The sequence below is a fragment of the Garra rufa genome, chromosome 3, assembly GCF_049309525.1.
Source record: "Garra rufa chromosome 3, GarRuf1.0, whole genome shotgun sequence".
Taxonomy (NCBI): Eukaryota; Metazoa; Chordata; class Actinopteri; order Cypriniformes; family Cyprinidae; genus Garra; species Garra rufa.
Genome location: NC_133363.1, coordinates 51,403,639 through 51,460,593, shown reverse-complemented (window position 1 = coordinate 51,460,593; position 56,955 = coordinate 51,403,639). Strand labels below are relative to the sequence as shown.

At 36.1% G+C, this 56,955-nt stretch overlaps 2 protein-coding genes across 3 annotated transcripts; one reads left to right on the top strand and one right to left on the bottom strand.

Annotated features, from left to right (window-relative positions):
- Positions 1-6,784: 6,784 nt before the first annotated feature.
- On the bottom strand, positions 6,785-32,549 carry acap1 (ArfGAP with coiled-coil, ankyrin repeat and PH domains 1). Its single transcript, XM_073836346.1, has 23 exons — positions 31,877-32,549; positions 28,412-28,469; positions 27,406-27,525; positions 25,954-26,007; positions 25,756-25,814; positions 25,141-25,324; positions 24,886-24,930; positions 24,673-24,768; positions 19,525-19,599; positions 19,326-19,438; positions 18,919-18,970; positions 18,591-18,691; positions 17,860-17,971; positions 16,484-16,683; positions 16,339-16,408; positions 16,143-16,237; positions 15,831-16,024; positions 13,192-13,239; positions 12,909-13,081; positions 12,715-12,824; positions 11,341-11,451; positions 11,158-11,213; positions 6,785-7,616 (listed from the first exon to the last, which is right to left on the bottom strand). The coding sequence occupies exons 1-23, from the start codon at positions 31,927-31,929 to the stop codon at positions 7,522-7,524; spliced, it is 2,274 nt and encodes a 757-aa protein (XP_073692447.1). The 5' UTR covers positions 31,930-32,549; the 3' UTR covers positions 6,785-7,521.
- Positions 32,550-34,600: 2,051 nt separating this feature from the next.
- agfg2 (ArfGAP with FG repeats 2) lies at positions 34,601-56,105 on the top strand. 2 transcript variants are annotated; one of them, XM_073836344.1, is made up of 14 exons: positions 34,607-35,749; positions 36,283-36,376; positions 40,693-40,808; positions 40,934-41,084; positions 42,686-42,806; positions 43,031-43,135; positions 46,264-46,296; positions 49,199-49,387; positions 49,548-49,632; positions 49,804-49,850; positions 50,205-50,288; positions 52,621-52,725; positions 52,945-53,015; positions 54,977-56,105. In XM_073836344.1, the coding sequence occupies exons 1-14, from the start codon at positions 35,583-35,585 to the stop codon at positions 55,022-55,024; spliced, it is 1,416 nt and encodes a 471-aa protein (XP_073692445.1). In that variant the 5' UTR covers positions 34,607-35,582; the 3' UTR covers positions 55,025-56,105. The 2 variants fall into 2 exon arrangements, with proteins under 2 accessions (XP_073692446.1, XP_073692445.1); XM_073836345.1 differs by lacking the exon at positions 46,264-46,296 and having other exon boundaries at positions 34,601-35,749.
- The last annotated feature ends 850 nt before the right edge of the window (positions 56,106-56,955 follow it).

The following is a 56,955-nucleotide window of genomic DNA, read 5'->3' as shown; positions in this document are numbered from 1 at the left end:
AAATTTGGACTTAATCTGACAGACCAAACAACAACCAATTTTCAACGTCGATTTTAGGCTAAAAGAAGTCCATGACGGGCTCACTTGATTTAGCCCAAAAAACGATGTCAGGTCTGGTGCTGGCTGGGACACATCTAATTTAAACGTGATTTCCCAGCTGTTTACTTTCACTGACATAACCAACAGTTTTTATAATCGTGTGTGTTTTTAACATAAACTTGTGTGTATTTGACAGTTTAAGCAATAAAACATGAAAGAGAAGTTAGTTTAGTACTTACATGCCATTTGAGAGACGTTTTCTGTGCGTTCGCTTCAGATGTGTGTGCTCAGAAAACTATGGGGTTATTTTTGTGTTTTTATTATTCAAACAAACATACTGTGTTTGAGAGTAAAACTAATTATTTTGTAATTAAAAAATTAAAGTTTGCAAAAAAGTCTTCTTAAATCTCAAAAATAAAGAAATTGATAAAATTATTTGCAGTGCGTGTACATTTTTTTTACAATCTTTTTTTTCTTTGTGCACTTTAAAGGTGCCATAGAATGGAAAACTGAATTTACCTTGGCATATAGTTAAATAATAACAGTTCAGTACATGGACATGACATACCATGAGTCTCAAACACCATTGTTTCCTCCTTCTAGTGTTTGCAAAAGACCACCGAAAAATAGGTCAATTCCAACATAACACCGACTGTTACGAAACAGTCTTGGGGATCGTTAATAGTTATGCCTCCAACATTTGCATCGCCCAATCATCGGTAACGTCAGTACATCAGTAACACAAGGCAAGCCGCAGAAGGGACACGGTTAGCTTAATGCTAGCGCTAGCCTGTTACAATGCTATACATAGGATTTCCCTTACCACATAAACAGAGAGATGACTGCGCTGATGATGGTGAATGATGGAGAAATAACTGCCTGATGATGGCGAATGATTAACAGATCCCGAGAATCACTGAGGAGCAGCTCAACTTGTGTGGTATGCTAAGAAGCACTCCCTCTGCATTATAACGTTACACAGAGCACATGGATCACTGCAATGAGACTAAAATGTCGGCGATTCAAAACGGCAGATTCAACAAACCGCATATTAAAAGCGGCTAGAGCTCCTAATTAAATATATATTTTTATCCATGTGCCAGCTATTGAGCTCTGTGAAACAGCCAATCAGAGCAGAGCTCATTGATATTCATGAAGCTTCCAAATAAGTCAGCTTGCCTTTTCTACTCCGGTTATCTTCACTGCTTCACTGTATGTATTTACAATAAGACGAAATATGATATCAACCACCTCTGCCTCTTTTCGTTTTCATTTAAACATATTAATAGCTGAAAAAACGTAGTTCAGGGAATGTACAACATTACAGTGAAACAAAATATTTTATATCAAACAGCATTGCCCCTTTTCCATTTAATTTAACGTTAAACATATTAATAGCGACAAAAGTGTGGTTAATGCAACGAGTTACAAAACAATAATTGCAATAAAAGGAAGTGATATCAAACACCACTGCCTCTTTGTTTTCTTCAAAATATAAACCACAACTCTCTTTTCGTACTCATTTGAAAAATAATAAAACCTATTAATATGTGATTTTAGCTATATGTGCACCTCAAATACGAGAAAATGAACATGTGGTTCCCAGACCATGAATCATGACGTTGTCATGACGTGGTTTGGCGTTAGCCAGGCTACTGTCAGAGAGCAACGGGCGAACAACAAACGATAAATGATAATGGTCATAAAAGTATCTGTGTTTTCACTTTGACATATGTTCATGGTTTATAGTATTTATCATGTGTAGGAACGGTGACATTTTAGTGAAGGGAGCAGATCGTAGTTATTAGTGATCCGTGACTAGGCCTCTCGGTTTGGCATGCATGTGATCAGAGGATTAACTGCAAAATTTAATAGATAATAGAGTGAACTTTTATCATTTGTATGTGTTTACAAACTCAAGCGCAAGAAGAGGCAAAAGTGAACTCACTCAGAAGACTTGGACAAACTAAAGAGGGGTTTCAACATCTGTAAGAGCGCCTGGAAAATAAGGAAATCTGGGCAGCAATGGTAAAAAAACAACCCTCTCCAAAACAACATTTCCTTACTAATGCTCTCATCTTTGACAAAGCTAATCATTTATTTTAACTGTTATATTGAATTTATGTCTGAACTAATTGAATAGAATATCTTTGTCATTGTACAAGCACAATAAGATTTAGTTTGAAACTTCCAAATTGATACAAAATCTTAAAAAATACAAAGGATTGAAGATTTATTTCTTTTAAATATTTATGAGTTACTAAAAAAATCACTTTTATAATTTTATTTTATTGTTAAAAATCCATATTTTTTGTCATAATATTTATATTTAAGTGTATTGAATTTATAATATTTTATTCTGCATTAAAAAATATAATTTTGTATTGTCTTAAAATTGTTTTAAAAATATTTTTATTAATAAAAACTGTATATTTAATTTGTTTGGATGGATTGCCATTTTATTGTCTATTAGATGTATATATGTAGGCATTTATTAGCTGTCTATTCGATGACTAGTCTATTCTTGGGCTTTGTTTAGAAGTCTATTAAATTTTCACTGACAGCCCAAATTCAGTCTTGTTTTAGCCTAGACCCATATTCACTGTCTATTAGACGTATACATGTAGTCGTTCAATAGTGGTCTAAACTCTAACTGATGTCTAGTCTATTCTTGGGCTATGGTTAGACGTCTATTAATTTTTCAATGACAGCCCAAATTCATTCTTGTTTTAGCCTAGACCCATATTCACTGTCTACTAGACGTATACATGTAGTCGTTCAATAGTGGTCTAACTGATGTCTAGTCTATTCTTGGGCTATAGTTAGACGTCTATTAAATTTTCACTGACAGCCCAAATTCATTCTTGTTTTAGCCTAGACCCATATTCACTGTCTATTAGACATATACATGTAGTCGTTCAATAGTGGTCTAACTGATGTCTAGTCTATTCTTGGGCTATAGTTAGACGTCTATTAAATTTTCACTGACAGCCCAAATTCAGTCTTGTTTTAGCCTAGACCTAAATTCACAGTCTATTAGACGTATACATGTAGTCGTTCTATCGTGGTCTAACTGATGTCTAGTCTATTCTTGGGCTATAGTTAGACGTCTATTAAATTTTCACTGACAGCCCAAATTCATTCTTGTTTTAGCCTAGACCCATATTCACTGTCTATTAGACGTATACATGTAGTCATTCAATAGTGGTCTAACTGATGTCTAGTCTATTCTTGGGCTATAGTTAGACGTCTATTAAATTTTCACTGACAGCCCAAATTCATTCTTGTTTTAGCCTAGACCCATATTCACTGTCTATTAGACGTATACATGTAGTTGTTCAATAGTGGTCTAACTGATGTCTAGTCTATTCTTGGGCTATAGTTAGACGTCTATTAAATTTTCACTGACAGCCCAAATTCAGTCTTGTTTTAGCCTAGACCCATATTCACTGTCTATTAGACGTATACATGTAGTCGTTCAATAGTGGTCTAAACTCTAACTGATGTCTAGTCTATTCTTGGGCTATGGTTAGACGTCTATTAATTTTTCACTGACAGCCCAAATTCATTCTTGTTTTAGCCTAGACCCATATTCACTGTCTATTAGACGTATACATGAAGTCGTTCAATAGTGGTCTAAATGATGTCTAGTCTATTCTTGGGCTATGGTTAGACATCTATTAATTTTTCACTGATAGCCCAAATTCATTCTTGTTTTAGCCTAGACCTAAATTCACAGTCTATTAGACGTATACATGTAGTCGTTCAATAGTGGTCTAACTGATGTCTAGTCTATTCTTGGGCTATGGTTAGACGTCTATTAAATTTTCACTGACAGCCCAAATTCAGTCTTGTTTTAGCCTAGACCTAAATTCACAGTCTATTAGACGTATACATGAAGTTGTTCAATAGTGGTCTAACTGATGTCTAGTCTATTCTTGGGCTATGGTTAGACGCTTATTAATTTTTCACTGACAGCCCAAATTCAGTCTTGTTTTAGCCTAGACCTAAATTCACAGTCTATTAGACGTATACATGTAGTCGTTCAATCGTGGTCTAACTGATGTCTAGTCTATTCTTGGGCTATAGTTAGACGTCTATTAAATTTTCACTGACAGCCCAAATTCAGTCTTGTTTTAGCCTAGACCCATATTCACTGTCTATTAGACGTATACATGTAGTCGTTCAATAGTGGTCTAAACTCTAACTGATGTCTAGTCTATTCTTGGGTTATGGTTAGACGTCTATTAATTTTTCACTGACAGCCCAAATTCATTCTTGTTTTAGCCTAGACCCATATTCACTGTCTATTAGACGTATACATGAAGTCGTTCAATAGTGGTCTAAATGATGTCTAGTCTATTCTTGGGCTATGGTTAGACGTGTATTAATTTTTCACTGATAGCCCAAATTCATTCTTGTTTTAGCCTAGACCTAAATTCACAGTCTATTAGACGTATACATGTAGTCGTTCAATAGTGGTCTAACTGATGTCTAGTCTATTCTTGGGCTATGGTTAGACGCTTATTAATTTTTCACTGACAGCCCAAATTCAGTCTTGTTTTAGCCTAGACCTAAATTCACAGTCTATTAGACGTATACATGAAGTTGTTCAATAGTGGTCTAACTGATGTCTAGTCTATTCTTGGGCTATGGTTAGACGCCTATTAATTTGTCACTGACAGCCCAAATTCAGTCTTGTTTTAGCCTAGACCTAAATTCACTGTCTATTAGACGTATACATGAAGTTGTTCAATAGTGGTCTAACTGATGTCTAGTCTATTCTTTGGCTATGGTTAGACGCCTATTAATTTTTCACTGACAGCCCAAATTCAGTCTTGTTTTAGCCTAGACCTAAATTCACAGTCTATTAGATGTATACATGTAGTCATTCAATAGTGGTCTAACTGATGTCTAGTCTATTCTTGGGCTATAGTTAGACGTCTATTAAATTTTCACTGACAGCCCACATTTTGCCTTGTTTTAGCCTAGACGTCAGGGCTGTGTTTGAATGGCTAATAGATGTCTTTTAAACGCAAAATTGCTTGCTGGGTTATTACTGATGCGCAAACGCACTGTATATGCACTACTCACTATACATCATATTTCTGCTTGAACACAGTTCAGTATATTCACGTAGTTGTATACAGCGAGTGTTTTATAATGGATGCTCACGTGTTTTGAAGGAGTTTGTCAGGATCAGTGGTGTTTATATACATGGGCATCAGACGCTCTCTTTTTTCATCTGTGAGGACCGATCTGCCAGAACCGTGCTTGCTAATCTAAAATTATAATACTTTTAACAGACGATTACCTACACCCGACTTCACTGGAGCTAAGTTATACTCTATAAAAAAACATTGGCCTGATGCTTTACTATTGGGGGCTCTGGAAGCTAACGTTAGCTATAATGGATAATCAAATCTATTCAACGGCATCACCGAACTACAGACAGGCTTAGCTAACATTACGTATTTAAATGGGTGAGCATGAGAAGAGAGACTAGATAAATTCACTTGTGAGTTTAAGATGTTAAATTAGTTATTTTACTCAGTAAAAAAAAACTGTTGTTCGCCATGGCTGATAGAAGTCAATCAGACTCGCGGCAGTGGCGGGGAAACGTAGTGGGCGTGGTCACTTATCGAAAGTGACCAATAGAAAAAGGCTTTTTATCCTGGTAGATAGAGACCGCCCACTGAGGTAACGTACAGCTTTACTCGCAAGCAAAATTTTTTAACTTGCAAACAAAAATTTTAGACCCGCAAAAAAAGACAGCAGAAAAGAGAGCAACATTTGTGCTTTCGCAATGAAAAATGTTTGAAGTGTACAATAAAAAAAAAAGATTGTAAAAAAATTTACACGCACTGCAAATAATTTTGTAAGCAATTTCTTTATTTTTGAGATTTAAGAAGACTTTTTTTTTTGCAAACTTTTATTTTTTAATTACAAAATAATTAGTTTTACTCTTAAACACAGTATGTTTGTTTGAACAATAAAGATACAAAAATAACCCCATAGAAAACCACATATCAATAGTTTAAACCAATATGGCTTTAAAGTAATTAAAAAGCGCGACAATTCCAGCACGATATATAATAGGCATAATAGGTCTCCTTAGAGGGGTTTTGGCCACTTTCCCAGCTTGGTCAGGCTTGGAGACCACCACCTAAAACCAGTTTCTTCCAACTGAGACCAGCCTAGGCCTTTTTCAGCAGGGCATTCAATAGTTTGGGGTTGGTAAAGTTTTTTAAATAAGTCTCATATTCTCATTAAAGCTGCATTAATTTGATCACAAAATACAGTAATACTGTGAAATATTATTTTAAAATACAGTACAATTGTAAAAAAACAATGAAGTTTGATATATTTCAAAATGTAATTTATTCCTGTGATAGCAAAGCTGAATGTTCAGCAACAGTACTCCAGTCTTCAGTGTCACACAATCCTTCGGAAATCATTCTAATGTACTGATTTGGTGCTCAGGAAACATTTCATATTATTATCAATGTTGAAAACCGCTTAATATTTTTTTGTGGAAACCATGATGCATTGTTTTAGAATTATTTAATTAATAGAAAGTTCAAAAGAATATAATTTATTTAAACTATAAATGTTTTGTAACATAATACATGTTTAACTGCAACTTTTTGAACTATTTTATGTGCCTTGGTGCATAAAAGTATTGAGAAAACCCCCACAGACCCCAGACTTTTAAATGGTTGGCCTATTAACAGTAGTTCAAGTATTAAAGGTGTTTTGAGTTTTATTGCAAAATTTTCAGAAATGCAAGTCATGAATCATTTATTTATTTAGCTACACATTCTACCGTTTTCACGGTAATTCATTTATAGAACATTAGAACATTGCATGCTCATAAAACAATTAACCATTTTCAAACTGGTTGTTTTGAACTTATAAAAAGATAAAATTGTAAGGAGAATACAATTAGAATTATACAAGAGAACTAAGCAAAAAGGGATTTCTCAACCAAAGTAACATGTACATTCAAGTTGCATTAACACTGTGGCTCACAACATAGTGAACGAAAAGAAAGCAACCTGTCCACTGAAAATCATCTGAACAAGAGAAAAAAAGCCATCTAAATGAGAAAGACAAAAGCATCTACTCCACCACTACAGTCCGGCTTGTCTCGGTTTCATACCATTTGGAATGTAAACTTGCTCTAATTATCAATTATTCGGGTACAGAAGGTCTATGAAAAGAAATAACTGACGGGAAACACCAGAATGATGAGATGACATCTTAAAGCCTAAACCGGGATAAATATCCAAAAACCCAGATGTTTAGACCCACACATCCAGACAAACCAAATGAAGCAGCATTTCATAAGAGGTGTTTACTTTGGGTGCCGTTTCAGCAAAAAAAGAAAAGAAAAGAAAAGTATGTGGTAACTTCATTTTGTCTACTGGAGTGTAAGTGTGTGTGTAACGGTGTAATATTGACATCTAGTGGTCAGGTGGTTCATTTCATATCAGTGCTACGGCGCTTAAGCTTCTCTGGATTGTTGGAGGCCATTTGGGAGAAATCCCTAAAAATGTCATGATAGGTATCATCACCTGCAGGAGGAAAGAAACAGAGAAAGAGAGAGAAAAAAATTACAAGCAGAATATTGTCTTGAGAAAGAGCAGCACAATTTCAAACAATATGCAAAACGACAGGTTTTTGTGTTGTTCTTTTGCATCCTTTTACATATTTGTTACATGATTCTCTATTCAAATGATCACATTTTACTTCCAAGACAAACAAGACTATCTACTACAATCTATTCAAGTGTAAATGATATCCCTGTGCGTGTGAAATGATTGAAACCTGTTGTCTAACTGAGTTTAGTCTCGCGTAGCCAGACCTTCAGACTGACGGCTGAAGGTCTGGAACTCATGGCAGCTTTCATTGGCCAAGTCCCGCCCATAAGACCGTTTGATCGACATGTCAAACAACCAATCACAGTTCGTTTCGTTCAGCGTCACGTTTCTGTGCGTGGAAATGCCCCCACAACAATAGACTGGCATGCAACAAGTCAGTCATTGAAATAACCAGCATTGAAAGATAACGAAGAAGAGGGAGAACAAGCAGTAAGTCAGTAATTTGTTCGCGAACGTCGCATATGTGTATAACAACAATGGCGTCTGCATAAGCACATTTTAGCAAAATGCAGAGTAAATCAGTCTGCGCTTTGTTTCCCGGCGGACCGAAAATAAACGCGACACTCGCGTCTTCCGGAAATCCGGTCAAATTCAACTAATCAGATGACGACTTCGACATTCCTGAAGTGTTTCAAGTTAAGCGTACCATATGCATCAAATATTTAGCCAACGTTCCGTGGGCGTGACGTCTGAGGCTGAGACTAAACTGAGTTTAACATGACGTTTAAATGTGACCCTGTACCACAAAAACAATCATAAAGGTCAATATTTTGTTATCGTTGATGTATGGTTTGTTAGGATAGGACAAAATTTGGCTGAGATACAACTATTTGAAAATCTGGAATCTAAGGGAACAAAACAAAACCGGCTTTAAAGTTGTCCAAATGAAGTTCTTAGCAATGCATATTTCGAATTTTTGATATATTTATTATGGTAGGAAATCTACGAAATATGTTCATGGAACACAATCTTTACTGAATATCCTAATGATTTTTGACATAAAAGAAAAATTGATAATACTGACCCATACAATGTATTTTTGGCTATTTCTACAAATATACCCGTGCTGCTTATGCCTGGTTTTGTGGTCCAGGGTCAGAAAACCATCACCCAGATGTACAGCTTTGATTTGCATTTGTGTATAAGTGCAGCAGTTATGCATACGTAAAGGCATATGGTAGCAGTGATTACCTGTGGCACGCGGTGCAGAGGACACACACTGCAAGCGGTAGACACCTGGCCACCGGTCTCAGGACATGCACATACACACACAGCACACACAGCAAATACAGATTTGTATACAGAGACACAGATGGACGAACTGCCTTAAACAAGCCCCACAGCAAAACAACAGATGCAAAAAGCATAAGCACCACAGGACAGCACACATGTGAACATCTGGCACTGCAATAAGAATATCTCATTAAGAGTAACAGAATCCTACTGGGAAGTCTAATATTAAAAGTGATCATAACAAGAGGGGCTGAACTTTTGACTGCATTTACACTTTGATTTATGATGGTTATTTGTAAACATGTTGGTTGAAAGGGAATACATACAATGCCAAATATCCATGCCCACCCCATAACAGCTGAAACATAAGCATTTTCTGAAGCATTTTCTCTAGTGCTTGCAAGGCAGCATGATCAGATAAATGGTATGTTTACATAAATAATTAGATAGCTAGATAGATAGACAGATAGATAGAGTTCAAGTTGAATTAACTGAAAAATTAAAAGAAGGAAAGAAGTTCAACATGCTGATGTCTTGCAAGCACTATAATGACTGGTTGTGGAGTTTATCCTTTATCTTAAAGGTGCAGTATGTAACACTGACAGCTAGTGGTTAAAATGGTAAAAAAAAATTTAAACTGTAGGGTAGAATCTGCGATCTCTGAGTCAGCTCATTTTCTGCCTTTCATGGCTTAAATATGCTGTGTTTTCCACCAACTGGCAACCCGGGATGACGAAATACTATAGGTTAAACTGGCTGTGGGTGGAATCACACATACTAAAACAAAAACAGACATTCTGGCACATTTTTTTTTTTTTTTGGAATATTTGTGAATTAATTTTTTTTAAAGAAGTCTCTTCTGCTCACCAAACCTGCATTTATTTGAACAAAAATACAGCAAAAACAGTAAAAGTTAGAAATATTTTTACTACTTAAAATTACTGTTTTCTATTTGAATATATGTTAAAATGTAATTTACTCCTGTGATCAGGGCTCTCATCACTATTCCAGTCTTCAGAGTCACACAGAAATCATTTGAATATGCTGATTTGCTGCTCATTTTTTTATATAATTATTATTATCAATATTTAAAACTGTTGAGGTTTTCAGGATTCTGAAATTTATCTTAAAAAGCTTTTTTTAACATTATACACTTTTTGGGGAAAGAAACTATAGAAATTAATACTGTAGTTTAGCAAGGATGGTTTAATTTGATCAAACGTGATGATAAAGACATTTATAATGTTACAAAAGATTTCTATTTCAGATAAATGCTATTCTTATGAATTTTCTATTCATCAAAAAACCTGAAAAATTATACTCAGCTGTTTTCAACATAATAATAATAACAAATGTTTTTTGAGCAGCAAATCAGTATATTTCTGATTGATTCAGAATGATTTCTGAAGGATTATGTGACTGAAGTAATGATGCTAAAAATTCAGTTTTGAAATCACAGGAATAAATTACATTTTATAATATATATTAAAATAGCAAACAGTTATTTAAAATAGTACAAATATTTTAACATTTGACTGCTTTTGCTGCACTTTGGATCAAATAAATGCAGGCTTGGTGAGAAGAAGAAAAACATATTTCTTAAAACATAAATCTTAGTATTCAAAAACTTTTGACTGGTAGTGTTTTATGGTGTTTTATGCTTTGGCATAAAACAATAAATGACATACTGCACCTTTAAACAAAATTGTAATGCCTGATCTCACTGAATATTAGATAAATCAAATATAACTTTTTAGTGGAGTATTTTGCCTTTTCTAATATCTGAAGCCCAACACCAGCCATAACAAGACCAATTTGTGTAAATGCAAAATGTCACAGAATATTACTCATGCAAAACCATTTTCAATACACAGTACTAATAAAACATTTTATAAAAACATTAGCACAGGTACTAAAAGCAATGAAATGAAGTCTGATTCATTTCTTGCTACTGAAACGTAGTGTTATCTATGAACATTCAGTGGTTTTATCCATCTTAAAGTGCTTTTTCAAAGTGCTCGAATCCACATAGTGTTCTTTCTTTTTTTTTTAATTCTCTGTTAAGCTCAGCTTTCCTCATCTAAATTTACAGTCAGTTAATTCTGGCCACCTGGTGCCCGACCACTGAGATGGTTCTTGATATTTTGAAAGCTTTTCTTAGTGTGTCCAATCACAGACCCAGTCCCACCCCCACCACCAGAGCCCCGCCCCTCAGAATGACCTGATGGAGTGCCGTCCATCTCCCGCATCTCCTTGTTCATCTTGGCTATCCGGAGTCTAGGAGGAAAACCACAGTGGGTAATATGTTAATTGAGTTTTTAGCAGGAAGCACCTCATCAAATGTACTCTAAGCTAATTAGTGTCCTTTTCAGCTGATGCTCTCTGTCTGTCTAAGACTACTTACAGCGTGACGATGTCAGCGTTGGCGTTATCTATGGCAATGCCGATTGGGTCCTTGTCGTCACTGTCTTTTGCGTTGTAGTCCGCTCCTCGCTTAAGAAACAGACACACCAACCTACGATGACACAGAGACATGTTTGAGAAATGTGTTTGACAGTACAAGTATGACTCCAATATTGAGTATCAAAAAAATATGACCTTGTGCAAAAGTTTACATACGCTTGATTATCAATACTGTGTTGTTACCTGAATGATCCACAGCTGTGTTTTTATTTGGTGATAGTCCTTAATAAGTCCCTTGTTTGTCCTGAACAGTGGAACTGCTGCTGTTCTTCAGAAAAATTCTTTAGGTCCAACAAATTATTTGGTTTTTCAGCATTTTTGTGTATTTGAACCCTTTCCAAAAATGACTATGATTTTGAGATCCATCTTTTCACTCTGAGAATAACTAAGGGACTTTTACAGAAGGTTCAAATGCTCACTGATTTCAGAAAGAAACATGATGCATTAAGAGCTGGGGGTGTAAACTTATGAACAGAATAAAAATGTGTACATTTTTCTTATTTTGCCATAATATGATATTTTTTTTTTTATTTAGTACTGCCCGTCAGAAGCTACAGAAGATACTTATATGTTTCCCAGATAACAAAAGTTCAATTTACCCTGATCTTCAAATTCAAAAAGTAATGCATTGTTTTTGCTTCTGGAGCATCAGTGAGTGTTTGAACCTTTTGTAATAGTTGCATATGAGTCCCTCAGTTGCCCTCAGTGTGAAAAGAATTTGTGGGACCTGAAGGATTTTTCTAAACAGTGGGCAGTTTAACTGTTTAAGACAAACAGGGGGCTCATGAACAACTATCATTAAACAAAAAACAAAACAAAAAAAACACAGCTGTGGAACATTCAGGCAACAACACTGTACTAACAATCAAAAACGTTAAACTTTTGAATGGGGTCATTTTTATAAATTCAACTATTATTTTCTTTTGTGGACTATATGTAAACGTCTTTGATGTGAAATATCTTATTCAAGTCAGTACTAAATAAAAAACAACATAAATTTTGTATGATCCCTCTCATTTTGCTAAAATAATTAAAATTTAGCAGATTCTGAAAGGTGTATGTAAACTTTTGACCTCAACTGTGTATATACAAATTTATTGGCACAAGGCTTTAGATTCTACTGCAGTATCATATATTCAACAGCAGGGTGCACCGCTGCTGAAAAGCGTTGCAGGAAACACTAACAGAGAGTAAAAGATCAAACTGATTTTAAGAATTGAGCATCGCAATTGTTCAAATAAAGATTAATTAGAATTATTCTGACATTACATACTGCATTTTTTTACCCAGCCCTGGTATCTAAGACTTGTGTTACCCTGTATGTCCCAGTATAGTAGCGTGGTGTAGTGGTCCCCTCCCGTTTAAGTCCACCTGGTTAACATTAGCGCCGTTCTGTAGAAGAAACTCACAGGCTGCCAAGGAATTCTGCAGAGAGAAATTATTCATTGTAACAGTTATGCAATACTCACTCACAACATGAACAATGGGCTCTCTTTCTTGTACACTTACAACCATAGCGGCTTGTATTAGTGGAGTTTTGCTGTCTTCAGCCACATTGACCCAGTTGACATCAGCGCCGTGTGCCAGAGCGTCTGCCATGAGAGGGAAATGCTGCATTGCCGCAGATCGATACAACAAAGCCCCGGGATGAAGACCACTCAGATCATCCTCTTCATCATTCTCTGTACACAGAGAGAGAGAGAGAGAGAGTGTGTGTGAGGAGTTTGTGTGATCAAATGGATGTGGGAACATCATATCTGTGTGTGTGTGTGTGTGTGTGTGTGTGTGTAACCTTTATGAGAGCCGGAATTGTTCTTCATTATGTCACTTGGGGTCAGGCCTGCAGGGGAAACAGTAACAGCCCATTGATTAGATCAGTCCAAACTGGAACAGACACTTATTTTCAATGCTTCAATTTACATGTCTTCTAGCTTGTTTGTGTCACAACTACAGTTGCTACAGTTTTGCATTTGTTTTTGTTTTTAATTCTATTTCCTGTAGATTTCAGGTTGGTTATTGTTTATTTTTTATAGTTTAGGTTTTATTTTATAGCCATATGTGACCCTGGACCACAAAACCAGTCTTAGGTAGCACGGGTGTATCTGTAGCAATAGCCAAAAATACATTGTATGGGTCAAAATTACAGATTTTTCTTTTATGCCAAAATCATTAGGGTATTAAGTAAAGATCGTGTTCCATGAGGATATTTTGTAAATGTTCTACTGTAAATATATCAAAACTTAATTTTTGATTAGTAATATGCATTGCTAAGGACTTCATTTTGACAACTTTTAAGGTGATTTTCTCAATATTTTGTTGCATCTTGGCCAAATATTGTCCTATCCTAATTAACACACATCAATGGAAAGCTTATTTATTCAGCTGTCAGTTGTTGTATAAATCTGAATTTCAAAAAATTGCCCCTTATGACTGGTTTTGTGGTCCAGGGTCACAAATTACTATTCAGTATTCATGTATTTTTTGTTGAAGTGATAATAAGTTGGCGAAGCTACAGAACATCGCCAGAGTTTAGATTTACTTCTCAAAAAACACAGACGTTTGTGTACAGACACCACATCTGTGTTGGTCCTCATACTTTATGACCAATAAATTTGCATGTTTTTTCAGCTGTTTGTGACAAATACAGAGATTACATTTATGTAATTTCTATTTTTATACTGGCTACAGAAATTTCCATGAATTTTCCATGACCTTTTTTAAAGATTTTATTAATTTCCATGACTTGCAGATTTTCCAAAGTTTGATGTCACTCTGATGCAGTATTTCTGCATCTTTAGTCTTTCAGATGTATCTTTTAAAAACAGAACCGCAAGAGGATACAGTTTAACGTTCACAGAACTGACCTTGACTCAGCATACTTGTGCACACTTCCCTGCAAGCTACATGAAAGTTTGTTTATAACCGAATGCAAGGTTCTCTCTGGTGTCTGTGGTATAATTAGTGTCCATCTTTGTTATCGCTATCAGTAACTTTACTGGCAACTCATCGCCATCTGAATGTAGGATGTCTTCCCCCACACAGACACGCAGGTCAGATTATTCCATGTGAGGAGTGTTTGAGGACTTTCAAAACAGTTATTTATGTTTCATCAGTTGCATTTTAGTTTTTCGTTTACTTTACATTGAAGGAATAATTCATGATAAATGACTCACCCTCAGGCCATCTATGACGTAGATACATATTTCCTTCATCAAAACAGATTTGGAGAAACTGAGCATTGTATCACTTGCTCACCAATAGATCCTTGGCAGTGAATGGGTGCCGTCAGAATGCAAACAGCTGATTACAAAACAACAATAATCCACAAGCAATCCACAGTTCATCAGTTAACTTCTTGTGAAGGAAAAAGCTGTTTGGACTCATTCTGATGGCACCCATTCACTGCAGAGGATCCATTGGTGAGTAAGTGATGTAATGCTAAATTTCTCCAAATCTGTTCTGATGAGGAAAATACAGTCTCTTGGGCAAAAGACTTACCAGTCAAAAGTTTTTGAACAGTAAGATTTTTAATGTTTTCTTAAAGAAGTCTCTTCTGCTTACTAAGCCTGCATTTATTTGATCCAAAGTACAGCAAAAACAGTAAAATATATACTATTTAAAATAACAGTTTACTATTTGAATATATTTTTAAAATGTCATTTATTCCTGTGATTTCAAAGCTTTCAGCATCATTCCTCCAGTCTTCAGTGTCACATGATCCTTCAGAAATCATTCTAATATGCTGATTTGCTGCTCAAGAATTGTTTTTATTATTATTATTATTATCAATATTTCAAACAGTCGAGTACATTTTTTTAAGATTCTTTGATGAATAGAAAGATCCAAAGATCAGCATTTATCTGAAAAATCTTTTCTTTTTTTTAACATTATACACTTTTTTGGGGGAAAGAAATTATAGAAATTAATACTTTTATTTAGCAAGGATGCTTCAAATTGATCAAAAGTGATGATAAAGACATTTATAATGTTACAAAAGATTTCTATTTCAGATAAATGCTGTTCTTCTGAACTTTCTATTAGTCAAAGAAACCAGAAAAAAAATCTACTCAACTATTTTCAACATAATAATAATAATAAATGTTTTTTAAACAGCAAATCAGAATATTACAATGGTTTCTAAAGGATCATGTGACTGGAGTAATGATGCTAAAAAAATCAGCTTTGAAATCACAGGAATAAATTACATTTTAAAATATATTAAAATAGAAAACAGCTGTTGTAACCAGTAAAAATATTTACTGGTTAAACATTTTACAATTTTTGCTGTACTTTGGATCAAATAAATGCAGGCTTGGTGAGCAGAATAGACTTTAAATTATTAAAATAAAAAATTTTACGGTTCAAATACGTTTAACTGGTAGTGTATATGTGTAAATTCTAAAAAGGTTTTTGCTATATCTGCTTGTGTACCTGAAAGTCGTGGCAGAGTGGCTCGGTTGGGTTTGGGTTTGAGGGCAGGGCGTGTGCTGGGTTTGTCCTGTGTGTTTGTTCGGTTTCGACGGGCACTGGAGCGCCGCAGGACCGTTCCTCGCCCAGTCTCTGGGAGCTTGTGGATGAATTTCTTCTCCACATATTTAGAGCGAATCCATGACTCCTTATCTTGTCTGAAAAAAAAAACAAAAAAACAGTCATATACAGATTATATTTAATTCTAAAGAAATCTCTAGTGATGACTGTCACAGTAATTAGCCTATATAATATATAAACAAACACCTACTGTACCTAGGACTAGAGGGATGGGGCTTCTTAATTGTGATCTCTTCAATACGCGCCTCATAGATCTTATTAATGGCTGAGTTTCCTAACTCACACATGAGCTAGAAAGAGGAGAATGGACAAAAAGAGATAAAGTGTAACTAATCAAACTGCGTGTATCTCATACATGAACATACAGTATGAGAACATTGAACACGCTTACTTTGACGAGCTCTGGCTCCCATGAGTCCAGCGTCAGGGATCGTACCTTCGAAAAATGGACACCTAAACTCCTGCAAACATAAAAACCGATTCAGATGCATGTTCATGTGATACATTATATAATTGTGTGTGTGTATGTGTGTTACCTGTGTATGCCAGAGCAGGTAATGCACAGCGTGATGCCCAGATTGATAGAGGCCCAGTCGGGTCCAGGCTCCCCGCAGTCACAGCACTGCCCGTTCCCTGAGATAGCCTGCACCTCCTCCAGAGCCTCCCGACCTGATGTTTCCGGCTCCCCAGAACTCAAACGCACACTTCCCGCAGACACTGAGCTACAGCGATCTCTCTATTTAATACACACACACTTACAGTTAAAGTCAAAAGTTTACATATACCTTGCAGAGTCTGCAAAATATTCATTATTTGACCAAAATAAGAGCGATCACATAAAATGCATGTCATTTTTTATTTAGTAGGCCTACTGACCTGAATAAGATATTTCACATAGAAGACGTTTACATATAGTCCACAAGAGAAAATAGTAGTTGAAATTATAAAAATGACCCCGTTCAAAAGTTTACATACACTTGATTCTCAGTACTATGTTGATCCACATTTGTGATTTTTTTGTTTTGTTTGCTTTGTTAAGTAACACTTGTTTATGAGTCCCTTGTTTGTCCCGAACAGTTAAACTGCTTTAGTTAAAATCCTTTAGGTTCCACAAATTCTGTGGTTTTTCAGCATTTTTGAACCCTTTCCAACAACTATATGATTTTGAGATCCATCTTTTCACACTGAGGACAACTGAGGGACTCATATACAACTATTACAGAAGGTTTAAATGCTCACTGATACTCCACAAGGAAACACAATGCATTAAGAACCGGGGGGGTTATATGAAATCTAACAAATAAATGCTGCACCTACTGTACCTCTGATTAAAAAATATATATATATATATATATATATAGAAATAAATAAAAACTGTTATATTACATATTATATAAACATAAAGCTAAAAATAAATTTAAATAAAATTGTAACAAATTTATAGCATAGTTTTCACATACGTCTAATTTTCTTTTATGCCAAAAATCATTAGGATACAGTAAAGATCATGTTCCATGAAGATATTTTGTAAATTTCCTGCCATAAATATATGAAAACTTAATCTTTGATTAGTAATATGCATTTCAAAAAACTTCATTTGGACAACTTTAAAGGCGATTTTCTTAATATTTAGATTTTTTGCACCCTCAGATTCCAGATTTTCAAATAGTTGCATCTCAGCCAGATATTGTCCTATCCTAACAAACCAAACATCATTTAAAATTATTTATTCAGCTTCCAGATATATAAAATTATATAGATTTTAAAAAATTTACCCTTATAACTGGTTTTGTGGTCCAGGGACACATATAGTTTTACAATATAATATAGTAATATAACAGGTTTATATAAATCTGTAGAAATCTATGGTATGTCTACAGTTATCAGTTAATTGCATATGTGTGTGACATACTGAGCCAAGATTGTCATCTCTTCTGTCCTGGAATGCTGAGGCGATGCTGTTTTGGACAGCGCTGATCCAGCTTTGCTGCTGTCGCTCTGAATCAGCCTGTAATAAACAGCTCCTACACACACACACACACACACACACACACACACACACACACACACACACACACACACACACACACACACACACACACACACACACAGATCCTGTAATTTGGAGCATGGGTGGGCTATGCACAGACTTGTCTAAATGCAGAATAACATATTTACAGGTCTGTTAACAGTCTAAATACAGCAAGAACCCAAACACAACAACACAAGAATCAGAAACATGTTGCATGCTCAAAAATACACATACAAATTATATTCCAGTTCTGACAGAATAGTGTACACACACACACACACACACACACACACACACACACACGTTGGGTTTACATGTTTTATGGGGACATTCCATAGGCGTAATGGTTTTTATACTGTACAAACCGTATTTTCTATCACCCTACACCTACCCTACACCTAAACCTAGCCCTCACAGGAGATTGTGCATACTTTTACTTCGTCAAAAAAACTCATTGTGCATGATTTATAAGCCTGTTTCCTCATGGGGACCTGAGAAATGTCCCCACAAGGTCAAAATCTACTGGTATTTGGTCCCCACAACGTGATGAATACCAGGTGCACACACACACACACACACACACACACAGACAAAGACAAAGACAGACTCACTTGGAGGGAGAGACGACCTCAAAGCAGAATCGTCTGTCTTGTTCACTGCAGGGCTTCACTGTGCATAAACGCAAGTCCTCCACAACAACAGTGATCTGCTCCTGATACAGAGAGAAGGAGAGCTTGTTTAAAATAAGACAAGTATAAGGTCACCAAAAAAGAACAATTAAAACAAGCTTCTCAATTCTCTATAAATTTCCAATTCTATTTCGTCTGTGGTTTGTGGGTGTGTAAATGCATCAGTACTGTATGTGTGTGAGAATTGATGTGTCTTCACTGTTATTGGTTAAAGCTACGTTATCTTCATGTTAGACAATCTGATACTTACATTATGTTTCTTTTGGTAAACCAACTGATTCTTCTGAATAGAGAACCAGCGCCTGCAGTATGAACACACACACACAGACACAAATATCATGGCCATGTAAGGTATTAATAATGCAATCAGACATATGATTGTAATTCATCTCAGAACTCACAGACTCTGAAATCACACTCAACCCCCTCGATGGACAAATGTGCAAAAGGGGAAGAGGAATTTTTTTCAAACAGATAATGAGTGAAATAAAATTCTATTGAATTTAAAAAAGGATTTTTTTTTTCAAATGGGCTAATTTTAATTACTATTATTTTTGTAATTTATTAAATAATGCAGTTTAATATTTTCTATTTAATTATTTTGCTTGTTAAATGAACTCATGTATTTGAATTATTTCTGTGACTGAAGTCCTGTACCTGCTCCATGTTTTGAAAGCATTGCTGGCTCTCTTGTACAGGTAACCTTCCATTGCGATGCCATTGGGTGCATCTGGGCTGAAGTCCATTATGGAGTCATCATATGACACATCCTTAAGACAGACACAAATATATCTTCCCTTAGATACGTGTATAGTCTCATACAATGTTGTTTGTATCTGAGGGAGAGTCTTACTACCTTTTTCTTGACGGCACCATGTCTTTGCTCCATGTCCCTTTTTTCTCTTGCAGAATTTAGGACTAGTTGAGTATACTAGAGAAAAAGAGGAGCAACAAGTAAAAGTGAATGACATTTTAAATTCTGACTTGGGTCACTTTGTTACATGTACATGAAATAAACTGGATTCTAATTATACTTTCTAATTTGTGAAAGGTCAAGTTGGAATGAAGTTATTTGATTTGACATCAATCTGATTTTCATAACGGCATGCTTGATTTAGTTTTAATGTGACCTATAAATAAAATGATTCACGAACTGAACTTTTGAAAGAATTGCACAAAAAGACGTGCATTTTTATAAACTTGTCACATTTTATGCATTTAAATACAGTTGCAAGTGATAATGCAAGTCCAACGTTCTTTTCATTTAATAAACATAAAGCTATATATTATGGAAGCCTGTTTCTGCCACTAAATAAAAAATAGAAAAAAGGTTATTACAACTTTTTATATCACAACTCTGACTTTTTTCTCAGAATTGCGCAGTATAAACTTACAATTGCGAGTTATAAAGTAAGAATGACATGATATAAACTCACAATTCTCACTTTTTTTCTAAGAATTGCGTGATATAAACTCACAAATTCTCACTTTTTGTCTCAGAACTGGGTGATATAAACTCACAATTCTCACTTTTGTCTCAGAATTGCGTGATATAAACTTACAATTCTCTTTTTTTTTCTCGGAATTGTGTGATACAAACTCTATTACGAGAGTTTATATCTTGCAATTCTGAGAAAAAAAAAGTCTGAATTGTGAGTTTATATCTTGAAATTCTGCCTATAACTCACAAGTTTATATTATAACTTTTATCCTAATTGCAAGATATAAATTCGGAATTGCGAGTTATAAAGTCAGAATTGTGACTCACAAAAAACTCACAATTCCGACTTTTTTTCTCAGAATTGCAAGATATGAACTCAAATTTCAGCCTTTTTTCTCAGAACTGCATGATATAAGCTCACAATGGAGTTATACGGTCAGAATTGCGAGGGGTTTTTCTCAGAATTGCGTTATATAAACTCACAATTTTTTAATTTTTCTCAGAATTGTGATAAAAACTCAGAATTCAGATTTTTTTCTCACAAATGTGAGTTCATATCTTGCAATTCTGAGAAAAAAAGTCTGAATTGTGAGTTTATATCACGCAATTCTCACTTTATAACTCGCAATTGTGAGTTTATTTTGCACAATTCTGAGAAAAAAGTCTGAATTGTGAGTTTATGTCTTGCATTTCCGAGAAAAAGTCTGAATTGTAAGTTTATATCTTGCAATTCTGAGAAAAAAAGTCAGAATTGTGAGTTTATATCACGCAATTCTCACTTTATAACTCGCAATTGTGAGTTTATATCGCACAATTCTTAGAAAAAAGTCAGAATTGTGAGTTTATCTCGCGCAATTCTGACTTTATAACTTGCAATTGTGTTTATATCACAAAATTTAGAGAAAAATTATAAAATTGAGTTTATATTGTAAATTGTGAGTCGGAATAATATATGTTTTAATATATATTAAATTATGTTTTGTGGATGTTATAATAATTATTTACACATGCAGTCAAGGAAACATTGCCTGTTTAGACAAGTATCATCAGCCTTGAGCAGAAAATCCTGAAAAGATGGAAACTCTTTGAGACTGAGGTTTGGACTTTTTAACTAGATCTCAGAATGGAAGTTTAATTGCATATCATACAATTATAAACACATGCACAGCGGCTCAGTTTAAATCCCCACTGCTGTATATAGTTATTACATGACTTTTCTAGTCAAGAGTTGTGATGATAAGTCTGCTATAATAGTAGTCTCTCTGGCGTGCGGCGGGTTTCTGGACCACAGTTAGTAAAGAGTCAAAGTGCACGTCACTCAGGGCTGAACTGAATGAGAAAGGATGTAAGACCTGCTGGCACTGACTCAACTTCCTGACCTATATCAAGAAGAGGTCATAAAGATCACCTCCACTTTTGCTTGTTATCTTCCACGGACTTTCCTGTTCTCTCCCCCACTCTTTTCCACTCCCTGCTGTCATTTCATTAAAACACAGCTTTTCCTCTTGTCCCTGGTTCTCTAACACTTTTAAAAAAAAGCAGCCACCTCTCATTTTAAATTGCCTCTCTATCCCAAGACATTCAATCTGTATAGCGCTCTAAAGAACATCACTGCTATGAATAGGCTCTAGAGATCTCTCTTGACATTTGTCTTGCTAAGCTTTTCACCATTTCCTGTGCTTACAGGAAGCCATGAGCAGGTTTTGTGGTTTTTCGCAGGCCAGTAGAAGGTGAGTAAGTTTCCTGTCTAAAACTTCTACATTTCAACTTCATGATCAACAGTAACATCAAGTCATTACTTTGTGAAAACACTGCTGCATAAATATATGAATCTCATACAACTTTAAAACATCAAATGAGCAGTATTTGAGCTTGTCAACAGAATTAAAAGCAAACAGATATTAGCAGATCTTAGAATTTGGATGTGAGTTTTAAGTCCACGAATTTCATCTGGTGTTTGTTTACACTTTTAAGCTATTTTTCAGCCAATTTTACAGTTCTGCAAGCACAGAAGTGTTTGCCAACACACACAAACCCCTGTGTGATACATACTGTTTCCTGTTGTTGCTCACTCTGGCAGAAAACTTCCTGTCATGATAGGCATCATGTGATCTCTGAATGTACAATCACATTCCTGTCATTAGACCTTCTGCCCCTTTTTTTCAATTCAAATGTCACACTTCTGATTTTTTTTTACTTTATAACATGATCGATTTAATGTGTTTCCCCCTCCAAGTAACACTTGCATTTGTCCTAATTGGTACTTCACACTTTTCTCTTCTTTGCTTCCTCTTTTTTAGTCATGTGTTCAAGCAGCTTTGCATGCCAATTTCATACATATTAGCTGACAGACAGATAGACAGACAGACAGACAGACAGATAGGTAGATCTGGATTTAAACTAAACACACTTAAGCTTTGCCAGTCTCAACATTTAAGAGCCATAAGATGCAATGAGAAGATCTGTGTGTGCGCTCATCTGAAGCACACAAACCTGCGCCTCAGAATGCGTGCAAATATTAAGCTCTCTTATTGTGTTTGAATGTACAAATTCACACAAAAATTTTGTCAAATTCCCATCTTGGCAAGTATCCTAGATGACATATCCGGCTAAATGTTAAATATCAGTGCATTCTCTTAAATTGACAGCAATATTTACCAAACAGCAACAACAAGGAACTCATTCACTGCTCTTGATTGAATAGCTTTTGTAACTTTGATAAAGATTAAGCTTCAATTTATACTGTTTTTTTTTACGTTTGATCATTTTATTTAGTTTCTGTACCTAAAAACTAATGTTAGACCTACCTAAAAAAACGAAAAATCACTGGTTATTTTATTTGTATCTTTACTCTATTGTATTTATTTGTGCTGTTGCTTGTAGTTAGATAGATTATTCTTATTTCTTTACTTTTAAAAATGTTTCCCTAAACTTAGCACATACTGAACCGTACCTAAACCGTGACTCTAAATGATACAAACCGAACCGTGAGTAAGTTGAATCGTTGCACCCCTAATAGATAGACAGACAGACCTACAGACAGACAGACAGGTAGGTAGATAGACAGACAGACAGACAGACAGACAGACAGACAGACAGACAGACAGGTAGATAGACAGACAGACAGACAGACAGACAGACAGACAGACAGACAGGTAGATAGACAGACAGACAGACAGACAGACAGACAGACAGGTAGATAGACAGACAGACAGGTAGGTAGATAGATAGACAGACAGACAGACAGGTAGGTAGACAGACAGACAGACAGACAGACAGACAGACAGACAGACAGACAGACAGACAGACAGGTAGATAGACAGACAGACAGGTAGGTAGATAGACAGACAGACAGGTAGGTAGACAGACAGACAGACAGACAGACAGACAGGTAGGTAGATAGACAGACAGACAGACCTACAGACAGACAGACAGGTAGGTAGATAGACAGACAGACAGACAGACAGACAGACAGACAGACAGACAGGTAGATAGACAGACAGACAGACAGACAGACAGACAGACAGACAGACAGACAGACAGGTAGATAGACAGACAGACAGGTAGGTAGATAGACAGACAGACAGACAGGTAGGTAGACAGACAGACAGACAGACAGACAGACAGACAGACAGACAGGTAGATAGACAGACAGACAGGTAGGTAGATAGACAGACAGACAGGTAGGTAGACAGACAGACAGACAGACAGACAGACAGACAGACAGACAGACAGACAGGTAGATAGACAGACAGACAGACAGACAGACAGACAGGTAGATAGACAGACAGACAGGTAGGTAGATAGACAGACAGACAGACAGGTAGGTAGACAGACAGACAGACAGACAGACAGACAGACAGGTAGATAGACAGACAGACAGACAGACAGACAGACAGACAGACAGACAGGTAGATAGACAGACAGACAGGTAGATAGACAGACAGACAGACAGACAGACAGACAGACAGACAGGTAGATAGACAGACAGACAGGTAGGTAGATAGACAGACAGACAGACAGGTAGGTAGACAGACAGACAGACAGACAGACAGACAGACAGACAGACAGACAGACAGACAGGTAGATAGACAGACAGACAGGTAGGTAGACAGACAGACAGACAGACAGACAGGTAGATAGACAGACAGACAGACAGACAGACAGACAGACAGACAGACAGACAGACAGACAGACAGGTAGATAGACAGACAGACAGGTAGATAAACAGACAGGTAGGTAGACAGACAGACAGACAGACAGACAGACAGGTAGATAAACAGACAGACAGACAGGTAGGTAGATAGACAGACAGACAGGTAGGTAGACAGACAGACAGACAGACAGACAGACAGACAGACAGACAGACAGACAGGTAGATAGACAGACAGACAGACAGACAGACAGGTAGATAAACAGACAGACAGGTAGACAGACAGACAGACAGACAGACAGACAGACAGACAGACAGACAGACAGACAGGTAGGTAGACAGACAAACAGACAGACAGACAGACAGACAGACAGACAGACAGACAGACATATTCTAGACAAATTCCTTACCTCTTCACTCAGTTGTTTGCGGTAGTTTTCCAGTTCTGTGAGTGATTGGTATCCTTGCTGGAAGAACAAAGCCTGGGCATCCATGAGAGAAAGCATCTGACACACATTCACACAGAAGACAAACACACAAGCAACAGTGATTGTAAGTTACCATTCAGTCCTAATCATTATAATAAGATTCCCAATTATATACAATTACATTATGACACATACCGCCATTAGAATTTCAGTCTTCTTCCTGGACTCAATGACATTAATCTGAAGTTGGGTGGAAAGAGAATGCGAATGACACATAAGCATACAAGAAAGAGCAAATAATGTATACATTTAAATTTTAAATAATTGACCCTTTTGACTGATTTTGTGGTCCAGGGTCACATATGATGCAAAGATATTTATACATTTAAATGTGACTCAAAGTGTCCAAATACATTTAAGGCCACTGTATATGGAAGTATATGTTTATACCTGCAGCACATAGTCTAGTGCCCCTGATCTGAAAGCTCTGCGGGCATTCAGGAGGTTATTGCTGACTTCTTCCACCTCATGCTGTTTCCCGCGTGGTGCCTGTGCGTTCCTGCTCAGTGCTGTCTCCAGGTTCTCACTGCTGCGCTCAAACTCCTTCCGTACATCCTTAAAACGTTTCACATCCCTTCAGGAGAGATACAATAGTTACTAATTGCAATGAAACCATTTTTTAGAAGGGGCAGTATTCAAGAGAAGTGAAAAAAATAATGAGATTTATGAATTATTCCTTACTCAGACTCCTAAGTTCACACATATGTTTGAAAATAAAGGTTCTTTATTGGAATCGATAGTTGTATTAAGAATATTGAATATCCATGGAACCTTTCGAATGCAGAAAAGATTCTTTATAGTTGCAAAAGATTCTTTAGATTATTAAAATGTTCTTCAAAATGGTTGTTTTAACAACTGTTCACTCAAAGGTTCTGTGGGGAACCAAAAATGGTTCTTCAATGTCATCGCTGCAAAAAACCCTTTTGGAACCTTTATTTTTTAAAGTGTAGAGAGGTACGAAATGAAAAAGCCTTGGTAAAGAAGCAGAGGAAGAAAACGCCTTACTCTTTCACGAAATTCTGTAGCTTCACCTTCACAGACTTTTGTGTTGTTTCAATCACCTCCTGTTGGGAGAGACATCATTCATGGAATGGGACACAAGCCAGAAGAAAAGTAAAAACAGGAACAGGATCTCCAGATAGATCGTCAGCACAGTGGTTACTAGTAGTAACAGTAAAAGTAAAAAGGAAGAACTTGACCCACCTCTTGAGCAGTGACGATGTCTGACAGCTTTTTAGAAAACTTCTCTAAACATTCCTGAGAGAAAGAAGCACAGCCTCTATTAGGATTCTATTAACTTTTACTCATTTTCAACTCATATAGCTACACAGGATCTTCCTTTTCCCTTTTCATTTTCAATTCAACAAACACACTATTGTTCAAAAGTCTGTAGTCAGTAAGATTTTTGAATGTTTTACAAAGACGTCTCTTATGCTCACAGAGGTCAAATATATGATCAAATATACAGTAAAAACAGTAATATTGTAAACATTATTTCAATTTAAAATAACTTCTATTTAATCTTTTTTTTAAATATAATATACTCCTGTGACAGCAAAGCTGAATTTCCAGCAGCCATTACTTAAGTTTTCAGTGTCACATGATTCACATGATTCATTCTAATATACTAATTTGGTGCTAGAAGAAACATTTCTGCTTATTATTATTAAAGTTGAAAACAGTATATTTTTAATATTATACATATCTTATACCTTTGATCAATTTAATGCGTCCTTGCTGAATAAATATAATAATTTCTTTTAAAAAAGTAATCTTACTGACTTTTGAACAGTCATGTACAGTCAAACCAAAATGTATTCAGACACCTTCAATGTTTCTCTCATTACCAGTTTATTCACTATAGTAGAAAATGGTATTAAAATACGGCAAGAACTCAGAGTTAAACTGTGTCAGAAAAAAAATCATCTTGATAATGTCAGATAACTTTGTTAGAAAGATATGTAATGGATTGCAATCAACCAAAAATGTAGAAAACTGTTAGTATGACAATATTTATACTTACAATATTTACAAGCAATGATTAATTTTGTTCAGTCTGTGGTGTGAAAAAAGTTCACATTAGCAATTAAAGAAAAAACACTTAAGAAAACATGGTCAGGTCAAAGTGTCTGAATAACTTTTGGTCCCAAATTTGTATCAGTTTTACTGGTAGTCCACTTTATGAAGAATTTTGGGGTGTAATATGCCGCAGTTTACTTTATTTTGCTATCCTTACTTACGTAAATAAACTATAGTGTCCTGCACTCACTAGTAAAAAATAACAAAAATTATATCTGGTGTCTGAATACTTTTGGTTTGACTGCATATTTTCTACATTTTCTTTTTTATAATGTCATGGCACACTGTTAACACTTACATTAGTATTTTCAAATCTTTGTTTCAAATACTAAAAGCTTCCAATCTGAGGTAAATCAGACCAACATCTTCACATCCCATATTTTCACTACACTGGTCATCTGGAATCTATCGTACAGTCATGTGTAATCTTACAGGTTCACTTCCTTCTTATTTTGACGCTGTTATGGGTGATCACATGTTCATTTACCGTCTCAGGTATTGGCTAGCCCATGTGGGTTTTGTGTACAGTAAGTAATGCTCATTTGAAATCCGTTGCAGGACTGTTGATACACTCACCCCCATAGTTCGGTCCTCAGAACAGTGATGTCCCAGCTCCTTGAGGCCATTTACAAAGCTCTTACTGTTCTGGCAATAGGCACGGCCTGCATCCAGCATAGTGTGGCACTGTTTCACCAACTACACAAACACACGTTTTTTTCAGAATGTTAAATAATGTCATATTATTCGCAACATACACATAAACCTGATGAAAACTTTTGTTAAACAAATTATCATGAGATGAATAGTAGGTCTCTGTGGTTTGAAACCATCTAGTCTAATAAATTCAGGGGAAATTATCCTGGATTGTGGTTAAAAGCTTTTCAATTGGCAATTCCTCTTTGTAGTTCCTCTGCATAACACTATATCTCTTCACAAGACCATAGAGCGGGAGACGCACGCCAGAAGAGAGGAACAATGACTTTGTTTCAAATTAGGGAATTGAGCATTGAAGGTCAAAACAATAAACCCTGCAGCATAATATTTAGGTGTTTGTTGTGCGTGTATGGTTTAAGCCTGAATATGAGACTGCGTTTGTTATGGTTTAAAACAGTAGCGGACACTTCAAGCAAACTGCAATAGTAGAGAGTGCATCTTTGGGAAAACTGTTAAGTCATGGTGCTCTGGTCTACGGTTTGTAAGCTTTAGGATGACTCTTGCACTCTTTTAGATTAAAAAGCCTGTATTATCAAATGCCTAGCAGAGACTTTTACATTTTCTGAAGAAAATGTGAGCGGGTGTGGTGCTTGAACATGAAAAACTCACTGCTGACAAATAAATACTGACTCAAATCACTAGATATGACGTCAGTATGAGTCTATGGGATTTTCTTTCACCTGTTCTGTTTTATCATGCACAAGCACTTAGACAAATTGTAGTACTTTCACTTTTTCATCAATAATGTGTGTAGTAGAGCATTTTACGTGCTGCTGACATTTAAATCTAAGTGTTGGTGGTTTGTTCTTAAGTATGAACATTAGTCAGAATGATTTTGCACTTAATAAGTCTCTCAGCATTTCCTCACCTTCTCAAGTCTTGTCTCCAGTTCACTAACGTTGACCTCCACCTTCTCGATTTCTGCCCTGTTGAAACAAACCACATACTATTTCACACCCAGAACTGAAAAACTTAACGCAACCTGTTCAGAAGACTATATTTACATGCACAAAACACAACTAAGTTAGTCAAAGGAGGTGTTAGGAGGACTATTATTATTTCATTCAGTAGGACGGACAGGCCCTGTGACTGTGTGCATTTATATCTGCATTCAGATGTGGGTTTGTATCAGTGAATCTTCGCTTATACGTGCCGTCAGACTTTCTCAAAGAACGCACAGAAAAATAGCTGAGCTCTTTGTGGTTTCCCGCTTTTTCACACATACAGTACAGACAGACGCAGTATGATGCTTGTATTCTTCAACTCAAAACTGAATTCAATTATTAATACACAGTAACTGAGAAACATAATATTACAAAAACAATCAAATAAACGAACTTTTTAGATAACTTATTTAGTAAAAGCTAGAAAATGTGTAGTACTACTGTACATGATTTTTGGATGAATTTACAGTCTAGGCGAGTTAACGTTAGTTGCTGAAGAGTCTGGTGAGCTGAAGAAAATCGCATAGATGATCACAGACTCTGATTTTTTTGAGTTTCGTAGTCAAGTCTGAGGATATCAAACATGTTCGATATGTTGAGCCTATTTTAAAACACATATGTCACCCTGGACCACAAAACCAATCTGAAGTGGCACAGGTAAGTACCCAAAAATACATTGTATGGATCAAAATGATCAATTTTTCTTTTATGCCAAAAATCATTAGGATATTAAGTAACGATCATGTTCCATGAAGATATTTTGCAAATTTCCTGCTGTTAATATATCAGAACCTAATGTTGGATTATAATATACATTGCTAAGAACTTCATTTGGACAACTTTAAAGGTGATTTTCTCAGTATTTGGATATTTTCTCACCCTCAGATTCCAGATTTTCAAATAGTTGTATCTCAGCTTTATATATGTATAAATCTCAATTTACAAATATACAAAAAATTGATCCTTATGACTGATTTTGTGGTCGAGGATCACATATTGTTTTCATTTTATCATGCGTTTAGCAACAAGGTACATAACATTGTATAAGTTTGTTGTGTTTGGCATGATTTGAAGGTCTGTGGTGCAATCTTCAGTTGTTTAGTCTATGATGCCCAGTTTCTGTAACCATTTACTAAGTTTGCAAGTGTATGATAGCTAGTGTTTTAATATCTGTAGCCTTAAATGTGTGTGTGTTCATCAGAAACGCACTTTTTGTGCATAAATGTGTCTGTGTATTGAAGAAAAAGTTGTAGCTTCCGAAGCAATCCACCCCTAAAACACACTTCCTGTCTCCTGTTTATCATTTCAGTATCTCTCGTCTCACTTCCTGCTCCCCCACCACTACCCAGCCGTTACTTAGCAACCGGAGGCAGCCGCAGTCAGAAGTAAACTAGGCCTCGAACGTGTTTGTGTCAGTGGCCTTCTTACACCTTCACGCGAACTCTCTCTTTTCAATTGCTTTCTGTGTATGAAGGTCAAAAGCGTCCATGCACGGCCGTACATGTGGTTTAGACGAGTTCCACATGTTCTGTATGTTTAGATCCCCATATGACAGATGAAAAGGGATATTGTGTGTGTTTATGCAAGTTCATTTCTGAATGGTGATGACCTAATTTTTGAACTCGCTACACCCTCCGAGTCTGTTCCCTCTGCAGCCACTAAAACATGGCACTCAAACTTTCCATTATGCTGCCCACTAAATCTACAGCCAAACCAGAGAAAGAAATCAAGAAAGAAAGAAGGAAACGACTCAAAAAACAACTCAAAAGGCTTTTGTCCTTTGAAGAAATTATTTGCTAAACAATATATGTGATTCAAAACCAGTCTCAAGTAGCATGGGTATATTTGTAAAATGATCGTTTTTTTTTTGTGTGAAAAAATCATTAGGATATTAAAGGAGTAGTTCACTTTCAGAACAAAAATGTACAGATAATGTATTCACCCCCTTGTTCATGTCTTTCTTTTTTCAGTCATAAAGAAATTGTTTTTTGAGGAAAATATTTCAGGATTTCTCTCCATATAATGGACTTCTATGGTGCCCACGAGTTTGAACTTCCAAAATGCAGTTTAAATGCAGCTTCAAAGGGCTCTAAATGAGTCCAGCCGAGGAAGAAGGGTCTTATCTAGCGAAATGATTGGTTATTTTCTAAAAACATTTACAATCTATATATTTTTTAATCTCTACACAGAGTACACACAGAGCTACACAAGACGAGCATTTGAGGTTAAAAACTATATAAATTGTAATTGTTTTTAGAAAATAACCGATCGTTTTTCTAGATAAGAACCTTTTTTCCTCGGCTGTAATCGTTTAGAGCCATTTGAAGCAGCATTTTGAAAGTTCAAACTTGGGGGCACCATAGAAGTCCATTAAATGGAGAGAAATACTGAAATGTTTTCCTCAAAAAAAATGTCCTTACGCCTGAAGAAAGAAAGACATGAACATCTTGGATGACAAGGGGGTGAGTACATCATCTGTACATTTTTGTTCTGAAAGTGAAGTACTATTTTAAGTAAAGATCAGGTTCCATTAAGATATTTTGTACATTTCCTACTGTAAATCTATCAAAACGTAATTTTCAATTAGTAATATGCATCGCAAAAAACTAAATTTGGACAACTTTAAAGGCGATTTTCTCAATAGTTAGATTTTTTTGCACTCTCAGATTCCAGATTTTCAAATAGTTGTATCTCGACCAAATTTTGTCCTATCCTAACAAACCATACATCAATGGAAAGCTTTCAGATGATGTATAAATCTCAATTGAAAAAAATGATCCTTGTGAATGGTTTTGTGGTCCAGGGTCCCTTTGTGTTCATTTTATCATGCATTAAGCAACAAAGTGCATATTATTTTGTATTTGAGGCTATTTTTGTACCCTCAGATTGCAAAATATTCTCCTTTTATAACATCAATGGAAAGCTTATTTATGCAGCTTTTAGGTGATGTATAAATCTCAGTTTCAAAAAAATGACCCTTATGACTGGTTTTATAGTCCAGGGTTACACATATTCATGTGAATGATTAAAAAAGCCATCGCGATGAAAAAAGTCCCCTCCTACTGTCCAAAGAGCCACTTAATCATCATCCCATTCATTCCTTCTGTATGGACCTAAGCAAATTCTTTCCTACACTGACCGTTGCGGCTACATTTACCGCTGATCTGAGATCAGTTTTAATCAAGCACGCCTGGGCCAAAACCATTAATCTGAACCCATTGACCTGATCCTGGAACTGCTTGGAAAGAAACCTGCTACGTCATCCCTGCTGCACATGACAGTGAAGTTTATGATTTTAATGTGGAGCACATGACCTGTCTTTTGTAAAAACAAATATTTTGTGTGGTTAAATATTTTCAAAGTGATATGGAAAAAAGTAAGTAGCTTACCTGAATCGCGGGGAGTCTTTCAGGCATTCTTCAAAATCCAGTTTGACAGTCATTTTGGAAATTACCAAGAACACAATCGATGCGAAACAATTCTTTTAATTCCTCACAGTTTCTTTATGTGGTGTGTGCTAATAGAGTTCCTTTATGCTGTAAACGTCCAACGCTGAGAGTCCACTGGTGTTGACAACATCAGGAAGCGTTTAGAAAAGATGAATTAAACCAGTCGTTTCCATTGGATGGTTTCGCTATAAATATCAGTCGGGTGTTGCCTTGTGAGAGCAAAAAGCATCTTTTCAAAACTAAACCCAAGTTGGTTTGTTTTTTGTTTTTGTTTTTTTCACGAAAGTAATTAACTTAAACGACGAATTAAAGAAATAAAAAATAAAAGAATAATGTGTCAATAATTTAAAAATACAAAAAGAAAGAAAACGAGTACTGGTATAAGAAAATTAGAGCAAAACGTACCGATAATTATGGCCTCATCTCTTGCTAAATTTTCAAGAGCACGCTTTCATTATACGTTCCATTCTGCGCGTTTCATCCATTTATTAGTCCATTCGTAGTTTGTACAACGATGTATGCTTTAGTTCATCAAACAGCATGTCCGAGTAGGCTACGTTTCCCTTGAGGGACTGAAACTTGTTCGCACTTTGCAGGAGAACTTTTTTTTTCCGCTCTTGAATTTGCCACAGTTGGTCCACCCCCTAGCGTGAGCGCACTTCTTTATTTCCGGGTTTCGGATTTTGGCACACTAACAGGCTGTGTATTAGCTGTTTTCAGGAGAGATTAACACTTATTTATTATTCTTGTAATGTTATTGCTTATTATTTATATTTTGGCTGACTAAATGTCTTTAACTGAAACAAATATCCAGCTTTAGTCTCATATAGTCATTGATTTCATAACGAAAACACTAGCGAATAATTATTACTCCACATCCCAGTTTCAGATTGGGTTTTTCAGGGAGTGTTCCCCAGTTTCTAACATCACGCGTTAACAACCCTCGTTGCTTTTGTCACTAAATCTGCTAACAGCTTATCCATACTTGTCCCGGTTAAACCTGTTATTCATGAGAGCCCCACCTGACAGCAGTGAAAGAAATCAAGCCAAAACCGAAACACACAAGCAAAAGCTGTGCGTCTGAGTCAGAGACGAAATCTCAAAATAATCCCATGCAGTAACTGTAGGCCTGTTACGTCAACACATGTAAATAAAGCCTTTACGAACATTGATCTCTCTCTCCCTGTCTACTGATGTAAACAGAGTAGTAGCAAGTCCTCTACTTCAACTCATTTTACACATTTTAGCATAGTGAACCAAATTATACACAAACAACAGGTTTTATGAAGGTAGGTTTAAGACTTTTAAAAGACCAAGTAAAAAAAAAAATTAAATACATCAATAATTTATATTTTCTCTAAATGTTAATGGAGCAGAAAATGAGTTTTAAAAATGCAAAGTTTGAAAATACAACTTCCAGATTACTTTCCATTAGAATTACAAAAAACTTGAGAAGATCATTGAATGAGTTTATGACTAAAATAAGAACGCATATCTGCCTATAGTTATAGAAAAATGTACTTAGTTCAAAGCGAAAACACATTTTCAGACCTCAATGAAAGATCAAACGTTTTTGAACAGTAATGTTTTTTAAAGAACCGACCCTGCATTTATTTGATCTAAAGTACAGCAAAACAGTACAATTTGAAAATATTTTTACTATTGAGTATAATATTGAGTATTGAGCATATTTTAAAATCTAATTTATTCCTGTGATCAAAGCTAAAATTTTAGCACCTTTTAGTCTTTAGTGTCACCTGATCCTTCAGAAATCATTCTAATATACTGATTTGCTGTTGAAAAAACATTTATTATTATTATCAATTATAAATATTAATTCTTTGATGAATAGAAAGATCCAAAGATCAGCATTTATCTGAAATTACATACATTATACCATTCAAAAGCTTGGAGTATACTTTATACTTTTTTTTGAAAAAAAAAAAAAGATTGAAATTAATATTTTTATTTAACAAGGATGCTTTAATAATTCAAAAGTAATAATAAAGACATTTATAATGTTACAAAATATTTTTCTTTCAGATAAATGCTGTTCTTTTGAACTTTCTATAAATCAAAAAAACTTTATAAAAAATATTCAGCTGTTTTCAGCATAATAATACATGTTTTTTGAGCGGCAAATCAGAATATTAGAATGATTTGTAAAGAATCATGTGACTAGTGAGTAATGATGCTAAAAAATCAGCTTTGAAATCACAGGAATAAATCACAGGAATAAATTACATTTTTAAATATATTCAAATAGAAAACAGTTATTTTAAATAGTAAAAATATTTCAAAAGTGTACTGTTTTTGCTGTACTTTGGATCAAATAAATGTAGGCTTGGCATGCAAAAGAAACTTCTTTAAAAACATAAAAAATCATTAGAGTTTTGCTTTACTGCTTTTGCTTAAGTTTTGCTGCACTGAGCTGTTGTTTCATAGTCATTACTGATAAGTGTTAGTAGTTTTTAATAATAAAGTGATACTAATTACATAAAAAATACATAAAAGTGACCTAAGCAATACAGACAAAATAATCTTATTAGGTAATGCGAAAATATTTACCTGTATATTAGATTTATAGTTGATATAATGTTATGAGGCAACAAAGCATAAAGTCCATAGAGAAATTGTACAATCAAATAAACATTTCTGTTAACTAATTTAAATGACAGTTACAGCTGAATCGCATGTTTGGCGAAACTGCTACATCTGCTGGCAGATAGTTGCCAATGCAGTTCACGCATCCTGTGTTTTCACTCACTGCAAGACCAGGAACCATGCCAACATTACATCAGTATAACTGGTGAGATGTCTCCGATAATGTAATTTAACACAAGAATGTGTCAACAGGATGCACTCACTTAAAATCCATCTCAACTGTTTTCCATCTGATCGTTAAGCTATTCTTTTTTTTTCAGTCGTGGTCCATGAGGGACACTGCGTGTTCATGTAAAGAGTTAATAAACACACGAAGGACAGCATTTTTCATTTCAAACGTCATACAGAAGGGCGTGATAAACCCTACTCGTGTCCAAGATAAAAATCTCACGTTGCTGGGTAACACTGGAAATAAATAAGCACAAAATAATGAGCACACGGCCGTCAAAAACAAAATAATGTTAAGCAGATTAGTCCCCACTTATCCCGCTGCGTGTATTCGCTTCCCAGAGGCACCGTGGGCTCCGAGTTGCCTCCTTCGTCCTCGTCTTGGTTTCTGTTCGCAATCTCCCCAGAATCTGTGAGAGGAGAGACGGGTGCGCAACAGCAGAGACTACGGTTTGATACGGTGCGAACGGAGCGGAATCAGCGGAGCGAGGAAGAATAATGATCCCGCGCCCGTGAGAATCGGATTTTCTTTGCGCCCAGAGGAGAAAACCGCAGCAATGAATAAATAAACAGGGCGGTTGTAAAACTCCGGGCGGATCGGCCAGTCGTGACCACGAGAGACTACGCATGTAAGATCGCTTCAAGTCAGTGCATGAGAAGACCACCAGCCGCATAGTCGCCTTCAGATTCAGAATGCGGGCGTAAGAACAAACATACTACGGCGGGGGAATTCAAGTGCAACGGCGGGCGAGTGAACGGCTCCCCCACTACAGTCTTGAGGGCCAGGGGGTGTGTGCGACTGCAAGGCACCAGCATGTCGAACCGAAAGCACCGGGACAACCAGGAGATATGCGCCCGCAAGGTCCGTGAGCTCGCCCAAACGGGAGTAAACAAGCACTGCTTCGAGTGCAACCAACCCGGGGTGACTTACATCGACATCACCGTGGGCTGCTTCGTATGCACATCATGCTCTGGAATGCTGTGAGTGATTATTATAGTGATTTTTACACGTATTCCTGGCCTAATATGTGGCTACAATTGCAGAGCTGTCAGTTGGGGCAGAGTTCCAGAGATCTCTAGTTGTGTTTACATTCAAGACAGTCGGTAATTACTACTTTGTCGTTTTCAGGCGTGTCCCAGTCTCGCTTGTGTTACGTATCGTTTCGTCATGATTTCAGGTTTGGCATCAATATATGCGTGTTTTCTGCATGTCAGCAAAGGAATGGTGTGAATCCACTGAGCGGTGCTACTTCCACACGATTTCAATCTGCACTTACGGACACAAATTGCTAGTTCTTCACTAGCACTGGAGGAAAAAAGCAGCCTGGTTCTTTCACGGTTTTGTAATTTGTTTCTGCAAGATGTTCTTGCAGTTTACTATCACGTTCACAGCCCTGCACACGTTTACCTCACACGTTTCTCCTGTTTGCATTAAAACGCCAACCCTTTGGACGTTTCATCACAGTTTCTTGTTTAACCACGCAGTTTGCACTTGCGGTTTGTTTCTGTTTCAGGAGAGGGCTCAACCCACCCCACAGAGTTAAGTCTATTTCCATGACAACCTTCTCCCAACAGGAAGTGGAGTTTTTGCAAAACCATGGCAACGAGGTGAGTGGCAGGTTTGCTAGTGCATAAGTGATGCTGTGTGAGTTACTGAACGGGAGACAGCTGGTAACCACTTGCCTTTTATTTTAGAGGTAATATAGGCTGAAATCAACCTTTCTTTATTTTTTTTAATTACAATGTTTAATCTAATCTACCATGAAGTGGTAGTTTGTCTCATACCTTGCATTTTCTTCTTTTACACACATAAGAGTATGCACTTTTCTGTAATAGAAAGAGTACATGCTTTTAGGGCATAGTATCAAATCATACCCTCCTTGGACCCTAAAGTAAACAATGTCTTCTCTGCTTGGTGCCTGATTTAAATATATATATATATATATATATATATATATATATATATATATATATATATATATATATATATATATAGTCAGGTCCATATATATTTGGACACTGACACACTTTTCATAATTTCGGCTCTGTATGCCACTAGAATAGTTTTAAAAATGATACAATCAAGATGAAATTGAAGTGCAGACTTTAAGCTTTAATTCAAGGGGCTGAACAAAAATATAACATAAAATGCTAAGGAATTACAACCATTTTTATACACAGACCCCCCCATTTTCAGGGGCTCATAAGTAATTGGACAAATAAATATAATCATAAATAAAATGTTCATTTTTAATATTTTGTTGAGAATCCTTTGCAGGCAATGACTGTCTTAAGTCTGGAACTCATGGACATCACCATAGACTGGGTTTCTTCCTTTGTGGTGCTTTGCCAGGCCTTTACTGCAGCTGACTTCAGTTGTTGTTGGTTTGTGGGTCTTTCTGCCTTTAGTTTTGTCTTCAGCAAGTGAAATGCATGTTCAGTCAATTTGAAATCAGAAGATTGACTTGGCCATTGCAGAATATTCCACTTTTTTACCTTTAAAAACTCCTGGGTTGCTTTTGCTGTATGTTTTAGGTCATCGTCCATTTGTACTACGAAGAGCCGCCCACACAACTTTGCTCCATTTAACTGAATCTGGTCAGACAGTATATCCCTATACACTTCAGAATTCTTCCGGCTGCTTCTGTCTTCTGTCACATCATCACTAAACACCGGTAACGCAGTGCCACTGGAAGCCATGCATGCTCATGCCATTACACTGCTCCACCATGTTCACAGATGATGATGTTGTAGGCTTTGGAGCATGAGCTGTTCCAAGCCTTCTCCATACTTTTTTCTTCCCGTCATTCTGGTACACATTGATTTTAACTTCAGCAGTCCAAAAAATGCTTTTCCAGAAGTGGTCTGGCTTTTTTAAATGTTTTTTGACAAAGTCTAATCTGGTCTTGTTTGCACCTTGTGGTAAACCCTCTCTATTTTGCTCTGGCGAAGTCTCCTCTTGATTGTAGACTTTGACAGTGATAGCCTACCTCCTGGAGAGTATTCTTCACTTGGTTGGATGTTGTAAAATATTTTATTATGGAGAGGATCATCCAATCATCCACCATACTGTTCTCTTTTGTGAACATCCAGGCCTTTTTATATTGCTGAGCTCACCAGTGTGTTCTTTTTCTTCTCAGAAATCACCAAACTGTTGATTTGGCCACTCCTAATGTTCCTGCTGTCTCTCTGATGCATTTCTTTTGTTTTTGAAGCCTAACAATTGTCTGTTTTACTTGCATGCAGAGCTCCTTTGACTGCATGATGGGTTCAGAGCAACAGCTTCCAAATACAAATGGCACACATAGAATCAACTCCAGATCTTTTACCTGGTTAATTGATGTAGAAAAAATGAAGGAATAGCCCACAACTGTCCATGAAACAGCTTTTGAGTCAACTGTCCAATTACATATGGTCCCTTAAAAAAGGGGGGAGGTACATATTAAAGAGCTGTAATTCCTTAACCTTTCTACCAATTTGATGAGACTGCCCTAAAAATTAAAGCTCAGAATGTGCACTTTAATATGTTTGTCAACAGCTAAAATAATAAAAATTGTGTCAGTGTGTCCAAATACATATGGACCTGACTGTATATATATATATATATATATATATATATATATATATATATACTACCAGTCGAAAGTTTTTGAACAGCAAGATTTTTTTAAAGAAGTCTCTTCTGCTCACCAAGCCTGCATTTATTTGATCCAAAGTACAACAAAAACAGTAAAATTGTGAAATATTTTTACTATTTAAATTACCTGTTTTCTGTTTGAATATATTTTAAAATGTAATTTATTTCTGTGATTTCAAAGCTGATTTTTTTAGCATCATTACTCCAGTCACATGATCCTTCAGAAATCATTCTAATATTCTGATTTGCTGCTCAGAAGAACAGTACTTATCTGAAATAGAAATCTTTTTTTAACATTATAAATGTCTTTATCATCACTTTTGATCAATTTAAAGCATCATTGCTAAATAAAAGTATTATTTTCTAAATATTTTCCCCCAAAAAATTACTGACTCCAAGCCTTTGACTGGTATAGTGTATACTGTTACAAAAGCTTTTTATTTCAGATAAATGCTGACCTTTGGATCTTTCTATTCATTAAAGAATCCTGAAAAAAATGTCCTCAATGGTTTGAAATATTGATAATAAAAAATAAAATAATAAAAAAATTGTTTCTTGAACAGCATATCAGCATATTAGAATGATTTCTAAAGGATCAGGTGACACTGAAGACTGGAGAAATGATGCTGAAAATTTAGCTTTGATCGCAGGAATAAATTACATTTTAAAATATGTTCAAATAGAAAGCAGTTTTTTTAAATAATAAAAATATTTCACAATATTACTGTTTTGCTGTATTTTGTATCAAATAAATACAGGCCTGTTGAGCTAAAGAAAATTCTTTGAAAACAATAAAAATCTTACTGTTCAAAGACTTTTGACTAGTAGCGTATATAATATATATTAATATAAGTTAATCAAATGAATATCATATACTATATGATGTAATCAAACACAAATTATCATAATTATAGATGATTGCTTGGAAAAAATGTTAGAACAAGAATAAAGGGTATTTGAAATGAAAATCAACGGAGACGCATGCATTTTTGCCATCATAATGGTAAAAATTCCTGACCCCTGAACTAAACAGTAAACCCAAACCTCAAGATAAACATAGCACTGGCCTGTTACTCATGCAAAGAAGGCGTTTACATAGGAGCCTTAAGGAGAAAATCAACACTGTCTAACATTAAAAGGCAACACTGACTAAAATTAAATAGGAAACTGAATAACAGTAGCCAAAAAAAAGCATAAGCAAATACAGAACATATTTTGCATAGACATATGTCGCATTTTAACCATCAACAACCTCGTATGTAACATACTCTGAATTCTATTAATAGAAAATACCACATGTGTAAGGGATAGACTTTCTCTGTTTATTTTTGGCTGTATTTCTGAAGGAGATGTGTGTCAAAGTGCATATGTAAAATACCTAGTCCATCTGTGGAAATGAAAAAACATTTTATGATTTCCATCATATAATAAAGCTGTCTTAGTAGTGCACTAAGTGCTTGACACTTAGATAGCTTGTTTTGTATGAAATCATCTGTGTTTTAATAGTGTGTGGGCACTATATAGAGTGTTTTAGTACATAATATACTGTGTTTTTCCCATGAATGTGTGAGCAAATCTGAATGGGGTTCAAGTACACACTGCACTTTCACTCCCCAACCGACACACACATACTCACATTCACACCCACGATTGGCACTACAGGATTCTTTCTCATTGCAGCTGAAGCCAACTCTGAACGCTCCGAGGGTGGGCGCCGTTGCTTGTATAACACTGGCAAAAAAATCTGACTCATTCCTCCTCTTACTGTCAGTAAAGCACTTTGAGTATGAGAAGGAACAGACAGGCACGGCCAATATCAATGCTAGCGATGACACTGAAGTGTATGATAAATGAAAACTACACGGCTAAATCGTTACTAATCCATAGGCAATTCACAAAGCATAACTGAGCCTGATAAATTGCATCTAAGCTTATCCGATACTAAAAATGTGTGCGTTTTTCCTTTTTTTGTAATTTATGTCACTGAGCAGCGAGAACAGAGAGTTTCCTTCCAGTGCAATAAACAGTAGCTGTTTGACATGTTTGCATTAATCATTCATGTTCAGTAATAATAACGCTTTTAGGTTAATAGCAAACATAACCACAAAGATGTGAAATGCTTTCTTAATAGTGATGCGTAATGTCTATTTTACATTAAAATGCTAGCAAACATCTCTGAGGAGGTACTTTATGTTATATAACAATTAGCCTGTAACAGGCTGTGTAAACTTTATTAATGAGGCTTTAAAAGCAAATTAACTATGTTCTTGGTTTATGGTGTCGTTAGGTTGGAAGGAGGACCTGGCTCTGCATATTTGACCCCAAAACAGATGGCTGTTTTGACGCACGTGACACACAGAAGCTGAAGGAGTTCTTGCAGGACAAATATGAGAGAAAGAAATGGTGAGTGAGGAGAAGGATCAAACTGAATGATCAATACATGCCCTAAACCATTCTGCTTTTGCTCACTGCATTATCTATAGATGAAAGTCAAAGAATGCCATACTAAGAAGTGATTGTTATTCTAGGCATTTCTCTAAAAGCAAGATTCGCAGGGATGTGAATGAGTCACCATGGGGTCCAGGGGTTCAGGCTGTTCCAGCTCCACACGGACCTGCTCAGAATCAGCCTCCGCCTGGACATCCTCTGAACCCCACTGCCCGGCCAACTCGGACACTGGTGAGGAATAAAAAAATATATGAAGAGCCGAAAAAAAATCAGAGAGAAATGACAGAAAATGTTCAATGATGTCTTGTCGAATTTATTTTGTATATTGGTTTTATTAATTTATTATCATTACTGCAAAACTACTACTACTGCTATTATTATTACAATTATGTGACTGACATAAAAAGTTGGCAGTAATGCTGCTCACCAAACCTGCATTTATTTGATCCAAAGTACAGCGAAACAGTAAAATTTAGATTTTTTTGTTTACGATTTAAAATGGTTTTCTATTTAAGTATATTTTAAAATGTAATGTATTCCTGTAATTTCAAAGCTGAATTTTTAGCATCATTACTCCAGTCACATGGTCCTTCAGAAATCATTCTAATATTCTGATTTGCTGCTCAAAAACATTTATTATTATGCTGAAAACAGGTAAACAGCTGAGTAGAATTGTTTCAGGTTTATTTGATGGATAGAAAGTTCAGAAGAACAGCATTTATCTGAAATAGAAACCTTTTGTAACATTATAAATGTCTGTATCATCAGTTTTGATAAATGTAAAGCATCCTTGCTAAATAAAAATATAAATTTTTACAATTTCTTCTTTCCTCAAAAAAGAATAAAAAAAATAGTGACTACAAGCTTTTAAATGGTATAGTGTATAGTGTTACAAAAGCTTTTTCAGATAAATGCTGGTCTATAAATCTTTCTATTTAACAAAGGATCCTGAAAAATTACTTAACTGTTTTAAATATTGATAATAATAATAATAATGTTTATTGAACAGCAAATCAGCATTTTTAGAATGATTTCTGAAGGTTCAAGTGACACTGAAGACGAGTAATGTTTCTGAAAATGTAGTTTTGATAACAGGAATAAATTCAATTTTTAAATATATTAAAATAGAAAGCAGTTATTTTAAATAGGAAAAATATCTCAAAATGTTACTGTTTTTGCCGTACATTGGATTAAATAAATGCAGGCTTGGTGAGCAGAAGAGACTTCTTTAAAAACATGCAAAATCTTTTGACTGGTAGTGTAAATTATATTACTGAAATTATGAATTGTATTAAAAGTAAATGATTAATTTATAAAAAATAATTACAACTAAAGATTTTTGAAAGAAAATGGAGCATAAGCATAAGTTGTAAATTCACTTAAACTAAATTATTATTACTATAAATGGAAAATAAATTACATAAATGGATTTTAGGAGAACAATATAGTATACAAATAGACAGATAAGGAAAACAGAATATACAAATTATTGTATATTCTTATTTGTATTATAAATTGTCAAATTGTTATGATAAATGGAAGAGAAATTACATAAAATGATAAAAATGAAGAAAATTGAGTAAAAATATGCTTAGTATCAGTAAAGAAGTATCAAAGCTGTAATTTCATTTTAATGAACTAGATTATGAGCACATTTTCAATATACTGCTGTAACAGAACTCTTTGAATTGAAGTTCGAGCTGTCTAACATGCTTTCATCTCTGATCTGAAAAACAGCCCCAAAATGTGTCACACCATGGGTGCTGATCTGATTTTTAATATGCGTGTGTGTGTGTGTGTGTGTGTGTGTGTGTGTGTGTGTATTCCCACAGTCCCAGTCCCAGTTGTCAATATGGGACAGAGCTCCTGCTGTCTCCCCAGCTGATAGCCGTACTGAGGTGTTCACTGCCAGACCAACTCGCTCACAGAGCTTCAGAGATCATCCCATTAAAGGTACAGCCTTCGAACTCTCATCTCTACCCATCTGCTGCTCTTTCCATTCCTCAATCTGTTTTTCTTCATCTTTTCCTGTCTTCTCTTCCCCCTCCTTCTGTCCTGTCTATCTCCCTCCTCTCCTGATTATTAACACAGATGATACTGAGTCATCATTAGACTGTGATTTATTCTTTCAGTTTTATTTAAATGTTTTATTGTCTGTTCCCGTCTCTCCATCTAAGACACATTGCTAAGTGGTGTGGAGAGACAGAGGCCAGGAACAATTTCTTCTGGAATGGGACACCAGAATCATCCCTCCTCCTTTCCAGCCCTTCCTCGTCCTTCAGGTACACAAAGGCACACACACATTGTGTCTATTAGACGTTTCACCTAAAATTGATAATACATTTTTTATTTAAATGTTTATTAAATTAGAAGCATTTTATGTCCACATTTCCGTAGTGTTTAAAAATTCATTGTCCATCAAGTCTTTCTTTAAAGAGCAGGTCATATGTTTTTTTTTAAGTGTCCTAATATTGTGTTTTATTAAGTCCCCTACAACAGGTTTAATACATCTAAGGTCAGAAACATTGTAATTTTCTCAGCATATACATTGTCTGTAAACCCCTACCTTCCATAAGTCTACTTTGCCCTGATTGGTCAGCTGGCCAAGCCTGTTGTGATTGGCACAGAGAGGAGTACTTGAGCAAGTTAGCGAGCGCTACCATCTGTGTTGCCAAGTCCGTGGTTGTTTTTGATATCCGCGGGTTGAAGTGGCCCTAATAACGTCATATTTAGCCCCTGGAATGCGAATTTACCAGGGAAACACCAACAAAGAGCGTATATTTTACACTGTTTTTTTTTAACAGGGGACCCCCCCTTGAAATGCGATTGGGCTAGTTTTGAGTAGCAATTGAGCGGGTTTTGTTGTAAAAACCTGGCAACCCTGATGCACCTTCACATAAAACAATCATATAGTGCTCCAATTCGTTTTTAAAATAATGACATAAAACGTTTTGCAAGCGAATCATGCCCAAACTGTAAACACATAACAAAACAAGAATGGTGGATATGTTAGCTGAGTGCTAATGTGACTAACTGATGAAACAGCAAAGTTTGTGCACTGCCCTCCAAAAGTTTGGAAACGCCCTAGAAAAGTAGGGTTTTGGACAATATTGGCATGAATCCTTTTTAATTAGTGTGCACTGATAAGGGACAACACAAACTACGCAAACATATTTAATCACATAAACAGTTTATACATGGAAAAAGCTAAAACTTTCGATTCATCAAAATATCAACCATTAACAGCTCTGCATAATCCGGGCATCCAGGCAGTCAGTTTATTCAAACATTGACTTGATATTTTACTTCAAGCCTCCTGATAGATTGCCCAAAGATAATTCACACTATGCTGATATCGTCCAAAACCCCACTTTGCCAGGGGTGTTTCCAAACTTTTGGAAACATGAATCGACACATTCTTAGGAAAGAGTAGGTTCACAGCTAATTATCAGAACTATATAAATAAGACAGTAATATCATGGTTTACCTGGAAACCTTAAGATGCTTAGAACAAGCCTGCGGCGACAGTGTTAAAGTAGCCCAATTCCACGGAAAAACCGCAGACTTGGCAACAGTCTGCTGTAGTCGTCATATTTTCTAATCTTCTGCCTGTTAACTATCTACGTCACTGGGTAACACATTAGCATAATAATGAATGCAAACAGTCTGACCTGGCCACAAACACTTCCGCTAGTTAGTGTATTACATCATGTTGAAAAGACGCTGTTTTCTGTGCTGTGAAAGCAAGTTTGTTTTGTTTTCATTGCCGAAAGATGATGATATGAAGAATCAGTGGTTAAAATATATTTTTCTCCGATACCACAGCACACCGTTGCCAAGTCTGCGGTTTGCCCGTGGAATTGGGCTACTTTAACACTGTTGCCGCAGGTTGTTTTTAATGTCCGCGGGTTGAAGCAACTCCAATAACGTGATATTTAGCCCCTGGAATGCATATTTTACTAGGGGAACCCAGACAAAAACCCAGCGATTTTTACTGGGGGACCCCCTCCGAAACGCGATATGGCTAGTTTTGAGTAGGAATTGGGCAGGTTTTGTTGTGGAAACCTGGCAACCCTGACACAGCAATACAGTTCGAACCTTTTGTTGTGCTCGTCATTTTACAGAGGACTGCTTCTCTAATCTTGGCTTTTATCTTCTTTGGCTTCTAACCTTCTTTATTTGGACAATATTATTATAGCGTCTCCAGACCGCAACCTGTAAGTACGATTGATACGTTGTGTGTAAATTCTCAAGTGAGTGCTCAAAATATCTAATTTCTAACATCTAATTTTTTGTGCTAATATGTGATGTATACCAAGTGCAGTTTAAGGTTTACAGATATTACTGTCTTACTTATATAGTTCTGATAATTCGCTGTGAACCCACTATTTTCTAAGAATGTGTCGATTCATGTAGACTTTCGTTGTTCTAATTACTTCGTTTAATAATAAAGAGAGTAACTTAGACATATTTTGGTTTACCCTGCCCTCTAAAAGTTTGGAAACACCCCTGGCAAAGTGTGGTTTTGGACAATATCAGCATAGTGTGAATCATCTTTGGAAAATCTACCAGGAAACATCCAAACTGACAGCTTGGATGGCCAGATTATGCAGAGCTGTAATAGCTGCTAATGGTTGATATTTTGATGAATCGAAAATTTGAGTTTTTTCTATGTATAAACTGTTTTTGTAATAAAATATGTTTTCGTAGTTTGTGTTGTCCCTTATCAGTGCAAAATTATCACAAATTAAAAAGGATTCATGCTAATATTGTCCAAAACCCCACTTTTGTAGGGTGTTTCCAAACTTTTGGAGGGCAATGTACAAACTTTCTTGTTTCATCAGTTAGTCACATTAGCACTCAGCTAACATATCCACCATTCTTGTTTTATGTGTTTACAGTTTGGGCATGATTCGCGTGCATACGTGTTAAACAAAATGTCTTTATGTAATTTTTTTAAAAACGAATTGGAGCACTATATTATTGTTTTATGTGAAGGTGCATCAGGGTTGCCAGGTTTCACAACAAAACCTGCTCAATTGCAACTCAAAACATTTCAAGGGGGGTCCCCTGTTAAAAAAACGGTGTAAAATATACGCTTTTTGTTGGTGTTTCTCTGGTAAATTTGCATTCCAGGGGCTAAATATGACGTTATCAGAGTCGCCTCAACCAGCGGATATCAAAAACAACCGCAGACCTGGCAACACAGATGGTTTTGAGAGACAATATCTTTGTCTATAATGTACTTTTTTGATTAACAACTTTGCAGACTCTTAACATTGAAGGATAGCTATGTTACAAACTGCAAAAAATATATTTTTCGAAAACCCATATGACCTCCTCTTTAATATTCATAGCCATAACAGTTTTATTTAATCTCATCTTCCTTCTCTTATCCTTTATTTCACAGCAAGTAGCACTTTCAAAAACAGCTTTACTTTAGGTAAGTCGCTTAAACGGTATATGTGATTATGAGTGATTGTGCAATGCCGACACTTCAGCTATACCTCAGACCATCTGGCTGCGATGCCAGTACCGATGCCGAGTGAGCCAGCTATGACAAGCAAAAAAAGAAAATGCATTCATTAGTGTGCAGATATAATCTCTGTGCATATGTGAGCGTGTCATAGAGACAGAAACAGAAAAAGGAAAAGCTTGACGCTATGCAGAATTGAGCCTCCATGGAATAATGCTGTTAACAATAAACCAGTGGAAAGACTGTGGTTTAGATCAAGATCAAATGACCAAGCTAATCTTAGTGTAAGATAAATACAGACTACTCAGGATGTCAGCAGTTTGTGGCCACAGTATTATATAAGCCAGTAATGTAAGACAAGCTACAAAAGCGAAGAATCTATTTTAAAAAACACCTTAGCTCATCACCCAGTTCAGCCCAGGTTCAGAGATGTTTCTCACTGCAGTGGCCTCAGAGAGAGTTTCTACATACCAGCAGTGCCATGCTAAAGTCACAGAATGATACTGAATGTGTCCCGCACCCGCTCCAGCCTGCTACTTCAAAGCCCTACATCACAGCTCTGCCAGGTCAAGGAGAGACAATCTGCTCTTTGATAATGAAAAAGGCACAGGCTTTAAAGTAAAGGTATATTTAGAAAATCGGCCAGATCAGCGCCGGCTTTGTCTCACATTTGTACTGACACATAACCTGTTGATGTGGAAGAATGTGTAGAATTATTTGTAGAATATACTGGAATATTATACTAATATTAGTTATTATGCTGGAATATTTCTTTTAGTGATTTGTATTACTGGTACTATTGCTCAGACTTCAGCACATTGCTTTCGTGCTATCAACTCATGCAGCTTGTTGAGGAGAGAGGTGTAGTTAGTTTTCTGATCAGACGTATGATTTTTGCCTGGGGCATACAGGCAGAAAATCCTATCAACTAACATCAAAGGACTGTCATGAGCCACATCTAGAGACTGCAATATCATAGAAACTCAGGGGTGAGACCTTTTGACTTGGGCCCATGAGCAAGTACCTAGGAACCACCCAGAATGCTTTAACAACTGCTGGACGATGCTTCTAGAACAAGCATAGTAACTGCATACCAGCTTGGCGTCACTCTAGAATTGACCTCTTGCAAAGACTCGTCCCCCTTAGTTACTGTTGTCATATCGCCCCCAGGCCACACAGTGAAAAATACATTATAAAGCAGAGGGCACCGAGCAGACAGAGAAGGTTACTTTTGGACTGAAACGAAGCCTCAGCTTTCAAATTTTGTAATTTTGTAATAAATTTAAACCATGAATAACGTTACCGTTGTGGCTCTTTGATGTGTTGTGACAGATCGCTTTAGCATGTGAACCGATCATCTCTGCCTTATTACTAGTTATAGCACAAAATAAATTGAATAAACATAAGAAAGTATCTTGTTTCAATCGTGGAAATACGTTGATGCACTATATTGCTAAAAGTATTGGGAAACCCCCTTCTAATGAACAGGTTTGACTACTTTAGTAATTTCCATGAGTACAGATCTTAATGTTTAAGCAAATAATGATATTCTAGGGAATTGTGTGCTTCTATTTTTATAGCAACAATTTCGACTGGACTCTTTTCTATTTCAACATGACAATGCCTCTGTGCATAATGCAAGGTTCAAATAGAAATAATTGATTCAGTCAGTGTGGAAGAACTTGACTGGTCTGCATAAAGCCAAATCCCAGCTGAACACTTCTGGTGTGACTTTAAATGCAAATCTTGAGCTAAAAAAGTTGTACATATGGGTACAGTCATTTTAGACACTTCCAAAACTGTTGCAACAGAGATGGAAATACAGTTTTTAAATACATTAATTATGTTTCCATATTTGTTGCCACAGTTTTCGAAAGTGCCTTTTTTTGTTCTTAAAAAGGAGGATTAGGACTTTGCTTTCTGCAGACCAGTCAAGTTCTTGACACTGACTGAATCAATCATTTTTATTTAAACCTTGCCTTATACAAAGGCTTTGTCATGTTTAGAATAAAAAAGGGTTTGTCCAAACTGTTGCTATAAAATTAGAAGCACACAATTCCCTAGAATATCATTATATGCTTAAACTTACATTACGTAAAAATACGTGCTGAAAACCCCTTCAGTGGCTGCACTGTCATGACAAGCATCAGCATATTTACATTGTTTGTAGGTCTACTAAAAGCCTAAAAGGCATCAGGGCTAAAGTGGAGAGAACAAAAACGCAGGTTTTTAGAAAGTTTAATTCGACCACAGACATCTCTCCATCATTTTCTCCTCTTCTTATCGCTAGGAAAGCAGTGAAGACTTACATCACTTCTCTTGTTGCCTTCTGACTAAAAATTAAAACCAAAAGCCGCACAATGTGGCAACATTCCAAGCTGCTTATTCTGAGTTGTGTTGCGGTAAAATAGCAAGAGATAGTGCCAGTAGCTCAAAGAGTGCAACCGCTTTACACTATCAAAATAATAGCACCTCCCATAGTCCAAAATATGTATAAAATTATGTGGATGTTTAAAATAACGTAAATCTTTCACAGGTTTTCTACTACAGATTTTAGACATAATTTACGTTACATGAAGCCATACAAGTCTTAATACCCAGGGTTCTCTTTAAATCTTAAAAGACAAAGTCAAGTCAAAATATTTTTCATGCATTTATTTTTATATTTTAGGTTTTTATTTTGTTATTTTATTTGAATTATTATTATTTTAAATATAATTCTGTTCAGGTTTAATTAAGTGTTAAGGGTTTCATATAATATTTACATTTTATTTCAGTTAATGAAAATGATTTTTATTTGTTAACAATAACACTAAATGCAAAAGAATTTAGAGCATCATCACTGATAGCCTTTTTCTGATTGTTTCAGGTCGCACTCTGTCAACTGGGGGTGGAGCTCCATTTAGAGCCTTCCCTAAATCACTGAGTTTGGATTTTGGGGGTCTAAGCCACGCCCACAACACTCTAAGTTCTGCTGCTCCGCCCCCTGTCACTCAGGATAAGTATGCAGCCTTATCACATCTTGACAAAGTGTTCTCAGACAACACACCTGTCACAGGTAAGAAATAAGGTTGGGGTATTACCTATGCATTTTCCATATAACATTAAGCAAATACACAAGATAATGCCAAACAAAATCTCAATATATCAATTAACGTAAAACTTTCTGTTGCTACATACAGGATGTATAATTGACAAGCCCTTTTACACTTTTGTAGCTATTACAACAGCTCCCTCTGATGGACCCCCTCAGTATAGCAGCCTCTTTAGTAACCGACTGTCCTCCAGTTCCACCCCTGCAAGGTAAAACTTTTAATAAAATAAAAGTTATTATACATAAGCCAAAACTAAATAGAAAAACAATATCTTCCAAAGCACATTACTGTTAATGTGTTTGCTAATGGCATTTCTGTGTACTAGTGTGTTGTCTTTTTCTCAGTTGTCCTCTAATCAATCTGTTTTTCTCTTTTTCAGCTCTCCAGGTGTTCCAGAGGCCACCTCTGGATCTCAAACGTTTGCAAGTGAGCAATTCAGAGTGATATTCTGTAGTTCATCTAGTTAACCAGTCCAAAACAGATTGTGATGTACAGTAGGCACTGCCTTTCAGTTTTCAACTTTAACTTAGTCTTCAAAGCAGTTATTGTTGAGTAGAAAAGCAAGAAGAGTTTTTATAAACAGAATCGTAGCATGGGTGTGACATGCAACATTTGGATGATCATATAGCATGACCTCAAAAGGTCTCTGAGATGGAAACATCTGTAAATTCACAATAATTAAGTCAAAACAGAAATCTGATCCAAAATACAATTTGTGCTAATCAGAGACCTCCTGCAGTGTGTGACACATAACCACGCTATTTTCTCTCTCTGATTCAGATTTCCCAAACCCCTTCAATTCTACAGCCAGTTGCGCCCAGCCTGTTCTGTCTCCTAGTAACCCCTTCAAAAGCACAGCCTCAGGTAAGAGATGTGCACCCGTGTTCACTTCATATTTTGGCTTTTGTAAAACAGGAAGACTGTAATTCAGTACAGTGCAGTTTTTTTTTGTACAGCGCAGTGTGATGTTATAAGCACTTTTGGAGAGAAAACAAGCTAGGATCAGTTTTTATCTTTAATATGTCAATAAAGCATGTTTATGGACTGAGGTTATCTTCGAAATACATGCAACTCCTATAGTTTCTTGACCACAGATTAACCAGGCCTTCATGTTACCATTGACATATATGGACTTTTCCCAATGGAAGGTCTATGCAGCCAAGGGTCAGCATTAATCTGATTGTGGGACACAAGCCCATAGTTTTGTCTTGTGAAGGATACATTTTTACAGTGCTATAAATCTGACAGAGTGTACTTGGCTTAAAAGGACCCTAATCCATAAAGCAATGAATCTGATAATTGGATATGCCGGTGTTCCCGTGCGGAACTATTGTGGGACCTTACTTCTAATAAATCAAATAAAATGCTTACTCCCACAAATGCTGTAAACCTAGTGGTGGATCTCAAAGCCAACACAAGCAGTGATGTCACCTGGTGAAATTCCAATGCAAAGAGAGTGGTTTGTTGGATTTATTGTTGGCTGAATTCCAAGTGTTAGAGGAAATAATACACTTTTAGCAGTCAGCACATTTATCTTGATGTCCTGAACACTGAGTTCAGCACTCTTTTTAAACATCCAAACTGTCTTTTATGTCCAAAGTAAAACACAAAACTATCTATCTAGTGTTGTGACAGACGGACGGATAAATAGACATTCAGTCTCCCGGATGGAAGGACGGACAGATAGATAGACAGACAGACAGACAGACAGACAGACAGACAGACAGACAGACAGACAGACAGACAGATAGATAGATAGATAGATAGATAGATAGATAGATAGATAGATAGATAGATAGATAGATAGATAGATAGATCCAAACCCACATGGCCCTGTGTGAAAAAGTGTTTGCCCCCCCTGTTAAAACATAACTGTGGTTTATCACACCTGAGTTCAATTTCTCTAGCCACACCCAGGCCTGATTACTGCCACACTTGTTCGCAATCAAGAAATCACTTAAATAGGACCTGCCTGACAAAGTGAAGTAGGCCAAATGATCCTCAAAAGCTCCACATGAATTTGAGATCCAAAGAAATTCAGGAACAAATGAGAAAGAATGTAATTGAAATTTATCAGTCTGGAAAAGGTTATAAAGCCATTTCTAAAGCTTTGGGACTCCAGTGAACCACAGTGAGAGCCATTATCCACAAATGGCAAAAACACGGAACAGTGGTGAACCTTTCCAGGAGTGGCCGGCCGACCAAAATTACCCCAAGAGCGCAGCGACGACTCATCCAAGAGGTCACAAAAGTCCCCACAACAACATCTAAAAAACTGCAGGCCTCTCTTGCCTCAGTTAAGGTCAGTGTTCATGACTCCACCATTAGAAAGAGACTGGGCAAAAATGGCCTGCATGGCAGAGTTCCAAGACAAAACCGCTGCTGATCAAAAAGAACATAAAGGCTCGTCTCAGTTTTGCCAGAACACATCTTGATGATCCCCAAGACTTTTGGGAAAATACTCTGTGGACTGACGAGACAAAAGTTAAACTTTTTGGAAGGTGTGTGTCCCATTATATCTGGCGTAAAAGTAACACAGCATTTCAGAAAAAAAAACATGTGTGATGGTCTGGGGCTGTTTTGCTGCTTCTGGACCTGGAAGACTTGCTGTGATAAATGGAACCATGAATTCTGCTGTCTACCAAAAAATCCTGAAGGATAATGTCCGGCCACCTGTTCATGACCTCAAGCTGAAGCAAACTTGGGTTCTGCTGCAGGACAATGATCCAAAACACACCAGCAATTCCACCTCTGAATGGCTGAAGAAAAACAATATGAAGACTTTGGAGTGGCCTAGTCAAAGTCCTGACCTGAATCCTATTGAGATGCTGTGGCATGACCTTAAAAGGCGGTTCATGCTCGAAAACCCTCCAATGTGGCTGAATTACAACAATTCTGCCAAGATGAGTGGGTGAAAATTCCTGACAGCGCTGTAACAGACTCATTGCAAGTTATAAACGCTTGATTGCAGTTGTTGCTGTTAAGGGTGGCCCAACCAGTTATTAAGTTTAGGGGGCAAACACTTTTTCACACAGGGCCATGTGGGTTTGGATTTTGTTTTCTCTTCATAATAAAAAACTTCATTCAAAAACTGCATGTTGTGTTTACTTGTGTTATCTTTGATTAATATTTAAATTTGTTTGATGATCTGAAACAAAGTGTGACAAACATGCAAAAAAGTCTTTCTGTTTGACAGATGATGCCTCCTCCTCAGCTATCTTTCCTCAGTCTGTCTCTTTTCCTGCACCCGCCACCCAAAGTGCTTTTTCACACCAACCGTCTACTAACCAGGAAGCGAACGGTGAGTATAGCGAGCTTAAGTCTTTAAATCTGCTTAACGGCATTGAAACTCTTGTTCTTAAAATAGTCCATTAATGAATTAAAAGAATCAGCCAGGAATTAGTGCTTAAGAAGAGACACTGCAGAGTGAAAACTCAAGATGACTGCCAACAGAGGCTGTTTCGTTGACCTGAACTGAAGTGTGTGCTATTTTTTAACCCATTGGCTTGTTTGTTTGTAGGTTTCAACTCATTTCCTGCCCCCGAGTCTGTCCCTAAAGTCCCACGACCAATGTCTGTCAACCCTTTTACTGTAAGCATGATCCTCTTTCTATGCTATGAGTAATAACCCTTAGTAGTAAATAACCCTTTTGCCTATATAGCACTTACAGGTTATAGTTAATCTGAATGGCAGACTATGTGCCTTATACAGTGCTGGGTTACATAATCAGGTTTTAAAAATTAAATACTTTTAATTAGATTACATTACATTTGTCAGGTGGCTATAATTACACAGAAAATTTAGAGGCCACATGGCATAAATTAAGTATTTTGTGTGTGTGTGTGTGTGTGTGTGTGTGTGTGTGTGTGTTTTATTTTGATTGTTTTAAAGAAATAGTTCACCCAAAAATGAACATTTGCTGAAAATGTACTCAACCTCATGCCATCTAAGATGTAGAACAGTTTGTTTTTTCATCAGATTAGGAGAAATGTAGCATTACATCACTTGCTCACTATTGGATCCTCTGCAGTGAATGGGTGCCGTCAGAATTAGAGTCTAAACAGTAGATAAAAACATAATAATAATCCCCAAGTAATCTACCTGACTCTGGGTCCATCAGTTAACTTCAAACTTTTTCATCTAGCTAAAACACAAGTCCTCTAATATTCTAATAAATTAAAAAGTTGTCTTGCCTGAATCAAGAAAAAAATATGCACAGATCAAACACCATTTACAAAAACGGCCCAAATAGATATGTCGGTGGATGTTGACACCGTTTTTTTATCAGCAATTGATTTTTATCAGCAATTGAAGGACTGGAGTCGTGTGGATCATTGTGATGTTTTTATCAGCTCTGAGGTCAAAAGTTTATATACAGCAACATATGTTAATTATTTTACCGAAATAAGAGGGATCATACAAAGATACAAAGATTTTTCACATAAAAGACATTTATATATAGTCAACAAGAGAAAATAATAGTTGAATTTATAAAAATGACCACGTTCAAAAGTTGTACATATGCTTGATTCTTAATACTGTGTTGTTACCTGAATGATCCACAGCCATGTTTTTTTGTTTGTTTGTTTGTTTGTTTGTTTAGTGATAGTTGTTCATGAGTCCTTTGTTTGTCCTGAACAGTTAAACTGCCCGCTGTTCTTCAGAAAAATCCTTCAGGTACCACATATTCTTTGGTTTTTCAGCATTTTTGTGTATTTGAACCCTTTTTCCAACAATGACTGTATGATTTTGAGATCCATCTTTTCACACTGAGAACAACTGAGGGACTCATATGCAACTATTACAGAATGCTCACTGATGCTCCAGAAGGAAACAAATGCATTAAGAGCCATTTGAAGATCAGGGTAAATTTAACTTATTTTGTCTTCTGGGAAACATGCAAGTATTATCTGTAGCGTCTGAAGGACGGTACTTAAAATAAAAAAAAGATATTTAGGCAAAATAGGAAAAATGTACACATCTTCATTCTGTTCAAAAGTTTACACCCCTGTCTCTTAATGCATTGTGTTTCCTTCTGGAGCATCAGTGAGAGTTTGAACCTTCGGTAATAATTGTCCCTCAGTTGTCCTCAGTGTGAAAAGATGGATCTCAAAATAACACTGTCATTGTTGGAAAGATTTCAAATACACAAAAATGCTGAAAAACCAAAGAATTTGTGGGACATAAGGGATTTCTCTGAAGAAAAGCAGGCAGTTTAACTGTTCAAGACAAACAAGGGACTTATGAACAACTATCACTAAACAAAAACACATATCTGCGGATTATTCAGGTAACAACAGTGTTAAAAATCAAGCGTATGTAAACTTTTGAGTGGGGTTATTTATTTAATTTCTCTATTGTTTTAGTAAAATAATAAACATTTTTGCAGCTTCTGCCAGGCCTATGTACACTTTTGACCTCAACTGTATGTTCAGCAATGAACTACAATTTGTAAATAATTACCCAGCACTGGTCTTAGATTTCTATGAGCACACAACGTTTTTAAGTATGTGTGTGTGAGGGGTTAACAGTGTTTCTATGACTTCTCTTAGGGGAATGTTTACCCCAGCAGAGGAGCATCACTGAACCCTTTCATCTGAACCACCTCGGCCATGGAGAAAGAACAGAGCGAGTGGAGCTTGTTTACTTTGCCATACCTACAGAAAACATCCTACACTTTTGCGTGTCTTCATGTATGTTTAAAGATGTGTGCGTTTGTTAGCAGATATTGTACATGTAACTATTTGTACATGCTTTGTTGTATGTGTGTATGCGAGAGTTTGTATGTGCCCTTTTGTACCTGATGCTATAAATTAAGCTTTGTGTGTGTGTGTTTGTGTGTACATTCGTGTGGGTTTTGCCTAATATCAGAGGAATGTTTCTGATGATAGGAGAGCTTCACATGAAAGGTGCTTATGAGAGCCATTAACACTCAAACACACACACAAGCTGCTGCTTTGACCTTTCCAACAGTACTAGAAATTCTCGTGCCAATATCGCCATAACCTGAGTGCCCACTTACTTCATTCAAACACTGAGGTTGACACATTACAATAAAATAGTAGCAATTCGAGCTTCAGATCATCTCAGTAATGCATTTCTCCTCAGTGCCGATTTGGTTTATTTGATTCAGATGCATGTTAAGAAGATGGCATAAACAAAGCAGGCATTTCCCTCACTTTTCTGTCTGTGTACATATGCCAGGCTTGTTTCTATTTATTTTGACGTTGACGTTTCATTTCAAACGTTGATAAGTATTTGTGTGTGCATTGTCGAACTGCATGCGCTTCTCAAGCTGAGCAGGAAGCTGCTGAATGTACTGCAGTTTCATTTATTATGAGGGGAAAAAAAGTGTTTCTTGTACGGACCAAAAATTGTCTAAGTTTTCTGTATAACGTAGAGATGTTTTCTTTTGCTAAAGATTCATATAGAATGTCTTTGTATCGAGATGTGTCCATATGCATAAAGCTATCCATAACTGTCGTGTCGATGTGTATTGTCTATGTGATGCAAATCAAACTGAATTTGCTGCTTTTGGAATTTCATGCAATATCTTTTTACTACAGCATCATTTATATTTTTCTGTGAAGATCATTATTGCATTATGAATGTATTTGCACTCTATGAACATTAGGGCTTTTAACTGAAAATTAAAATATAAAGTATACATTTCACCTCTCACCTGACCCAGTCTAATTTTTATGACCAGGTGATTGTGGTTTGATAGAGTTATAGTTGAAATAGCTGGTCAGTGCTATACTTAATCTACAATTTTTTTCTATCCATTCATATATACTACCAGTCAAACGTTTTTTAAACAGTAAGATTTTTTTTTTTCTTCTGCATTTATTTGATCCAAAGTACAGCAAAAACATTTTGAAATATTTGTACTATTTAAAATATCTATTCTCTATTTGAATATATTTTAAAATATAATTTATTCCTGTGATCAAAGCTAAATTTTTAGCATAATTACTCCAGTCTTCAGTGTCCCATGATCCTTCAGAAATCATTCTAATATACTGATTTGCTGTTTAAGAAACATTATTATTATTATTGTTGATATTTGAAACAGTTGAGTATTTTTTTTTTTTTTTTTTTTGGATGCTTTGATAAATGAAAGATCCAAAAATCAGCATTTATCTGAAATAAAAAGCTTTTGTAACATTATACACTATACCATTCAAAAGCTTGGAGTGAGTATAATTTATCTTTAAAATAAATTATGGAAAATAATACTTTTATTTAGCAAGGGTGCATTAAATTGATGATAACGTAATTTATAGTTTTTACAAAAGATTTGTATTTTACATAAATGCTGTTCTTCTGAACTTTCTATTCATCAAAGAAACCTGAAAAATTCTACTCCGCTGTTTTCAACATAGTCGCAAAAATAATGTTTTTGAGCAGCAAATCAGAATATTAGAATGATTACTGAAGGATCATGTGACTGGAGTAATGATGCTAAAAAATCTGCTTTGAAAAAACTGGAATAAATTACATTTTAAAAAATATTCAAATGGAAAACAGC

What these genes read in the sequence shown, in the direction of transcription:
- agfg2 (XM_073836344.1), top strand. Translation starts at nt 35,583, where the DNA reads ATGTCGAACCGAAAGCACCGGGACAACCAGGAGATATGCGCCCGCAAG. An exon ending in TCCAGTTCCACCCCTGCAAG is followed by an intron (nt 49,633 to 49,803) that starts GTAAAACTTTTA and finishes TCTCTTTTTCAG; the next exon opens with CTCTCCAGGTGTTCCAGAGG. An exon ending in TGGATCTCAAACGTTTGCAA is followed by an intron (nt 49,851 to 50,204) that starts GTGAGCAATTCA and finishes TCTCTGATTCAG; the next exon opens with ATTTCCCAAACCCCTTCAAT.
- acap1 (XM_073836346.1), bottom strand. Translation starts at nt 31,929, where the DNA reads ATGACTGTCAAACTGGATTTTGAAGAATGCCTGAAAGACTCCCCGCGA. An exon ending in AGACTGAAATTCTAATGGCG is followed by an intron (nt 24,769 to 24,885) that starts GTATGTGTCATA and finishes AATGTGTGTCAG; the next exon opens with ATGCTTTCTCTCATGGATGC. An exon ending in GATGGACGGCACTCCATCAG is followed by an intron (nt 7,617 to 11,157) that starts GTCATTCTGAGG and finishes TTCCTCCTGCAG; the next exon opens with GTGATGATACCTATCATGAC.